This window comes from Euprymna scolopes, chromosome 8, assembly GCF_053919585.1.
Source record: "Euprymna scolopes isolate OS-2025 chromosome 8, ASM5391958v1, whole genome shotgun sequence".
In the NCBI taxonomy this organism is placed as follows: Eukaryota; Metazoa; Mollusca; class Cephalopoda; order Sepiida; family Sepiolidae; genus Euprymna; species Euprymna scolopes.
Genome location: NC_136489.1, coordinates 150819288 through 150891376, shown reverse-complemented (window position 1 = coordinate 150891376; position 72089 = coordinate 150819288). Strand labels below are relative to the sequence as shown.

Sequence of the window (72089 nt, the reverse complement as noted above, 5' to 3'; positions counted from 1 at the left end):
ATAGAACATAATCCTGAATTCATGTGTTAATGTACTCCTGCCTCAAACACCCAGTCTCAGTTAAGCCGCCATCTTGTCAAAGGAAGCTAAAACAACAACAATAACAATAGTCAAGAGGAGAATGCTCCAAGCAAACTTTCTTTTATCTATAGACAAGAGGAAATAACTCAACAGTCTTAACTCAGATTAACAATTATGGCTTAAAGGAAAGGTCTAAGTATCGTGATGAGCAACATGAGAGACTCCTGCCAATGGTGTCCAATTTTATGTCAGGTTACAGAATGAAACAGACAAAATACATGTAATTATATATGATCAGTACAAACTGAAGACCATGCATGAAATTAAACTAGCAATGGAGTTCCCCCCCCCCACACACACAAAACGGCTCCTTTAGATATCTATCTATCCATCTATCTAGCTAGCTATTTAGCTATCTATCAAAGTGAGAATGTGTCTGTGTGTGAGGACATTTCTCAACCTATATACTCAACGAATTTTTCATCTACAGACTTGAAATTGAAACCGTTCACATTATGTTAAGAATAGGAGTAGGTTTGAAAGCATTTTTTAAAGATCATGTTAAGCTGGCCTAATGGTTATCTTACTTGACTCACTGTCTTCAGGTTTTGGTTTCGATCTCAGCTTGAGTATTTTTTTTTTCTTACAAGAATTGAACTGTTTAGAAAGAGCATAAGTTTGGGAAAATGAGTTAAAAATAAAATATATACAAAATACTGTTAAAAACCCACTGAATATATGTCAGCCTATGTCATGGTAACATATATTGAACGATTTTCTAATAGTATTTTGTCTAGTTTTTTATCTTTAAATCATTTTCCTAAACTTACCGTGCAAAAGAGAGTGTCGGGTGCTATTTTTAATTTTCCAACACATCGGTAAACGCTGAATGTTTTTCGAGGTGAATAAACATGTTACATTAAATAAAAACACTAGAAAATTATCCAGTTAGGTAGAAAAGTAACTTATCTTTCCTTTGATAACATTTATTTGTTATATACTTGGGTTTTTTTTGACAACTTTTTTGAATCTATGTGTACAGTAATACAAACCCAAATTTTCAAATTACAGACTCATAATTGTTCTTATGAAAATACGGATTTATGAATTGCATTAAGTATTCTGTTTTATTATATGTTATTTTGTATTTTTATTAATTTTATCATTTCAGGTTATTATTATCATAGTTTATATGCATGCATATGAAACAAGAGAAAAAGTGAAAAACTGTTTTGACACATGTTATATTAATAAAACTAAGTTGGTTTTCCCCTCTGCAAAAAGACATTATAGAAATACAAACACAAGCACTATACAAATCTAAAATACCCGTACCTGACAGATATTTCCGAAAATTATCAAGCGGTTTCAAATCATAAATTCCTACACTATTTCTGAACAAAGTTACTCTCTTAAAGAAGTCATACTTACAGGAAGTAGGAGGATAACTTACTCAGTCATTATTATGTACTTCCACTCTCCCAACGTTCACTGGGGAAAATATTTCACATTATTAACTTCAGAAATGGCCATCAATATTTCATTTTGTCATTTCTTGTTCTATGTATAGAAAAATGATAAATTTTATCCATAAAGCAAATGCTATACAAATCAACTAGCTATATTTACCGAGCATTATCTAGGTTGAGTTCAAAATATAGTCATGTTTATATGTTTAAAAAAAAATTAATTAATTTTTAAAAATTCATTTTAGTTTTACTTTTTTAAAATTTTATCTTAATTCGATTAATAGTATATAAAAAATGATAGTTCAATGTTTATTTATCAAAATTACATATTAACAAGAAACATATCCAGACATCTAAAATTTTGTCTGATAGTTTTATTTATAAAGAGAACCGTTTCTTGCAAATCGCCTTTCTCGCCTTTCTCTTTTCTTCTATGTCTTATCTTACCTTCCTTTTCTCTCTTATGAAAAACTGAAGATTGTTAATGTTATGAGGATTAAAACTTAAAACTATTTATGACTGGAGTAGTTGGGTGACATTTTTTTATTTCATTAAAGAATGACTTCCTGTCTCCTTCCTCAAACATTGGCATTTGATGTTTTTTACTCAATTTTGATCTTCTTAGTTGAAGCTGATTGGAGTTGTTCAGAAAAAAAAAACAGTTGTTTTTCTTTTGTGTGTTTCCCTCTCTCCACACTCACGTACATACACACCTGGAGGCAGGGATAAGGGGAAAGGGAACATGTACCCAGCACCCGCAGGTTAGAAGAGTCATTTCAGATCCAACTTGTTTGTCATTGAATATTCACATTGCTGCAAATGTCTGCCTAGATAAGTTTTGCACTCATGCTGTTTAATTCATTTTCTTTTGAGTTGATTAATTGGTTTAAAGAAGAAAATAAAGACACCAAAAAACAGAACAAATGTAATTCATTTTCTTTTGAGTTGATTAATTGGTTTAAAGAAGAAAATAAAGACACCAAAAAACAGAACAAATGTAATACTGTCTAAGAAAAGAAAAGTGAGTAGTTTGGAGAATGGCCTTATGATGACAGCACAAAACAGGTACTACCCAATGTGGACAAACCTGGTCTATGCGATTTGTTGTAAGCATGTTACTATAGAACCATTTACACAAAAAATCGTCGTCATCATTATCATCATCTTCTTAAAGATTCTGTTGTTAGCATTGTTTTCCCCAATATTTTTTCTAGTCAGATTTCTTTCTAGAAAGACATCAGGTACTTTATTCAAAATGTAATAACAACGCACTATCATACACACTGTAGTTAGTTGTTTCAATCAAAACATCATATGAATGCGATGATTCTATTGTTGGCATTAGGTTCCCCAATATTTTTGTCGTCAGATTTCTTTCTAGAAAGACATCGGGTACTTACGAGAGGAACCATGAGAAGGTTGCTAACATCCTAAATAAAAGTAATTTTTGTGGAACGAACTTGAACATTCAGGTCGTTAATCACTAGAAATGATGCGCGATTACTTGTTTATTAAAACTACAAATCTGAGAGCTTTTTGAGAAATTGTTTTAATCAAATATTCTGTTCAATCTTCTCATTATGACTTATATATCTGTACGGTGGATACCTTTTTTTTTTTAATACGTTAATTCCGTACATTTGGAAAGTCTTATTAAAAATGCATTAATTTAATTACATTAATTTAATGCATTATAATTCAGTACATTTGGAAAGTCTTATTAAAAATGCATTAATTTAATTACATTAATTTAATGCATTATAATTCAGTACATTTGGTAAGTCTTATTAAAAATGCATTAATTTAATTACATTAATTTAATGCATTATAATTCAGTACATTTGGAAAGTCTTATTAAAAATGCATTAATTTAATTACATTAATTTAATGCATCATAATTCAGTACATTCGGTAAGTCTTATTAAAAAGTTTTTTATTTATATTTTTTTGGGTGCTTCTACACTATCACAACAAAATCTCGGAAATCGTAAAACTGAATTTCACATGAAACAATGGTATCTATGTATCCCTTGTATTTTTAAGATGATTTTATCCAAACATTACAAAAATCGATAAGGAAGAAAATTATTTATTAAAAGAAATAGAATTTGAAGAAAACGATTGGATTTGATTATGTAAGAAGCAGGAGAGTTAAAAAGGGAGGTAATTTCCTCCCAATAATTCTTGGAAAACTCAGGAAAATTTTTTGGAATTTTCCAAATGGACTTGATGAAATTGAATCAAATATTCTATTTATTATTTTTATTGAAATAAAATCCGTATTTTTGATTTCCTGCTTGTCCATGGACTTTTGGCAGATTTGCAAATGTGTTCCTGTCAGAGACAAACCCAATTTACAAAACGGATTTAAGTCAAGGTTAGAGTTACTTCCACTCCCTTGTTTATGTTTTCATTTCGCTTTATTTTATAAAAACAAGATGGCCGCAATTTTTCACCTGCTAACATGATTAGAATTGTTTGATTTTTTTTTTTAATAATTCAGTAATGTTCAGGTAATTTTGACTGCATAATTTGGAAGCTAACATTGTAATTTATTAGAATTGACAAAAAAAATCAGTACAAATTATTGTTTTTTATCTGAAAACTATTTATTGACTACAAAATTTCGTTCTGATAGTGTAGAAACGCTATTTTTTTTTTTTTTTGTGTACGGCCTAGCATCCACATGATTCGACCAACTGTCACCAAAATTGATCCAAATATCAACCATTACTTAATCAACGTACATACCCACTCCCCAACCCCCATCTTTTTCTTTTCTCCCACACAGATCTCACTCCCACTTAGAAGTTGACCTGCTTATTTTCAGCAAACTGAAAAACAGTGGGTAGTCTTAATATTTAGAAAAGATTGGGGGGGGGGTCTTAACCAACTTCTATTACTTCTTATTTATTCTCTATTTCATTCACCAATGAAATGTAATCACTAGGGCTGTGACAACAGCATATTCTTTTCATTGTTTTTACTCTTTGAGTATATATCCATTAATATCTTATATGTTTTTATATAGATTGATGTGATTCTCGGTTGATTGACTGTGTCTTACTGTGTCAGATATATACTTGAGAGTCAAAACAATGAAAAGAATATGCTGTTGTCGCAGCCCTAGTTATTGCTATAAATAATTCAATAAAACTTTTTCAAATTTGGGTTTATTTTAAGTAGGACAGCTCCTGGAGTGAATGTGGTATTGTGGTGACTGAAATATTTCTAGTTAAGAGTAGTTTTGACAATTTTAAGTATTTGAAACCAAGGATGACCAACGACAACTATTATCCCCACACTTTTGAATGGCTGTGTGCCTAATTTGTTCATTGTGTATTTTTATATTTTGTGCAAATAAATATTTTAAAGTTAAAGAAATGATGAAAGTCAAACTGTGGCGATAAATTTGCTTCTGTTTGATTGTAGACGATGCTTGACTATATTTTAGCTTACTAAGAGCTGTGTCTTATATGACCTTGATATGTGCAGAATATATGCGAATATGCAGATGTATATGTATGCAAAGTGGGAAGAAAAAAAGACTATAAAAAAGAGAGAGAGAGAACAATCATGTGAGAGACATGGAGAACGTTCAAGATTACGTGGGTGACGTCACGACTGAACCAATGAAAAAATAAATGTTGCTACAAAGAACAAGCAAGTTGGAGTCATTTCCTATTCTTTGTCTTGATCTCTTTTGCAACTGAAACTGCGCACAATGTGGGTTGGTTCATGGACAATGTTACACATATTGACCTTGAAAAGTTTGGTCATAATCGAGATTTTGATGGAAGTTTGATTTCTGAATTTTTCTAATTGCAATGTACCTTCAATAAATTTCTTGGCTTTTTTTTCGTATCGGCACTTTTATTGATAGTACACACATGAGACTAGTTCCCTTCAAAGTAATCTCCTCCGGCTGCAATGCACTTGTTGCACTATTCCAACAACTTCTGGAAAGCCCCATGGAAGTTCTCTTGTGTGAGCATGTCAATGACCTTCATCACAGCCGTTTTCATTTCCCCAATCGTCACATAATGACAGCCTCTAAGGGAATAACCAAAAGTCACAGGGATCAAGGTCAAGACTATAATGAGGGTGAGGAACTGTCTTGATGCCATGACAACGTCTTTCTTTCTCATCTTCTCTTAGCACCCTTGGTACAAACTTTGTGCAAATCTTCCGCATCTTCAGTTCCTTGCAAATAATTGTGTGTACCGTTCCCACACTGACATCAAACTCTACACTTATTGTCTCTATAGACACACGATCCTTATCCATGAAGTTCTTTATTTAACTCTGGTGTTCGGACTTCCTTACTCCTCCCACGCCTCTCATCATCCCTCACAGATTCCCTACCTCCCTTGAATCTCTTATGCCACTCAAAAATTGATGCTTGATTAATGCAAGATGGTTTTAAAGTAGTCCAAAGCATTCCATACATTTCTGTGGCATTTTTTCTAAGTTTAAAAGCAGTCTGAAGCATTCCATATGTTTATTTTCCAAGTTTAAAACAGAATATTATTGCATATCTTCTTCTAAATTGTCCTCATGTCCAGATTGCATCTGTGACAATCTCGCTTTAGTAGGGTGTATTTTAATTCCTGCTGTAGCTGTTCATTTGAACCTGGAATCATAAAAATTGGCCAGCCATCTCATAAGATGTATAGCAATAACATACTGAATTTTCAAGGGTCTACAAGAATTTTAAATGCCTGTACAAAAAATCTGGAAACTTATTGAAGGCACCTTGTATAGATCTGACACTCTTTTGTAACCACCATGCAACATTTCAATCTGATCAGTTTTTGAGTTATCAACGTTTCCATGACATAAATTTAGGAATACTTCATACACCATGGAGAAGTTAGGCCTAAATAAGACTTTGGCCCATCCTTATGTTGTCAGGTGAAAATATGTTTACTATCATATATTTTCAGAACTGTTCATTTTTTTTTACTCAACATGAAAAATTCGAAGATGATTTTTAAGTTTGTAAATTTGAAAGCCAACCCTGTCTGAAAGTAATATTTATTTCAAAGCTTAAAATATTGCACAATGGTTAATTTAAGCACTTCTACACAAACAAACAAAAAAAACAGAAACAAATGTTTCCATCTGTTAAAAATAATTAAACACATGCATGCATGTAGACACGCACACACACACACACACATGTACGAAAACAAGTACGCCAAGGCACATATGCATAAAAATATTTGTGCTCAAATTTTAAATTATTTTGAATTCTACAATATGTATGCATTTTTTCTCTCTTTAAGCAACCATCTCAAACAGATTACTGGAATTCTATTTATTACACTGGCGACAAAGATGAAGCTACAAGGTAAGTAATTATATCCCTTTTTTGAGTTGGTACAAGTTTATATATATATATATATATATATATATATATATATATATATATATATATATATATATATATATATAAAATAAAATAAAAATTACAATTAAGGGGATCTTTATAGAGATGATACCCTTTTTACTATAACAGCCAGGCCAAGACAGTACAACAAAACAATTAAAAAATTATATAACTTCTTTAATAACTTTGGCCTTTCTATAATTATCGAACCAAACAAAAAAAACTTCAAATTTTCTAGATGTTACACTTAATCTTAACACTGAAACTCATAGTCCGTATCATAAACCCAACCTTACGCTTTTATGCATCCATAAATCTTCTAACCACCCCAACTCAATTATAAAATCTATAGTACCATCCGTCTATAGAAGAATTTCTGCTCTTTCTGCTGATAAAAACTTTTAATCAAAGTGCTACTTTCTTCAATAATGCCTTAAAGAACTCAGGACACAATGAAAATATTAAATACAACCATTATGCTCCTCCTGCTGACCGCCTTATATCTGTAATCACACACAATATGACTCATGAGAAACCAGTTCAAATAACAAGATCTGCTGCTATCAATAACCATGAACCAGTCTACATATATAATCCAAACCAAAATACTAATCGTAATACCTCTAACCCACCCAGTCGCATCAGGAGAAAGAAAAATATTTGGTTTAATCCTCCATTTAGCGTAAATGTCAAAACTAATATACCTAAGGAATTCTTCAACATTGCACAAAACTCTTTCAAATACCCACACAGATATAGTTCTATTTTCAATAAAAACTCAATAAGGATTTCTTATTCAACAATGCCTAATTTAGCACAAAGAATCTTAACATCTAATAACAAAAAAACTAATCAGCCCAAAAAATCCCTTTCCCAATTAAACCTAAAACTAACTGTAATTGTAATAACAAATATTTTTGCCCGCTCAATAATGATTGCATCCATAAAGATGTTATATATTCATGCACAATTACTGAGCTCCCATGCAATCCTCCCATAACAGACACTAATATTTTGTCTTCAAGTTATCCTTCTTCCCATCCTCCATCTGATATAGTTACTAATCCAATAAACCACTCGAACGGCCCCTCCATCTACAATCATACAACTAGCAATAATAATGATGATAATAATATTAATGAGAATAATAATATTTCTCCTAACATCCATCCTAACACTAACAACACTCATTATCCCCTCCAAAAAAGTCCTCGTACAATCATTGTCCCACCCTTTGTTGAACACAATGAACAAAATTCAAACTAGTTTCTTATACAAATCAGCAAATTAATATTAATTTCAAACCTCGAGCTTTTAATAAAGTACATACATATATCGGCGCTACTTCAACATTAATTAAGAAAAGAATATCAAACCACATTTCTTCTTTTAACAACCATAATTCTAATAATAACCAAGGAACTTCTCTAACCACTTTAATTAAAAACTTAATTCTAATAATACCCCCCTTCTCAATCAAATAGATTATCCTAAAATAAGTTAAATCTTATACTCCAGGCTCTAAGTCATGTTGCCTCTGCACAACCGAAACTATAACTATAATTACTTCTCCTCAAAGTAACAATATAATAAATTCTAAAAACGAACTGATCTCTTTCTGTAAACATATGTCCACATTTAATTATGGTAATTTTGAAATTACATAGCTATTACTTTAACATTTCAGATATATATATATAATTTTTCTTTAACATTATCGTTTTTTTCTACATACTTTCTTAATACTTTATAACTTAATAATCCTTTATTTTAATTCTTTATTTTTTCTTTGTTTGGCCGTTTTTTTTATCTGCAATTTCTGTTTTAGTGTTTAAATATTCCTATCTGTCAAATATATCAATCTACCTACACATTCATATCCTGTGTATATTTACTTATATTTTACTATATGCATTTACTTACATATTACTTGCTTTATCGGTAATTTGCAGATACCGGCCTTCCTCTCCCCTTAATTTTTTTTTTTTAGTGTCTTTTAATAACTCCTGCTGATATTTTCTTAAGTAATAATCTGTACATTTCAGTTGACCTCTTTTTTTGCCCTATATTTTTGGCACCTTTTAACGTTATCTTGTCTGGGTCATTTTGACATTTGTTTTTCTATTTTATATTTTATTCAATCACCATTTATATATATATATATATATATATATATATATATATATTTCTCGCAAGCCTCTGGCCTTGATTGAGAGAAGAGTGAAACTTGCTGCTATGGTTTCAAGTGATTTGAAATAACAGCAAAGGAAGAATTGATTCCAAATATTTCTCCCCTGTTTAGTTTTCATACATGAAATGAATTTCACAGTGTATAAGGATTATTTGATACTAACGATATTTATAATCATACCATATTTCAAAAAAAGGGGAGATATAACATATGAGAAATATTTGGAATCAAGTCTCCAATTGTTTTATAGTCATTTATACAATTATAAAATTTTACATTTTTTTCTTTACAAACGACTCTTAACTCTTATCGTAATAGATTTTTTTTATACTCAATTTTAGAATAATCGAGGAGATTGCAAAGGATGGAGTATTTTTGGTTCGAGATAGTGACAGCTCTGAAATCACAAAAGTAAGTCATCTTTTCTGTTTTCTTATCCAGTTGTACAATCATCATCATCATCAGCAGCAGCAGCAACAATATCGGTTTAACATCTGTTTTAAATGCTTGCATGCATAGGATTGGCTTTTGGAAATCATCTTCCAGACTAACCTTTTGACAAGCCACCTGCATTTGACTGTGTTCAACTCACAACTCTCCTCGTCATCAATTGTTACAAACCAAAGACTGTCTGCAAACTGTTCGCGACTGCTGTAGACTGTCACAAAATCTATCACCACACCTAAACCCAACTCTAAAATATATTGACCAGTCTTTTTGGCCTAAATCAATACCACATTTTTTTTTTACAAAGGAGTCACCATTTATCAAGGCTAAAAGGCCATTCAAGGATAAGAGTTAATTAGCGTACAATAATCAAGAAAACAACCGCATCGTGATCGTTAGTGGTGGAAAATGGGTAGAATTTTACTCCTCTTTCTCTACAATCCCTCCTTATTAGTTTAATTTGGCCAACTTGAACTTAATTTTTATTTTATTGCGGACTATTATCCTCGTTTTTTCTTAGTTGTTTTATGACGTTTTAGCCGACTATTCCTCTGCCCTTCGTCAGGTGGTAACCATGACAGGATAGGAAATCCGAATCTCCTAACTGCATCCACTGCAATTACTGCCTTCCATAGTTGTTGTCTCACTACGTTTTGACCAAGTAATCCTCTGGCCGGCTTTGGGTAGGATTGAAACCGCTATCTTCAGACAATTCTCACCTGAAACCGTAGAGATTCAACATCTCTATCCACTGCGCCATGGGCCCCGGTGAGAATTGTCTGAAGATAGCGGTTTCAATCCTAGCCAAAGCCGGCCAGAGTCTTACTTGGTCAAAACGTAGTGAGATAACAACAACTATGGAAGGCAGTAATTGCAGTGGATGCAGTTAGGAGATTCGGAGTTTCTATCCTGTCATGGTTACCACCTGACGACGGGCAGAGGAATAGTTGGCTGAAACGTCGTGAAACAACTAAGAAAAGATGAGGATAATAATAGTCCACAATAAATAGAATTGATAAATAATACTCATCTCAATAATGAATTCCAGTTAAATAATTTATACAACTTGACCCTGTTCTAAGTTTACTGACCAAACAAGTCTCATCAATTCTTTCAATTCAATGTCTAGACCAATAAAGTCTCTTGTTTTGAACACATATTCCTACATGAAGATTAAATCTGGAAAATATATGAAGATATGTGCAAAACAGGAGGAGACTTTGATAGTATGGCCACGTTAAAAGGATGGATAAGAGTCCTTGAGTTGTTAGGTGTAGGACAGTCGAGGAAGCAGGTCTAGTTCAAAGGGGAAGGCCAAGAAAACAACGGGAGGAAGTGATGAAAATGTACTTGAGAGAAAGAGGGATAAATAAGTACATGGCCAGAAAGAGGTTAGTTTGGAAGTCAATTTTTTAAAGCAGTCCAATGCATTCCAGTATGTAAAAGAGATGTTAAACCATTGCTGTTGATGATTGTTGTTGTTGTTGTTGTTGTTGTTGTTGAGGAGGAGGGGGATCAACATTTTTGATGAAGATGATTTTGTTGGCATTCATTTCCCTGACATCTTTCTTTTAAGAATTCTTTTAAGAAGGATACCGTATACTTATGGAAGAGACCACATGAAGGTTGCCAACATTCCTAAGTGAAAGTATTTCATGATGATTTTGTTGTTTTATTTGTTTATTGGAATCCTTTGAGATGAGTAATTTGTATATTTATTTATTTGCTTGCGGACTGTTATCCTCATCTTCATAGCTGCAGCGGATAGAGGTGTTGAATCTCTACGGTTTCAGGTGAGCATTGTCTGAAGATAGTGGTTTCAATCCTACCCAAAGTCGGCCAGAGGATTAGTTGGCCAAAACGTGGTGAGACGACCACAGGTATGGAAGGCAGTAATTATTGAGGATACACTATTCTAAACATTCCTATCCTGTCGCGGTTGATCACCTGAAGAAGGCCAGAGGAATAATTGGCCAAAACGTCGTGAAACAACAACTATGAAGATGAGGATAACAGTCAACAAATAAATGAATAAATATGTTGTTGTTGTTGTTGTAGTAGTAATAGTAGGAGGAGGAGGAGCAGGTACATCATTCATGATGATTTTTTTTGGCATTCGTTTCCCTGACATCTTTCTATTAAGAATTCTTTTTAGAAGGATACCGGATACTTATGGAAGAGACCACATAAAGGTTGCCAACATTCCTAAGTGAAAGTATTTCTGTGGAAAAAACTGGGTTCGAACTTGGCACACCTAGGTTTTCAGCTTGTGTTGTTAACCACTAGACTACTGTCACTGCCGAGGCAATTCTCTACCTGTATAAGAGCCAAGTACATTCTGGGATGGAGTACTGTTGCCATATCTGGGCAGGAGTTGCTCAGACTACCCTATCCTGCCTTGATAGAGTTCAAAACCGACTTTGTAACCTAGTTGGTAATGTCCTTTTCTCTTCCCTGCAACCTTTTTCCCATAGAAGAAATGTTGCCAGCCTGTCTCTGTTCTCTCGTTATTTTCACGGTAAGTGCTTATCTGTGCTCCAATCTATGGTTCTCCTTTGCCAAACTTCCACAAAAAACACTCATCTAGTTAAAACCACGATCAATAATTGCCCCACTCTCTATCTGTGCTTAAACCTAAACATGGATTCCATGAACAATTTTTTTTTCCTAGAATTGCCAGTCCGTGGAACTCTGTTCTGCTGGCTTGCTTTACGCCTAACTACAATATGGCTGTTTTCAAGTCCAACATAAACACTACTAAAATTACTAAGGACTACCCCGCTTGACAACAATCACTGACCCCAACATTGTGTGCCACGGATTTCTTCTTTGTCTTTTCTTCTGGCCGTACCATCGTCTCCCATACATTAATGACTGCTGAACGGATACACTGGTTCACAAGTATAAAAATAAAATAAAACAAAAAACACAAACTCTGACATATTCTGAAAATATCAATCGCAATCTGGGTTTGTGTATGACACCATCGACCATTAGGTCCACCATTGATGCTAAGGTCCTGTGTGACACCATCAACGTTAAGGTCCACATCTACGTTCTGTCAAAACAGTGTTTGTCATTTGATGTCAGTTCATCTCGATACTCTAAAGATTTCCAAACCATCTGCATTTGACTGTGTTCAACTCACAACTCTCCTCAATCAACTCTCACTGTCATCAATTGTCACAAACCAAAGACTGTCTGCAAACTGTTCACAGCTGCTGTAATCTGTCACAAAATCCATCACCACACCTAAACCCAACTCTAAAATATAATGACCGGTCTTTTTGTCCTAAATCATTACCACATTTTTTTTTACAGAGGAGTCACCACTTATCAAGGCTAAAAGGTCATTCAAGGATAAGAGTATATGATAATCAAGAAAACAGCATAGTGATCGTTAGTGGTGGAAAATGGGCAGAATTTCATTATTCAAGGGGACGACTCAGTAAGAACTTGTTTACATTGGATTTGAAGAGAACCATGTTGTAGTCAGTTGGAAAGCAGGTCAGTAGCAGAGTTTCACAGGCAGGCACCGGGGGTGAGGGTGATAGGATCATATTTCTGTATTTTTCCCCACTTTTGAACAGTCCGATATGTGAAGTTAGAGTTATCGAACTTGGTGGCCGTCTTCTATATAGTTATCTCCCTTGTCTCTGGTTATTCAATATAGCATTCAGCTATCAGTAACACATGTTCATCCAATGTCGTGGGATGTACTAAGTGAACTAACATAATAGTCAACGTCTCAGCTGAATCAAAGAATTACTGCGCATGAAGTAAGTAGATTCCAGACTCAACCATTAATGTATATGTCTCTGCTAACTCAGCATGCTATGGTATTTTTTGCCATCTGAACTTGTTTTAAATTCATAAATAAAACTGTTTTAAAATTTAAAAAAAAGAGTTTGTTTTTGCATTCATGATTTTTTTCTTCTTATTAAACAAAGCCAACAAAATGGCAATTTTTTTTTTTCTTACAACAGCCTGCAATTTACTTTTTTCTACTGCTACTTTTGGTAAAGACTTTCTTTTCTACACTTTAATTCTTTTAGGTTTTGGTAGTCTATTCACAGAACCAAAAAAGAGCCAAAAAGTTTAAAATTTTCATGAAAAAAGAAAATTCGGTAAGTTTTTTTTTGTTTTTTTTTTTTTACTGATGTTTGATGAGATTGAAAAATGTTGTGAGAGAAATTTAAATAAGGATTAACCTTTCCATCCATCCTAGCCTTGAACCCCTGGCATAGGCCATCCACAACTTCGTAGATGCTTTTATAGCAAGGAGTTCCTTTTTTAGGGTGAGGGTGCTGGGCACACACCCAATCTTCCCAGAAGGTACATACAGCACCTCGCCTTCTTAAATGATCACCCATTTGGTACTGGCCAGACTCAACATTGCTTAACTTTGGTGATCTGGCAAGAACTAGTGTGTCAACATGATTGTGTCATGGATTAATCTTTAACATTATATAAAAGGAAGTCTTAGTTCATTCCCTATGAACTCGAAAACAGCTAGGCTGATTTTTATGAAATCTCACACAAAGGTACTGCATGTCAGCTTGAAAGTCAACACCAAAGGATGTGCTGAAGAGTGCGGTGATCGCCTGGTGTAATCAGCTGATCGGTGGCAGCACACAAGTCCATAGAGACTCAGGATTGGCTTCAGAAGGAGTGTTATGACTTTGTATCTTTCTCTCACTGGCTCTCCTCCTCCTTCCCCAACCTGAACTCACTGGACTACTTCGTTTGGTCATACGTTGAGAACATCACCAACATGACCTCCCACACCACCAAAGCCAGCCTGATCACCACCATCTGCTGAGTATTCGACAAGCTCCCACCGGCGCTTGTAGAAAAGTCTTGCTCCCAGTTCTGGACCTGTATCAAGGCAGTGATTGGAACTGTAGGTAGCTAGACTGAATAGATGTCAGCTCTACTACATAATCAAGTTACTTGAACTGATTTTTTTTCAATAAAAGTTTTAAAGATAGAAGTTGATGTGAACACGTGGCACAACAGTTAAAGTGCTAAATAATAATCTGTTTTAAATGACAGTCTTTTGAAAGTTGAAAAATCAAACCGTCTTAACTAGGGATTTTTAACAGAGATTAGACCATTCCTGTAATGATCTGGTATCTGTTGATTTTGCAGTGGGTGTTTAGTTCTGACCAGTTCTAGCAGAATGGATTAAGTAAAGAGTTCCATCCATAATTTCATTCAGATTGCCGAGTTTGACATAAAAATTACTGAGTTCAACAAGATGTATCTGAGAAAGGTCAAGAGTTACACTGGCCCAAAAATTGTTAGAATAACGTGTAAGATGAGAATAATAATCCCTATAATCTGAATTATCAATCCTCATCTCAAAAATTGTGAGAAATAATAATAATAATGATGATAATATTTCAACATTAAAAATATTTCGGTTAAATAGCTTCTGTTCCATTCTTAGTTACACTTTGAAAAAGCCAAATACAATTTTTGAAGGCAAAACTGCTTTAAAAAAAAAAAACCCAAATTCATGAAATTTAGCTTTAAAAAATCCAATCTGACAACCCTAGACAAAAAATATGAGTGACCTTCCTTTGATGTAGCCTCATTTCTAAATATCATTATAATAATATATGATCATTATTGTAATGGTGTGAGAAAAGAACCTGTAGTAATTTTGACATGCAGCGGTTCTTTGCTGAAGAAAGAAATCAATGCAACATTACATAAAAAATGGAACATTCCAAAGAAACAGGACAGAAAAAGAAAAACATTGTCTGCCAAGAGGTGCTGAACTGAAGGAGTAAATTAAACATCGCCTCTTACAATGTGATTTTATTATTTGTATTGAACTATGTAGCACAATATTACTTTCTGAGTATTAGTACTTCTCATTTAGGCCTGTTCTATATTTAAAATGCAATGGCTTTTTCAAAGTATGATGTGTAGACTAATTAAGGAAGGAACATGAGGAACATTATATAGTTTAATCAATTTTTTAAGATCTATAGAAAATAAAAAATTTTAATATTAAACAATAATTAATTTTTTATTTTTTTCAGAAAACCATGTATTATATGAAAACTGATTTTTTGTTTGAAACAGTCGAAGAACTAATATACCACTACTACCACAACAGTATATCCACAGATGAAGTTTTTAAACTGACAGAACCTTACCTTTTGGCTAAACATTGATTACTAATTCAACAATTCAAAAAAAAAAAAAGTCCTCACTCCAAAACCGGTTTTTACATATATATTACTTCTTTATTTATTTATTTGCGAACAGTTATCCTCATCGTCATAGTTGTTTCGGCCAACTATTCCTCTGGCCTTCTTCAGGTGGTTAACTGTGAAAGGATAGGAATGCTGAGTCTCTTTACTGTATTCCCAGCAATTACTGCCTTCCATAGTTGTTGTCATCTTACCACGTTTTGGCCAACTAATCCTCTGGCTGGCTCTGGGTAGGATTGAAACTGCTATCTTCAGACAATGTTCCCATGGAACTGTACAGATTCAACGTCTCTATCTACTGCGCTGGCCAGAGGATTAGTTGGCCAAAACATGGTGAGACGACAATAACTATGGAGGGATATAGTTAAGATGCTCAGCATTCGTGGTTAACCACCTGACAAAGACCAGAGGAATAGTTGGACGAAACATCATGAAACAACAACCATGAAGACGAGGATAACAGTCCGCAAATAAATAAATAAATATACAAATTACTCATCTCAAAAAAAGGTATTCTTGCATAATTTTACCCGTATTCTCATGAATTTCCGTCAAGCATGTATCGGGCGAGACCGGCAATCATCAGTGTCAGCCGAGCGTTGAAACGTTTGCTTGACTTTTTATTTATTCAATTTTTTTTTTGTTATGTTTTTAGTAATTTTTAAGGTGATATTAAGAGGGGGTGACTTTTTATTTTCTGATTAGTTATTTATTATTTATTTATTATTATTATTATTATTTTTTTTTTGTAATTCAATTTCTGAGAGTTTGATTAGTCAATGACAAAGTGCTATCTAAATGGAAGCAGACAACTTAGATGAATTAGAAAAAAGCAACTAAACCAAAGAAAAAAATAAGCTGACAAACAAATATATTTTCAGACTTGACAAACAGAAAAAATGACAGGCAAGGAAATAAATCTATGCGTTCAAAATGGCAACCCTAAAAAATATTTCCTCTACCCCATCTCCTCCCTCTTTGCCGTCGATGGCCGTTCAACAGTCGACCGAAGTACCTATTTACTATGCCTCCCCACGGGACAGAGTTAGAGACCAGGGTCGTTTTTTAACGTGGAGAAAAGGTACAAAAATAAAAATTGTCTCAGTCGTGAAGGATTTCTCCTCCACCGAAAGAGAACAAGAAATAGAAGTGCAGCATCTGAAGAACAGATACTACACTTTGATCTTGACCAGTCGACCGAAGTAAAAGATTCCTAAGGAAATATCCTCATCTTAAGAAAGTTCTTCCGCCGGCAATTAACAACTGAAAAAAAAAATTAAATAAATCTCAATTTTTTAAAAATTTCTGTGGTCCTCCTCCCCGACAAAAAAACTTGGCTGAACAAAAAGTCTTGCAAATAAAAAAAAACTAAAAAAATACAGTTAAAAAAACAAACAAACAAAAAACTTGTACTCACACCTAGCAATTATACGGTTAAAAAATCTTTTCTTGAAGAAAAAAAACAAACTTTCTGTTGATAAATATTTTGCAAAAATATATATATTACTAAAATAAAATAAACATATTTTCATTTTTCAAGGTAGTTTTCTTTTGTTATTTTTTATTATTTGCATTTGTTTTTTTTTTCTGGTTTGTTTTGTTTTTTTCATTAGCCTGCGTCTGTTACGACACTTGGCTGACACCGATGATTGCCAGTCTCGCCCGATCCATGCTTGACAGGAAATCACGAGAATTCGGGTCAAATTATTCAAGCGTACCGAAAAAAGTATTCCAATAATAAAATGATACATAATACCATTGGAAAATAATAAAATAATATATTACTTCTTGTCTCACTCTGTTTATCTCTTCTTATAAACAATCCTGTAATCGCATGATCATGGACCTACAACAATAAAATATAACACAATTATGCTTGTCTTTCGGGTTTAAAGACGACACTAATTTTAATATCGCATTCATTAACTCCCTCCCCATTGAGGAGATATATGTGTTATTACCTGCCTTTCTTGTGGATTAGAGATTGCAATATCCTCTTGATTCTTTTTTTTAGACCCACTTTGATGAATGAGTTGTTATTTACTATGTAGGGAGATGAGCAGCGAGATATCTGTTCTATAGATCAATACAGCCGGAGAAGCAGGGACAAATTCTCAGATTATTGAAATCTTTAAAATGAACGATTCATATTTTATAATGTAAAGAAAAATTTCAAGGAAAGATAAATATTTCTTTATTTTTAATGTATACAAATATTGTATTCATTAATCCCTCACTATTGAGGGGGTATATGTGTTATTAGTAGGGCTATAACAGCAGAATATTGTTATCATTGTTTTGACTCTCGAGTATATATCCGACACAGTTAGACAAAGTTAATCAACCGAGAACGACATCACTCCATATAACAGCATATAAGTTATCAACGAATACACACTCAAGAGTCAAAACAATGCAAAGAATATGCTGTTGTCATAACCCTAGTTATTACCTGCCTTTCTTGTGGACTAGGGATTACAATATCCTTTTGATTCTTTTTTTTAACCCCACTTTGATGAATGGGCTACTATTTACTATGTAGGGAGTTGAGCAGCAAGATATCTGTTCTGCAGGTCAGTGCAGTCACGGAAGCAGGGAGTCTGAAAGGGAATTAAAAAGTCTAGCAGTTCAAGGGAAGAAACTATTTAGTAGGTTTTCCGGCATCTAAGGATCTCTACAGTGTAGGGGTGAGATTTTGCTGCTTGTCGGCTTTGTCAGGAGTATTTACGTCATAGGAGTACGAGTGTTTGGAGTTTATCAGAGTACATTCCATTAAAATATTTGTAAAACAGGCAGAGATATGCAATATTTCGGTGATGGGACAGAGGTTGGAGTTTGGTTGATAATGCGGGATCTATTAGGTTAGTGACAGACTAATGGCAGATGCACCAGCCCAGATGTGGCAACAATACTCCATGCATGGGTGAATGGTGGCTTTGTAGAGGTACAGGATACTCTCAGGTGTGAGTGAACTGAGCGTATGGAAAGCAAGACAGTGACAAACGAAAAAGTTGTTAAACGTTTTATTTAAAGTTTAAATGATCGTGAAACAAACTGTTTGGTGTTTCAGGATAATTTGGCAGTGGTGGGGCGTCAGTAGGAGTGCTGGTCGAGTGTTGAGATAAACTCGGTGACAATCTAAGTTATTGTCAGGCTGAGGTGGGGAGGGGTGATCCTTAATAGCTGGTATCACTGGCGAGGGGTTGATGGCTGTTGGCTGGTAAGTTGTGGCGAGCTGGTGGCGGAAGAGAAGTAGTCTTCAAGGCTTGCTGTCCAGTATCATGAGTTAGGTGGCGGTGGCTGTAGCGCAGTAATTTCAGTAGCTGGTGTCACTGGCGAGGGGTTAACTGCTACTGACAGAGCTAGATTCACAGCTTGCCACGTAGGGGCCGATCTGTTTGCTTGTCGAAAAAGCTGACATTTTTATATTCGTGAGGCGGACGTAGTAGTAGGCAAAAGTGGCTTTTATCGCTGGTCATCATTTCGCTTTTTATTTGTGTTTGTTTTTGTGTTTTAATGTATTGTAGGGAGTCTTTAAAGCTAAGAAAGTTGTGAATGTATTCTAGTAAGTGTTGTACTGTTGCAGTGTTTCGTGAAATAATTATTCGTGTTTATATGGTGCCAGAGATGCGTCTGCTGTGATGTTTGTGTTTTGTATTTTGATTTTTCTTTTGATGTGTGGCTTCCTCTGGCGCTTTACTTTGTTGAAGTGAGGTGCGAGGTATTCTATTGCTGTGTGTACATAAAAAAAATGGGATTTGAAGTTGTCGTATGTGTTTAGTGTGTTCATTTGCGTTGTATCGACAAACAGGCTTTCTCTTAGCGTCGCCATTATTATCACTGTCGCTGCTCCTGCTGGTTTCTGGTTTATTCACGTAAATATGGAGGGATATGCGATATAACAGAACCTTCTTGCATGATAGAGAGAGCTCACCTTCTTCACAGCAGCCTTGGCAATGACTTCAATGTATTTGTTCCAGTTCATGTTGCATTTGAATGTTAAGCTGAGGAATTTGAATGAAGAACATTCAGGAAATGTATCATTAGTATCGTTACCCATGGCAATCAGTGGTGGAGAGTCTTTCTTGTAATTATTAAAGGAAAGAAGTTTTGGCAGCATAAAACGTTATCATCCATTCATAAGCTCCATTCCTCTACAGACTGAAGATCTTCCTCTAAGGTTTTAGCCATTTTCTTAGATATGTGTTCATTTGTTTTCCCCTCGAGTCTGTAATAGAGTGTGGTGTCGTCAGCAAATATACCCATCTCGGAAACAATTTTATCAGGGAGGCCATTTATGAATATGATGAATAATAAAGGTTCAGTGATCGACCCCTGTGGTACACTTGCATTTATATCATGTTGTTTAAATATACAATCATCAAGGATAACTTTTTTTCTCTTCTTTAAGAAGGATTTGATTCTGTTAAGTATTTGTCCAGTAATACTATATGATTTGATTTTCATGAGAAGACCATCGTGCTATACTCTGCCAAAGACTTTAGATATATCAAAGGCTACAGCCCTAGCCTCCAGTGCTTTATCCAGTGTGTAATATATATGTTCAGAGATTACAGTTAGGATATCTGCAGTAGAATGGATTTGCCTAAATCAATACTGTCGGTTAGAAAGAAGTTTATTTATGAGGTGGTGGAAAGATTTTGGCAAAGAGAGGGAGAAGACTTATGAGGTGATAATTGAGTGGGTCAGTTCTTTCACCAGAATTCTTGAGAATTGTTACAACAGTAGCAATTTTCCAACAATCAGGAAAGCAAGATTCAGTAAGGCATTTGTTGAGGAGTTTTGAGAGAACCGGGGCAACCTTACTGGAGCATTTTTTTAATAGTATGGCAGGGATGAAAATAGGCCCACATGCCTTCGAGGTGTCAAAGTTTTTTATGACACCATGAACATGGGAAGGTGTGATTTTCAGATCATCAAGTGTGTTTTCTGTTTGCAAAAAGAAATTTGCAAGGGAGTGTTTTTTTTTTAATCTAAGGTGGAGTTGGAAGCAAACCATCTGGCAAGCAGGTTTATCTTTTCAGTTGCCATGTAAACAACCTCAAGGTTCTTGGATAGTGGGGGTATTTTTGATTGCCCATTATTTAATTTTAATCATTCAATGTGATGGATGAAGCTGAACTGCTGTAGAAACTGAATAAAAATTTTTAAAGCAGAGGATGAGCTCAAGTTTATGAGAGTTGAAAACTCTCAGCCTTACTCGATTGTCACCCTTTAACTCAGAAGAGCGACCTAGCTACGTCACTTCCTGTTTCTCATATTTCACCCTCTTTTCCGCTGAATGCTCGACCAGTCAAGATGTGACAAACACCGCTCCGGTGGAGCCATGAGCCACCGCCGCGTCCTGACTAGCCAGTCAACCGCAAGTAACATTACTCATCTCTCAATGAACTCTTATTCTTCCTATCATTTCCTATCACTCTTTCCTGTATATTTATGCAAATAGATTGCATTTGTTTCGTTGATATATAGCGGTATATTTTCGTCTTCATTATGCGACGTTTTGTCTTTTCAATTCCTCTACCATTAAATACATCCACCATCACACACATGGGGACGGGGTCGTCTATCACACTGCAGACCGTCCTGTCTCCAACAAGTTCTTAAGAATAAATTATTGCAGAAGATCTGATTAGATTCAAACGTGGAATCACCAAATCCATCGGCTGCAATCGACAAATGTGATGAAGTTTATGATGAACCAATAAACACGCATATTAACCTACTCGAGCGGGACCTTTGTAAATAGGTGGACGTTCTACTAGAGTCACATAATCTGCGTATTGGAACTTCAATGTCAATCAGATTTTAATAGTGAAAATTGTAAGAGATGCCTCTCTTGGACTGTGTGAAGAGTTGCTTCCATTTGTCTGTGTATGGGTTTGTGATGCTGTGTATTTTTTAGATGATCTGTATATAAACAAGAGAGTTGGCCGGTTTTCTTCCTCTTCATCTCAGAATGTAAATAAAAGACAGACGTTCTCTCTTTAACGCTATGTGTTTATTTCATTTTTGTAAACATTCGTGACTTTCAGTGTGAATCGTACTTAAAACAAACAATTTGATTGTTTAATAATAACTAAAAAAAAAAACTGCCACTGCTGACATTGCAGAATAAAGTACAATGGCTATGGTTAGGCGATCGACGACTATTATGAGGATTATTTTAAAACGGGGGCATTTTAAAATTAATAATTAAATACAATTTTAAAAAACAAAAATTCTCTACAGTAAAAATATAAGCCCTTTTAATTGCACTCGTCCAAATGTAACATTCGTTATCAAAAAAAAGAAGTCATTTTTTGACCAGCTTTATAAATCATTCAGCAATTTCTTTGAGAATTAAAACAGAAAATGGCTCGTAATAGTTGGTTATCATTGTAACATTTGTGTATGAGCGCGTAGGAAAATAGCAGCAGCAGCGAAGGATAGCTGGCTTGCGAAGAGATTAGCAGCTAACCGGAAAAAGTACATATGCAAATTAGGAAGTGTGCACGAGGAGAAAAAGAAAAAAAATGAACCACTTGGTATAAGAAGCAAAGTGCAGGTCGGAGAAAATGGACGTGTAAAGTCAAGGACAGAAATGGGCCGGCATGCGGTTGGAGGAAGGAGGAAAAAGCCACGCTAGATGGACATGTGGCAGTAGGAAAATCTTTAAGTACTGTCAAGAAGGGAGAGTAATGGTAATAAATGCCTTTGTTAAAAAGGAAAAGATGCCGACCTGGATTTATTTATTTTTGTTCCTTTTCAATGGTACTGGATGATGTTGGGGTCCAAGAGAAGTTGGAACTGTAACGAACACTGTTCAAGCAACGTTATATCCTCTAACTGTGGCCATTGTACTTTATTCTGCAGCATCAGCAGGTTACAAGACTTTGGTGGAACGGCCTTCTATTTATGTAGGCCACACTCGAGCAGGTTAACATGCATGCTCATCTCTTTAGTTAATGGCATGTAAGCATTTTAACCATGGTTGCAGACTCAGAAGATATAAGGTCCGATTTTGACGATTCCAAAACATATTCAAGATTCCAATACAATTGCCGATTCCGACTCTGACCTCAATTCTTAAAATTTCAAAGTATACGACTCTGACTCCTTGTTTTAAAGTTTACCAATATTCGGACTCTGTTGATTCTTTGGAGATTAAAAAGCATGACTCCTGGTATTCTTACTAGACTCCGACTCATTCTGAAACCTGATTTTGCAATTAGAAACTTGTCTAGCTACAACCACAGCAATGTACTTATCCTTTCTCCTTCTCTGTGCCAAAAATCAAACAAAGCTTATTTCTTTGAAATCTGTAGAAAAAAAATACCATGAGACTGCTTCCCATCTGACTACAACATAGTTATCTTCACGTCTAATGTAAGCAAATACTCTTGGATAATCAACCTGTTACTTCTCTTCTGCCCATTCAACCAACCGATTCCAATCCTATCACAGTGACATTCATCATTCAACTGAAAATTTCTAATTCTTATTCTCCAATGACTGGAAAGTATTGATAAGTTGTGATTCATTAGTAAAAAAAAGATTAAAAACTGTACAGTATGGAATTTAGAAAAGACAACATGATTCCATTTCCGTTTGATGAAAAAAACGGTTTTTTTTTGTTGTTGCAGACCATCTACTAGTTGATCAGTTGTGTATAAATCCCAAGAGTGATAGGAACCTTCTATCATGACACAATGTTCAATAAGCGAGATTGCAGATGTGCTGCTGTACAACTTTCCATTGATCCAAGGTATGACAACAGGACCATTGCCAGCACCCTCAAAATGAATTGCCACGAATAACAGGGACATGCCAAGAGTGATGAAAACAAAGTTTCCAGCCACAGTTATGGTCTTTAGTGTGGTTTCAAATAAGGGCCACATCATTCCATCTCACATCTTCGAAGTCGGCTTGAAAGTCAACACCTAAGTGTGCCTGGATGTGCTGAAGAGTGTGGTAATCCCTTGGTGCAATCAGGTGGCCGTTGGCAGATACTGGGTGTGGCAGCAGGACTCTGCGCTGGCCCACAAGTCCAAAGAGACCCAGGCTTGGTTTCAGGAGTGCTACAACTTTGTACCCTTCTTTCACTGGCCCTCCTCCCCCGACCTGAATTACTTCAAGCCTTAGTAACCCCCCTCAATGTAAACCCTCTAACTAACCTGGCATGCAGCAAAACCCCAACCTTACACTGTAGAAATCCATAAGTGCTGGACAGCCTTCTATCCAAACAGTTTTTCCCCTTAAACTGCTGGACGTTGAAATTCCCTCCTGGGTCCCTGTGTTATGTTATGCTGGGGCAACATTGGCTGGCCCTGCTGATTCATCAACCAAGATCTGGATGAACAAAGATATGATTTCTTTATTTCATAACCACCCAAAACTGTTTCCCGTCCCCTTTGTGTTATCATATTGTCCTGTAACCTATGTCATACCCACATCCACAAGGATTTATGGACATTAGACAACACTAAGAAACTTACATATACCCTCCACCATCATATACCCCTCACAACGTAACACCTGTTTTCCCGACTATACTGGCATGCAGAAGCTCAACTGTAATGTGAACAGACATCTTGCTGCTCGATTCCCTGCAAATTTTCCCCAAAATAGTACCCCCCTACTATCCAAGTGGTATCGTGAGGAGGAAAAGCAATTATTTTCCTTTTTATTATTAATTTTAATATTTTACACTCGTTTTTGTAAAACTGGTTATTTATTTGTTTTTTTTTTATTTACTTTCTTTTTTCTTGACACTATGGACAATTATCTTGGTGTGCATCAGCAGAGGTTTGCAATGTCCAAATTACGCATGCGCTCATGAACATTACTTTTAATACCATCGGAAATTAATTTGCATCCTGGTGCATCATTCACACTGATCAAGTTGAGATGGCGTCATTCGAAAAGGAAGTTTTTAAGAAATTAAATTCAAAAGTGGTACTCAGTTACAGGAGATAATGTTAATTTTTGCAGAAAGGTGTCACCATCCAACTGCATATAATGTTTGGTATTTCAAATGGCCACCCATCTAGTACTGACCGAATCCAATATTGCTTAATTTCAACAATCTAACAAAGAACAATTATTATATTGTATGAATAATAATAATAAAAATTAAAAAAAAAAAAAAATGATTTATAGAAAGTATTACAACTGCTACATCAAGTTCACGTGTGACACAAACACACACGAACGTTCAACTAAAGATGACAATGATCCCAGGTTTATAGTTATAGACTTCAGCAATATGTATAGAGCTCAACTCATGACACTTTGTGATGGCACCATGACTAATGTTTGTGCAAATTTTTTAAAAAAAGTTCAAGTTGTGGTTATTAAGAAAAGTGAACAAATGAGCAGATGAACGATTTGAGGGCAAGATCCCCTTACCCAGAGTTATCCCAGAATATCCGATCTAGCAAAAATTTACTTTCACCATCACTAATGTTTGTGCAAATTTTTTTAAAAATTCAATTTGTGGTTATTAAGAAAAGTGTGAGCGAATGAACGATTTGAGGGCAAGATCCCCTTACCCAGAGTTATCCCAAAATATCCGATCTAGCAAAAATTTACTTTCACCATCACTAATGTTTGTGCAAAATTTTTTAAAAATTCAATTTGTGGTTATTAAGAAAAGTGTGAGCGAATGAACGATTTGAGGGCAATCCCAGAATATCCGATCTAGCAAAAATTTACTTTCACCATGACTAATGTTTGTGCAAAATTTTTTTAAAAATGAAGTTGTGGTTATTAAGAAAAGTGCAAACAAATAAACAGACAAACAGGAATGAATTACTAGATCCAATCCCTCCTTTGTCAGGGGACAAAAAAAAACTGACTCCCTAACAAACTGGTAGAAAATGTAGTGAAATTGTTCAAGAGTTTCTGTGTAAGTTATAATTGCATAGAAACTGTGTTGACATTTCTGTATATTTTTTTTTTTTTTTTTACATGGGGGTCACCACTTATCAAGGCCCGAAGGCCACTCAGGGATAAGGGTTATTGCGTGTACAGTAATCAGTGAGATAGTATTGTAGTAATCATTAGTATTGGGGGTTTTGATAGAGTGTCTTACTTAAGGGGGCGGTTTGTCAGGAGTTTGTTTATGTTGGACTTGAAGACGTCCAATTTGTAGTCAGGTGGGAAACAGGCAAGCGGCAGAGAGTTCCACTGGCGTGCAGTTCTAAGAAAGAAGCTTCGCTCATGGAATCTACGTTTGGATTTAGGCACAGATAAAGAATGGGCAAAATTATTGACAGTAGTTTCAGCCAGACGGGTGTTTCTCGTGAAAGATTGGCGAAGGGGGACGAGGGATTGGAGCTCAGACGAGCACCTGCCATGGAAATAACGATAAAACAAAGACAGGCTCGCAACGTCTCTTCTGTGGGAGAGAGGCTGCAGGGAAGAGAAAAGAGCATCCCCCACCAAACCACGAAGTCTATTTTGTACTCTGTCAAGGCAGGATAGGCTGTTTTTAGCAGCTCCTGCCCAGATGTGGCAGCAGTACTCCATCCTTGGACGTACTTGGCTTTTATACAGATAGAGAATTGCATCAGTAGTGAGATATCTTCTGGAACGGTAGAAGGATCCCACCATTTTCCCAGCGTCCTTGGCAACAGATTTGATGTACATGTTCCATTTCAGATCAGAAGTAAAGGTCAAACCCAGAAGCTTGTCAAAACATGGAGCCTCCCCAAGACGAGAGCCATCCATTTCAATTGATGCCAGATGGGGATCAGAGTATTGATGATGTAAAGATAGAAGCTTGGTTTTGGATGCATTAAAAGTGACCAGCCACCTCTTCCCCCATTGTACCAGAGGAGAGAGAATTAGAGAGAACTTTGTCATTTACGGTCTTTGATGTGTTGCCATAGATGGTCGTGTCATCAGCATAGATGTCAACGAATGATTTAAGTATGCGTTTTGGGATATCATTGATGTAGATCAGGAAGAGAGTTGGGCCCAGGATGGACCCTTGGGGGACTCCAGCATTAATACTGTGGGCCTCTGATTTCTGCCCATCAACCACTACTCTTTCATAAGAGTAGTGGTTGACCTATCAGAGAGAAATTTATGATTTAATAATTGAGAAAACATTTCCAGTAATACCGTAGCTGGAAATCTTGTGAAGTAGGCCCTTATGCCATACCTTGTCGAAGGCCTTCGATATGTCAAGAGCAATTGCCCTGGAAAGGAAACCTTTGTCAAGAGATTCACTAATCCTATGTGATATAACCGTTAGCACATCTGCTGTAGATCTTGTGGAGCGGAAACCATATTGCATGTCAGTAAGAAGGTTGTTTCTGTTGAGGTGGTTGACTACTTCTTTATTTAATATGGATTCCAACAACTTACTCATGACACACAGGAGACTTATTGGTCTGTACTGAGAGGGAGATGACTTTTCACCTGAATTCTTAAATACAGGGCATACTGATGAGGTTTTCTAGGGTGTTGGAAAGCACTTCTCCATTAGGCAATGCTTAAACAGTTTTGTAAGTATGGGGGCAAGTTCTGGTTGGAGCTTTTTCACCACTATAACTGGAATCAAGGTTCTTGATTAGCTTGGCAACCTCACGCACAGATATTTGTATGTTGCATAGCGTGTTGTCTGTTATAGGAGGAAATACAGGAAGTTGATGGTCATTGTCGCATAGGGTAGAATTAGCTGCAAAGTTCTTGGCAAATAGTCTGACCTTGTCTGATGCTGACGAGATGACCTCAGGTCCATTGATGATAGTTGGGATAGCTGTATATAAACGGATCAACTGCTATGTTTAAACATTGTTGACGCTTTTTCTTTCTGAAGCAATCATCATTCGGCAGAGTGCAGTCTTCTATGATCATGATGCAGAGGGATGCAAGTTATGTAAATTGACCAATCAGATTCTAAGATTCAACACAGGCGACAAACGACTTGTGGTGGCTCAAAAGACAACAAATTCATCGCTCATAAAATTAAAGAAAATTTTTTTAATATAAATTAACTGTTACAGACAAAATATAAATATATAAAAATATACACAACACATGATATTATAATACATTTAAACTTGCAAGTGGACCTCCGTAAATAAATTAAAAAACAACATCAGTAATAACAGACAACGTATTAAAGATAACAATGTAATTTATAGAATGTGAAATTTTTTTTTTTTTTTTAAGAATACATTTAACAATAAAATTCAAATTTAAATTTTTCCATTGATTAAATATTGTTTACCAAAGTCTAAAGAATTTATAAATCATTTTATGATAAACATTTGAACTGATTTAAATTATCAACACTTATCAAATTTTTTACTTATATTTTAATAAAATATCTCCGTTTTTTTTTTGTTTTTGTTTTTTTCATAGATATATTAAAGAAAAAACAAACAAGTCACTAAATTTGAGTTTGGTAGACTTATTAGGTGAATCAGAAAAACAGGTGACTCAAAGTCCGAAGTAAACTGACAGATAAAATTTTTTTCTATTTTTCTAAAAAAAAAATAAATAAATAAGAATAAAAAATAAAGGAATCAATAAATAGTTCATAATGTTCCTATATTTTTATAACGCTAAAAAACCAATTAAAAACAGTGAAACATTATACAAAAAAATAATTAAGTAGAATGCAAATTCTTTATCTGACTTTGAGTCGCCTGTTCTTCTCATTCATCGACTTTTACATTTCCAATAAAGTTGTGAGAAAAAATTTCATGAAAATAACAAAATAAATCACATATACGTATAGACATATCTATACAAAAAAAACATCTACATATATATTTCAATGACCACAATATACATCATATGGAAACGATGTGGTCTAGTGGTTACAGGTGTGGGCTGTGTATTTGTGTATGTCAGGTTCGTGTACTGTCGAGACTACTACAGTACTTTCGCTAATAACTGTTGCCAATGGCATTAACCCAGTCAGGTTGAACCAGTTTCCCCCAGAGGAGGAAGTTTCATGGGAACATCAAATTTATAAGCAGTCCCTAGTCGCATGCATATCCCAGTCAAGTGAAATGACGATTTTATGTTTTTGAAGTACTTGCAGAGAGGTGCCGACATCCTACTCCATACACCGCCTGGTATTCCCAAATGGTCACCCATCTGGTACTGACCAGGCTTAACGCTGCTTAGCTTCGTTGATCTAGCGAGAATTGGTGTGTCAGTGTGATTATTCTGTATTAATATAATAAACCTTGAGAAAACATAAATCTAGGAGGATAAACTGGACTCTCAAGCCGCAGTATCATCGCTCATAAAATTAAGGAAATTTTTTTTAATATAAATAAACTGTTAGAAGCATCTAGGAGAAGGAAATCTTCAACATAACACTACTCTTTCTCTGATTATCCCCACATTGTTTCCAGTTGTCTGCAAATTTTTGGCTCTAGATCTAGATTCAAGCAATGCTAGTTCAGAAAAGGTCAAAGATTGTGCAACCTTTGCTTTACTATGTAGGCACTTTAAAAGAGAGTATCCATTGTCTCTTGATACTGAAACAAGGCCTATATAAAGTACTCATATGACAGATGCATATATGTCATTGTTTTTAATGATTATTATGCAAAGTTGACGTATTGTTATTACAAAATGTTATTTATCAAGCTGGAGTGAAAGTGTAGTATCTGTTCTGATACTACACTTCATCTGTTTTGTTTCTTCTTAATCGAGATAATTTTTATTTTTGTGTCAGTCGAGTGTTCTTTTAGGGAGTTGGGTTTTCCATACATTAAAAACTGACCTTATGTATAACTACTTTAATGTAGAGACTCAATTAGAAATTTTTTTTTTTTTAAAGCTCATTAGAGCTTTAAAAAAATAAATAAATAAAACGGAACTATGTGGATTGATTTTTTTGCAAACTGTTTTCCTCATCTTGATAATAGTTGATGAATTGGCCGAAACATCGTGAAACAACAATTATAATAGTTGTTGTTTCACCACATTTTGGTCAACTTATCCTCTGGCCTTCTTCAGGTGGTAAACCATGACGGGATAGGAATACTGTGTCTTGTAACTGTATCCCCAATAATCATTGCCTTCCATAGTTATTGTTGTCTCACCACGTTTTGGCCAACTATAACCCTCTGGCCGGCTTTGGGTAGGATTGAAATCACTATCTTCAGACAATGCTCACCTTGAACTGTTGAGACTCAACACCTCTATCAACTGCATCATGGGCCCGCAGTTAACCACCTGAAGAAGGCCAGAGGAATAGTTGGCGGAAACATGATGAAACAATAACTATGGAGATGAGGAGAACAGTCTGGAAAAAAAAAAAAATCAATACACAAATTATGAAGCCTGATCTCAAACAATTCTAAAAAATAAAATCTGCCATATGTATATATAAAAGTGAGATTGTGTGTGTGTGTGGACACTTCTCAACCTATATACTTGACAATTTTTTTTATCTATAGACTTGAAATTTAGTACATAGAGTATTCAGACACATGGAAAACTTTTTAATCGGTTTACATCCAGAAAAAAAAAAGTAACGTTAAGAAAGAAATAGCGACAGCTAAGAGAGAATTTACTGAAACCACTAAAAAACGCATCGAAGCACAAAAATTAGGAACGCGTGACTTCTGGAAAATCTACAACAGTGTAGTAAATAATGGCCAATCAACAATTCCCTCACTAGCCAACAATCATGAGGTTGTTTGCTTAGCAAACAACAAGGCTAATATGCTTGCCAGTCGGTTTGCCTCAAACTCCACACTGGACCCTTCCAACCACCCCCTGCCTGACTTTCCTTTGCGGACAGACGCCACGCTAGACAATCTAAAAATCACCCCTGCTCAGATGCATGCTATCATAAAAAACCTTGACACTTCAAAAGCATGTGGACCTGATCTCATCCCAGCTGTGCTATTAAAAAAGTGCTCAGCTGAAGTAGCTCCAGTTCTCTCCAAACTCTACAACAAATGCCTTAATAAATCTTGCTTTCTGGGTTGTTGAAAAACTGCTTCTGTGGTACCAGTATTCAAGAATTCTGGCGAAAGAACTGACCCAGTAAATTATCGCCCCATTAGCCTCATCCCACTTTTCGCCAAAATATTTGAGACCATAATTAACCATGCTCTAGTCCATCACCTTACAGATGCTAAATTTCTGACTGACAAACAATATGGATTTAGGCAAGCCCGTTCCACAGCAGACATCCTCACTGTGATCTCTGAACGTATATAGCATTCACTGGACAAAGGAGGGGAGGGCAGAGCGGTAGCTCTAGATATATCTAAGGCTTTTGACAGGGTATAGCATGAGGGTCTTCTCAGAAAAATTAGATCATACAGTATCACTGGTAGAATACTTAGCATAATTAAATCCTTCTTAGATAAGAGTAAAATCCAGGTTGTCCTCGACCGTTGTACATCTAAACAATATGATATAAATGCGGGAGTGCCTCAAGGGTCTATCTTTGGACCTCTATTGTTCCTAATATTCATTAATGACCTCCCCGACAAAATTGCCTCTGAGATGAGTATATATACTGATGACATCACACTCTTTAACAGGCATGACAGGAAAACAAATCTAAAGAAATGGCAAAAAACACTAGAGGATGACTTCCAATCTGATATAATAAAGCCTGAGAATTATAGGCGTAAGTCTCTAAATTAATAGTATTGCCGCGCCATCCTAATTAAACATTCATCTAATATAGTTCTTCTAAGTAGAAGAAAACTGCATAAGATATTCAAACAAATTAACCTACATCTTTACATCGTATATTACATTGTGACGTTAAAGGCATTAGGTTCATTAAATGAAAGCGAGATGTTTAATATGACTACGATCTTGCTTTACATAGTCTCCCAAATATAACAAACATATTTGCAAAACTCGGTACAGTAGTAAGGCTGTTTTCTAGTTCACGTATAAAAAAAAACGATTTAATATTTCACAAAAATGGATGGTCACATTCAATGCTGCCAAACTGGTTTCCTTCAATAATTACAGAAACCTTTTCTGCCACCAATAGCAATGGCCAGTGACTCTTTATCTGAGAGTACATCTTTCAAACTGCTTGGCCTAACGTTCACAGGAAACACGAGTTGGAACAATTACATTGAAAGCATTGCCAGGGCCGCTGTGAGAAGAGCATCCCAGCTAAGAGCAAAAGTCTGAATAATCAAAATCATCAACCGACATCTCAAAGACTATGAAACAATTTCTTGGTTTTATTTGTATTTTATTGAGATTTGACCAATTTATGGCTAGATATCCCCTCCCACAAGAAAATCACGATGACGGTGGCAAGGTGGGGTGAAAAGAGACAGCAGATGTGGAAGAAACTTCAACCCAACCAGGTAACTTTCCGATACATGGTTTAAGATGGAGACAAAAGGAGCATTACCAAATTTCTGTCTCCCCATTAACTTGAAAAGATAACTGTCGAAAAGCATACTTATTGAGCCAATCTTACTCTATCTGAAACTTGAACTCTTTCAGCAAAACAACAGCATCGTTTGACTTGATGTCACATGTCTTTTGAGAAAAGTACTCAATCTCTCATGGCAAAACCACCCAACTCTAGAAAAGACTTACCGAGAGTATCAACAGTTTGTAAAAGACATGTTCAGTTTGCTGGGCATTGTGCACGTGCCAGAGATGGACTTGTCATGGAGACACCCATCATCTCACAATCGATCATGAAAGTTAACTTTTCCATATAGGATACAATGCGATACATTCATCTCCAAGATCTTTTGGGTGCTATGACAGATAGGGAATACTGGAAGGATGTAGTGAGTTCAATCTCGGCTGAGGCCGCAAGATGATGATGATTGAGAAGCTCCCGGCTGGTCCCATTGATCTTTTTACTAATATTTTCCCCAAAGATCGTCTGCTCCTTTGTCGTGCATTGATCGGCATCTTATGTCAGATTACAATCAAACCTGAATGCATGACGTCATGTTTTGAGCAAAGCTGAGCGGATGAGTAGTTACGTCTGGTTCAAATTCTACACAAGTACAAAAATCAGTTCTTAAAAATACATATTTTCACAGCACCTTTAATATGAGATATACTGGCTTCTCAATAAAGAAATAACATTTTTTTTTTGTACATGCGTTTCTGTAATTGAACATAAAAGTTTACAATCTAAAAACAACGGAATAGAATGATCGTGTCTGGTATGCATATTTCTCATACACCTGAAATTTCACAATTAACAATGCAGAAAAATTTAAGGTCAGGATTGTTATCATTAATTTGCCTTCATTGTTTATCTCCAAAGTTGTATTATCAAAGTTGATGATTAAATACCAAGTATGAAGAGTGTCACATTTAGTATGAGGAGGCCGTCTCACCGGAAATTACATTAAAAACAACAACAAAAAAAAAAAAATCAAAACATTCTTTTCTCTAGTACAAGCACATATTATATATGTACGCAAGATATACATGTCTGTATGCGTACACACACATACATATCAATACATACACGCACATACATATATAGTCACTTTCTTATACTAAACATAGTCATTACTTAATGATCTACCTTGCATAATTTATATATACAGGGTGAGTCACGGGAAACAGATGTTTTTAGGACGCTCCTTGATCTCCTTGAGTAAGGAATAGGGAGTGAGGAAGGTAATCTTTAAACCTGCTTAAGATTTTTGTTGAAATATAAGTCCCTATTTACAATGTCTCCCCATGGGACAGAGTTAGACACCAGTGTCGTTTTTTAATGTGGAGAAAAGGAACAAAAATAAAAATTGTCTCAGTCGTGAAGGATTTTTCCTCCACTGACAGAACAAGAAATTGAAGTGCAGCATTTGAAGAACAGATACTACACTTTGATCTTGACCCGAAGGCCAGGTATTTATTTGCTCCCCCACCGAGCAAATTAGGCACAAGGACAATTTTTAATGTGAGGAGTGAAGGGGAAATGGGGACCAACTCTCCAGGGAGTAGGGGAGCTGGATAGTGACAATTGGTATGAAGGGTTGCCCCTACATTGACCAAGGTCTTATCTGTGGGGTCACCCCCACATATCGTCTTTGCTTGCAGTATGTATTTATTTGCTTCCCCACTGAGCAAATTAGGCACAAGGCCGTTTTTTAATGTGGAGAGAGAGGGAGGGGGAGGGAAAAGGGGACCAGCTCCCGATGGGTAGGAAATGGGAGCTGGATAGGAACTGTTGGTATGAAGGGTTGCCCCTACATTGACCAAGGTCTGATATGTGGGGTTACCCGCCACATATGGCCTTTGCTTGCAGTATCTGCCGGAACAGATACTACACTTTGAGATATTAAATTTTTTATTCACAGGAAAAAAAAAATACAATTGGGAAAATGAACAAAAAACTTAGGCACAAAGCCAACTCAAAAAGAAGGGGGAGGTTGATCCATCTCGTCTCTGTTGTAAATTTTAAATGATTTTTCTCTCGGGCAGCCTCTTTTATCATGGTTACCCCTTTAAATTTGTATTTATGTGTGTGTGGTGGTAGGGGGGGGTGCCTAATAAAGCCCAATTTTAAAACATTTTTTTTTGCCCAAAGGCCTGTTAAGTCACGAAACACAAGATCCAAATATTAAGTCAGGATTCCAAGACTCATCTTGGCCTATAATATCTATAATATACAGGGTGAGTCACAGATGTTTTTAGGATGCTCCTTGCTCTCCTTGAGTAAGGGATAGGGGAGTGAGGAAGGTAGTCCTTAAACCTGCTTGAGATGCCGTTTATTTGTTATTTGTTTATCTTTTTACGTTAAATTTTGTTTTAGTTATTGATTTTGAATTGCTTTTCATTCCAGTTCATTGCCCTCATGCTACTGTGGAGTCGTTAGGGTTAGGGTTAGTTGCTTATGGCACGTGAAAAATGGTGAATTTAAAAAATCCGTTTCCCGTGACTTATATACATGTTTTATTCTTTAAGTAAATACAGTAATATTTTGCCACAATGTGCAGACCGTTTCAATCATACTTGATTTCATCAGGCAAGAAAAATTAAAATACAAAAATTAAAAAGGTCCCAGACCTTTTCAAATTTTGAGGGAGGAAGAATGCCATGACTGGCAATAAGCAAAAATTAAAGTTCTTATGGGTTTAAATTAATTACAAAAATCAAGTTTCTGTTAAAAGAAGGCTTTTAACCCTTCCCCCTTCTGTAGCAAGATATGACTGTATTTACATAAAGAATAAAAAAAATATAATTTGCTCTCTTTGATTGAGCACTATCAATGACCCTTGTTGAAATTCAGTTATTCTTAATTCTTGGATATATTTCTACCCGGAATATATATATATATATATATATATATATATATATATATATATATATATATTCAACATTTAAAATGGAAATATAAATATTAGTAGATTAAAAGAATATTCAATATTAAAGATAGAGCATCAATAGATGAGGAAAGTTAAAATCATGCAAATTAACATTTACAAAATTTATTGTTCAAAAACAAGGACTACAACATAGAATGAATTATTTCCTTGTTCCATGGAGTTTCCAAATTTAGGCTTTCTTCAGAAGAAAATAGTTAGCGATAACATTTTTTTTACAGAATTATTATAACGTTGCTGGTTAAGCGTAAAAACAATGTTATAGCAAGTGTATAAAACAAAATTTGCTAACAATTTTCCTTTATAGAAAAAAGTTCACTTTTTAAAACTCCATGGAATAAGGAAATAATTCATTCTATCTTGTATTCCTTGTTTTTGAAGAATAAATATTGTAAATGTTAATTTGCATAATTAATTTAAGTTTATATATATATATATATATATATATATATATATATATATATATATATATATGCTATCCAGATAAGGTTTTATCTTCAGGGAATTCCAGAGGAATCTTTACTGTGTTTATATAATAGTGTTCAATAATAAATAAATAAATTTATAATAACTTTTTTTCATTTATACAGACATATCATGGCTATGTGTAATTATATTGGTATAAATAAAACATTTTATTATAAATACACATGTACACAGATGTAGAGTGTACTCATAATTTTACACTTCATAAATGATCTTTTCATATTATTGTGATAATCCAATAGCCTGATGAACCAATCCACATGATGAAACGGTTTAGAATGCATATGAATAGATATAGTTATCCAGTTATTATAGAGAATTGGTTTAAGGAAAATGCAAAAATATGCATGCATGCACACACATATGCAAAATATATGCATGTGCGCACACATGATAGGAAAAAAAAGGAAATAAACAAAGAACAAATCTTATAGAACAAGAAATAATTTAATACAGAATCATCCTTCTTTAAATTTGACTAGCCTGGGTACCTGGCGTTGCCTGGGTGTTTCGAGGTGTGTTGAGCAAAAAAAAAAAAAAAAGTGGTAGTAGGCAGGCAGGCTTGAACCCATACCGCGAAGGAGGAAAAGAATGTGAAAAAAAAAACATAACGTTTTTGCTGTTGCATCCATCGCCAAACCAGAAGTGACAAAGGTTTAAATTAAGGCTAGTCAATCGAAAAGAGGAGATGACTTTCGAAAATATTGGTAGAAAAAGCAGCCTCCCCTTTTAAAAAAGTTCCCACTTGAGGGTGAAAAGGAATAAATGTTTTTAGCCAATTTTTCGATATTTGTCATCCAAAGGGTCAAGCTTCAACACGATATCAATTTCGTGAAAATTCGTCACCTCTGTCGAAAGTTTTAGGCAGACATGCATACATACATTTAAACATACAGGTGAGATTTATATTATAGATGTTTTGTTTTTCAGTTTAGAAACTGCCAAAATCTAAAAAAAAAAAAAAAAGAGCCATGATACTGTATTAAATTATTTCTTGTTCTTTTTCCTTTCTATACATATACATTGTCATATTGTGCCATGACAAACTCCTCCATCCATATCACAGGTATATGTCAGTGTACATATGCAATACATATATGCAATACACTGTATACAATCCAACGACTACAAAATCTTTTACATCAGCAGCAGAGTCGAACTGATCCACATCAACATTAAAGAACGCTTCAACATACAAACATTCTTTTTTAGAAAACAATTATTTAAATGCAACAATGCAAATAAAAAAATAACTATAAGTATCAAGGCTACTGAAAGAAATGTTGGTAACCTTAGTATTAAGGAGGCAATACTTACAGCCAGACTCAACCCACAAATTAATAACAGAGTAGAACTCAACACAGACTTGTGAATTGAACACACATTTTTAACTGAAACACATGCGCATACAACATTTATACTCAATTTCAAAAAGATTATTTTTATTGGCGCCATAACTAGATTATGACAATATCTGCAACTACCACTCGCATGCAGTGTCTCCATTTAGAAAACGTTGATTTGCAATGATGCATCCAATAACAGAAGATATGCTAACAAAACAAACTTTATTCATTTTATTGCAGATTATTATCCTGAGCCAACTAATCCATCTAGCCTTCGTCAGGTGGTAACCATGACAGGATAGGAACTCCGAATCTCCTAACTGCAATTGCGTAGTGGATGGAGATGCTGAATTTCTATGGTTCCAGGTGAGAATTGTCTGAAGATAGCGGTTTCAATCCTACCCAAAGCCAGCCAGAGGCTTGCTTGGCCAAAACAACTTGAGGCGACAACAACTATATGGATGGCAGTAATTGCTGAGAATGCAGTTAGGAGATTCGGAGCTCCTATCCCGTCGCAGTTACCACCTGACGAAAGCCAGAGCAATAGTTGGTCGAAACATTGTGAAACAACAACTAAGAAAGATGAGAATAATAGTCCGCAATAAATAAAATTAATAAATAATACTCATCTCAATAATGAATTCCAATTAAATCATATATAAAACAAACTTTGATCAGAATTTTTCTAAGATGAAATTTATCTTGGAATATTTGTCACTTAAAATAATGAAAGGAAAAAAAAAAACACAATTTATATCTATATCCAATGCCAAATTACCACATTGTGACTGCCTCTGACACAAACATATATATTGGATAGAATTTTGTGTTTTGGATAAAACAAAACCAAATATTTATTAATGTTTGTAAAGACCTAATATACTTGTTACATATAGTAATGCTTCTATTAGCCATCAATACCTGTGGCTTCAGGATGTGTGGGAAATCTCACTCAGTCGGCAAAATAACACATAGATCTTAACAATGAATCAAGTACATGTGGTATCTTTTAGCCTAACAGGAAAGATTTCCCTAATCTGAAACCACAGGGAACAACAGTTACTTGAAATATCACTGTATATAGTAGTATAAAAATATATTTATGGGAAGTAAGCTACACAGAAATTTTTGCATTTTCTTCCTAAATTCCATTTAGTTTGAGGATTTCCTTCAATATCCTGTAGTTTCTTTGTGTAAACATAGGATCACAATTTAGACAGGGTTTTAGCCGAGGATATGAAACCATCAGTAATAACCTCTGAAAAAACAATTTATTCAAATACTATAAAACTCTGTATGAGAAGGCATCGAGCACTGTATATAAGTGCAAATCCAAAACTGAGCTGGTTTTAAAAGCCAATGCTCACACACACACACACACACATTATATATATATATATATATATATATATATATATATTATATACACACACACAGTTTGATTTGCACTTATGACACAGTCAATAAAAAAAAAATGCTGAAAAACAGCACAAGCAACACATTACTGGGAGCTTAAAGAAAGCAGACGATCGCCAATAATCAAGTGGCCAATCATATGACATATTAGTATACGTAGAAATTTAGACAACCCATATAGAGGTCTGAATAAGAAATTTGAAATTATAAACTTTAAAAACTCCCAAAAGCTATTAAACTGTGCACGTGAAATAGCAAACAACTGTACACCCATGATAAACTTTACTTTTGAACAATACATAAGAAAAATAAAATAAAATAATTATATAATATAGCTAGCTAAACTAAACACCATCTGTTTATATAAAAACACCTAGTAACACGATTCCATACAAGGATGAGACGCAGAAGACTGTAGCTTAATTACCAGAAATATATTTTCATAACTTGCTATATATATAAGACATTTTGTGTTTAATCAGTCTATTAATTATTCTTTCCAAAATTCTAGCACATTTATATAAATTAGAAAGTAAATAAGAATTTTGCGAATGTCATGTCTTGAAATATGTTTTTTATTTCTTGATGCGGCAACAAACTTTAACCATTTTGTGGATTAATTTTGAATATATGTATATCATGTGATCAAATACAGATGGCATAAATGAAAGACCATTTTAACATTGAGTAAAAAAAACTAAACATTTGTTTGTTAGAATCTTGAAAAGGGTTATCAACAGCTCGAATATATCCAGAATGCCTATCATGGAATTTAATATGCTTGAATAAATGACTGCTACTAAGTTACATCAACACACATACATGCATATATATATATATATAAATATATGTGTGTGTCTGTGTGTGCGCGTGTATTATATATAGTAAAAATTTCATTATTTAGACAAACATTATTGGCTACATGTATGCATACATGTTTAACTGCAATCTCTTTCAAAATCCAACTTCCTTAGGCATCAGATATGACTAAAAAGTAAAGAAATTTATACTATAATTAAATAAATACTATAATACAGCTCTGCTTGTTATTGAGCACTTTTTTATAAACATAGGAATTTCATTAGATTAACATCTAAGAATCAACTACAATACAATCATTATATATCAGTTAATTATTCCAGTTACGTTTATAAAGTTTATGACCATATCGAACACTATCCAAAGATAATGATGTTCAATATGGGTTAGTATACTGTTCCAAAAGTAATTAGAATTAGTGGCAGAATTTGATAACCATTTATCATTATAAATATATGCATGTGTGGGTGTACATACGTAATAAAATATGCATGGAAAGTTGGTAATGGCATTCTTTGTGTCTTGGACTGTTTCATGGATATTTTGTTGGAAGAACATCTGTAAATATAATCAACTGTAAGTGTATAAAAATGCCAAGTTTTTGAAATGTGATACACTCTCTCTCTCTCTCTATATATATATATATATATATATATATATATATATATATATATATATATATATATATGATGAGAATAAAGGAAATTCTATTTCGACGTGATGGAGAGTAAAAAGGAACAAACCAAGTTATATGTTCATCAACGTTTCGTCTTTATTTCAAGATTTCCTCAGGATGATTAAATTGGAGAAAGTAAAACACCAATACAATATTTGAAAATATACTTGTTCAATATATTTTCAAATATTGTACTGATATTTAAAATATTGTATTGGTATTTTATTTTCGCCAATTTAATCAATTAAACGTTGATGAATATATAACTTGTTTGTTCCTTTTTCATCTCTCCATATATATATATATATATATACATATATATATATATATATATATATATATATATATATGGATAATATTTTCAGATATAGCTTGACATCATGTTTGGAATGGAGTTCTTTTACATTCGTCAAATCACGGCTACCAGGAATCCATTTTGGGAGGAGTACAAAGGTGCCGCATATTAAGTCCTTCAAAATTAAAATCTGGAGTTTCAAGCGGGGGCAGAGCTTCATCCACAAAACGTTCAAAATCATTTGGAGTCCGTTTTTCGCATTGCGTGCCGGAGAGTTCATTCTCCAATCGTTCAACCTTAAACCGCAATGCCTTGTTCTCCTCCTGGTAGCTTTCGACCTCTTTCAACAGATTATAAACATGCTTTCGCAAGTCTTCGTTATGCATTTGAAGCTCTTCAATCAACTGTTTATCATCCTTCGGCAGTTTGAACATGTTTGTGGCATTGGCTCCTTCTACAGGACCCACAGGGGAACACAGAGGCATTTTTACCGGGGACCGTTGGGAGCGATTCCGTTTCAGAAGGAACTGAATCAGAGTGTCCGTTTCCTCTATTGTACGATAGTAAGCGGCAGGGTCAATGTTTTCAGAATCAGAAGAATTAGCTGCTGCCCCTGCTGCCATCGGTGCTGTTGTCACAGGAGGAGGGGGGAGAGGCTCCGCCTTTTTTAACACCTCTCCTTTCACTTGTTTCATTTTTAATCGGATAATGTCTTGCTGTCGAAAATGATGTCTATGCTGCAGTTGTAAAGAATCCTTGGCTTGATCCGAAGTGGCGTTCACCATCACATTCAAAATATATTCTGAAAATAAAACAGAAGAAAAAAAAACTGAAGAAAACGTACGAGTGATTAAACATTGTGATAATGCGACAACACTTTAATGTTTTGGAACTTTTTTTAGATGATGATTTGATTTTGTTTTATTTTGTAGATATCATCATCATATTCAGTTTAATGTCTGTTCTACAAGTTGAGATTCAGCAGATTCTTTTTCGTTAAACCTGTCTCTTCCAGATCAATGGCGAGATGCACAGTTGCCATGGTGGTGCAAAGTAACTTTCTCTATGAAACTATCATTTATGCTGATTTCAATATACCGTTTGTTTAAGGCCATCTTTAACCGAGTAATTATGCTTTTGTATTTTGAAATATATTATGCCTTCATATTTTGAAATATATTATGCCTTCATATATTTAAATATATTATGCCTTCATATTTTGAAACATTATGCCTTCATATTTTGAAGTATATTATGCTTTTGTATTTTGAAATATATTATGCCTTCATATTTTGAAATATATTATGCCTTCATATTTTGAAATATATTATGCCTTCATATTTTGAAATATATTATGCCTTCATATTTTGAAATATATTATGCCTTCATATTCTGAAATATATTATGCCTTCATATTCTGAAATATATTATGCCTTCATATTTTGAAATATATTATGCCTTCATATTCTGAAATATATTATGCTTTCATATTTTGAAATATATTATGCCTTCATATTTTGAAATATATTATGCCTTCATATTTTGAAATATATTATGCCTTCATATTTTGAAATATATTCTGCCTTCATATTTTGAAATATATTCTGCCTTCATATTTTGAAATATATTATGCCTTCATATTTTGAAATATATTATGCCTTCATATTTTGAAATATATTATGCCTTCATATTTTGAAATATATTATGCCTTCATATTTTGAAATATATTATGCCTTCATATTTTGAAATATATTATGCTTTTGTATTTTGAAATATATTATGCCTTCATATTCTGAAATATATTATGCCTTCATATTTTGAAATATATTATGCTTTCATATTTTGAAATATATTATGCTTTTGTATTTTGAAATATATTCTGCCTTCATATTTTGAAATATATTATGCTTTTGTATTTTGAAATATATTATGCCTTCATATTCTGAAATATATTATGCCTTCATATTTTGAAATATATTATGCCTTCATATTTTGAAATATATTATGCCTTCATATTTTGAAATATATTATGCTTTTGTATTTTGAAATATATTATGCCTTCATATTTTGAAATATATTATGCTTTCATATTTTGAAATATATTATGCCTTCATATTTTGAAATATATTATGCCTTCATATTTTGAAATATATTATGCTTTTGTATTTTGAAATATATTCTGCCTTCATATTTTGAAATATATTATGCCTTCATATTCTGAAATATATTATGCCTTCATATTCTGAAATATATTATGCCTTCATATTCTGAAATATATTATGCTTTCATATTTTGAAATATATTATGCCTTCATATTTTGAAATATATTATGCCTTCATATTTTGAAATATATTATGCTTTCATATTTTGAAATATATTATGCCTTCATATTTTGAAATATATTATGCCTTCATATTTTGAAATATATTATGCCTTCATATTCTGAAATATATTATGCTTTCATATTTTGAAATATATTATGCCTTCATATTTTGAAATATATTATGCTTTCATATTTTGAAATATATTATGCCTTCATATTTTGAAATATATTATGCTTTCATATTTTGAAATATATTATGCCTTCATATTCTGAAATATATTATGCCTTCATATTTTGAAATATATTATGCCTTCATATTTTGAAGTATATTATGCCTTCATATTTGAAATATATTATGCCTTCATATTTGAAATATATTATGCCTTCATATTTGAAATATATTATGCCTTCATATTTGAAATATATTATGCCTTTGTATTTTGAAATATATTATGCTTTTGTATTCTGAAATTTGCTTTAAAAAAACAAATACGTGGTAAAGTAATGAAAGCTAAAAGTCAATCAGTTTCAAAGGCATGCAGAGCATGGGAGAGGGCATCCAAATTGGGGGAGAGTGCATCCAATCTTATTCAAACAATCTCCCTTTCCCATACTCAGTACTAGGATCTATATTTTAAATTTTGAGGCATCCAATCAAAGAGTTGGCCTCGCATGATCAGATCTTTGGACACGACTGATCAACCTTTAATTTAAATCAATGCTTCAAACATTGCTTATCGCAATGGAGAAAGTAGCATATTGTCTTTTGCTTAGCAGTTTTAAAAAATTGTTAAATGAAATGCTGAGCATGACGAATGATAAAAATTGAAAAATTTTTGTCAATTGATTAGTAAAATAGCGATTAAGAAATACAGGCCTTTATGTAGAATTAAACCTACTTTCTAAATTACAAAATAAACTACATATAGAATAAAATACAGAAAATACAAAATACAATATACATACAAAATAAAATAAAAAAAAAAACAAAATGCATACAAAATAAAATACAAAAAAATACAAAATATACATACAAAATAAAATACAGAAAAATCTTTAAAAAAGTACTTTATGGTGTACATATCCATAACAGAACAAAGATGTCATATTCCAAAAATCACATAAATTAATTAAGTTGTCTTTTTTGAACTAAGACAATCAAACTTTATAACCGAGTGAGGCACAGAGTCTTGATCTGCCATGTTTTATAAATAAGGGGGAAACAACTAAATTCGAATTATTGAGATCAAAACCAGCTTTGTAATGGATAATATCGCAATGCTTATTCATTATCAGAGTGAAATTCAAAATATTAAATCTAAAGTAAAACCAATTAATTATCATGTCACAGTATTGACTAAGAGCAAAGTGTAGTATCTGTTCTGATACCACACTTTAACTTTTCTGACTTTGATCAGTGGAGGAGAAATCCTTCGAGCTTGAGGTAATTTCTATTTTTGCTCCTATTCACAGCCCCCTTTTTAGGAAGCTGGATTTCCCCCCACATTAAAAATAGACCTTGTGTCTAACTCTTCCCTTGTGGGGAGGCAAATAAATAGGAACGATAGTGTAGAAACTTAATTATTAATGAAAATAATTTTGGAAGAAAGTTAGCAAAAATTGAGTTTTGCTAAAAAAAAGAATACACAGAAATGTTCGTATCATAACAAGGAAAGTAATTACTTTTTGAAAATTTTGAAAATCTTAGGCCCATTTAGTAAAACTCAATTTTCGCTAATTGTCTTCAAAAATTGTTTTAATTAATAATTAATTTTCGACCGTATTGTTTTTTTTTGTTGTAATTTTTGGATATTTTCATTACTGAGACATGACAATTAAGTAGATACTAGTGTTGGGATGATAATCGGAAAAAAAACAGAACTTTTGGGGGTATCGGAATCCGTATCGAAATCAAGAAATTTTGTGCATATTTTCTGATGCGAAAACCGATTCATTTAATTATTTTTTTATTTGATTTTGTTTAAAAAAATTTCAACTGCTGGTAGTAATAATAAAATAATCAATATTTATTGATTTAAACATTTAGTAAAACTAAAGTTTATAGATTTCCCCCCAACACACACCTGTTTTTACGTTTGAGAAAATATATGCATGTTGAAGATGTGCGTTTACGGTAATCAAAACAAAATAACTATTTTATAGTTCAATATTTAAAGATTTATAAAGAATCGGAATTGGTAATTGTATTGAAATCGAGAATTAAGTACAGAATTGGTAATCTATAAATATAAAAGCCAAAATGTATGTATGTATGTGTGTTCGCTTTTTCTGTGTGTCTACGAAAGGCTTCTTTCAGAGAAGCGGTCGGTCGGTTCACAACTTTTTAAAACTTTTTATATCACATACAAATCGTAATATCTCACAGTTAACAACGAAGCTCGCCTGTCTATTTAATTTGCTCGGTTTCGGGAAGATAAATATTCAATATTTGTCGCTCACCGCATGTGGGTTAGTCTTTTTCCTATAACATCTTGGGGGCGAGGAAAAAAAGCGTTCAGCAGTAAATGAAATCCCGCAGTCAAACTGACCTCATTAACTAATTAAAACGAGTTAATGCTAAATCCAACTAATTAAATAAATTCAAACGTGTTTCCATAAGCATGTCGCGGTGGGGCAATGATTAACGTCGCACGTTTTTTTTTCACAACTTTGCCTCAATGGTTCGGGTTCGATCCTCATACTTACTTTTTTTTTTTTTTTTTTAAATCCCCCCCCCCAAACACCCGGGCAACGCCAGGTACCCCTCGCTAGTTGGATCAGAATCGGAAAAAATATTGGAATCGTCCCATCGCCAGTAGATACCATTGGTTTTGCTCAAAAGTCAATATTTTGATTTTTTGATTTCACTCTTGATAAGGAAGAAGCACCAAAATCGCTAAAAATTGTATAATTTTCTATATAAAAAGAAACAACTTGATCAATTTATGTGATTTTTGGAATATTACATCTTTGTTCCATGACGGTAATGTACATCATAAAGATTTTTCTGCAATTAGTTCTTAATTAAAATAGGTTTAATTCTAACTTAACACAGAAATCTATTTCATAAAAATATAAAATAAAATAAATTGCTTTTTTATTTTTCTGATTTTTTCCTAACAATGTAGATGCTCTTTCGATTATGTTCGAGGATATGTGTTCACTTGTATGTAAAAAATAATTTCCCATTTTACAGAGATTAATTATTTGTTTAACAATTTTCTTTGATAATTGAATTTCACGTTTGCTTGTGCATCAATCCACTCAGTTTTTGTTTTTTTTACAATTATTTTCTCATCCGAAACACATTGCATGTAAGTGAATATATTTTGTCGGAATTTAAAAAAAATATTTAAAAAAAAAAGAAAAAGTGAAATTCAATTATCAAAGAAAATTGCTAAATAATTAATCTCTGTAAAATGGGAAATTATTTTTTTTTTTTTTTTTTACATTGTTTCTTTTTCATTAATTATTTTCTCATCTGAAACACATTGCATGTTAGTGAATATATTTTGTCAGAATTAAAAAAAATAATATTTAAAAAAAAAGAAAAAAAAGAAATGGAAATATCTTTCAAATATGATATACAAAATAATTCATATCTCACCTGCAGCTCGTTCATGACATGAAATAGCCTCTTCGTATCTGCCTGATTTCACATGAAGATCAGCTTGACGAGCCTGTTGGTGCGCCTACAATGAACAAGGAAGTCAATCAATATTATTAATTTATTAAAAAGAAACTATTTTGTTGAAAACTAGTAAGAATGTCCGGTGTTGCCCAAGTGTTTAGGTGGTGTAGTAAGGACCCCCGGACGTGGGAGTAGATAAAAACAGCAGTAGCGGGCGCGCCCGGGTGTGTATGTAGGTGGTGTAATAACGTGAAAGAGAGAGAGAGAAAAAAAAAAAAAAAGACCTGACCTCTTAGTTGATGTCTCCATCGCCTGACTGGAAGTTGAGAACGTTGAAATTAAGGCTAGAAAAGAGAGGATGACTTGTCAAAACTGGTGACACAAAAACCAACCCCTCCTTGTACAAAACGGCCGAGTTTAGGGTGAAGGAATAAATGTTTTTGGTTAATTTTTCTATATTTGTCATCCGAAGGATTGAGGTTTAAAACGATACCGGTTTCATCAGGTTCCTTCACCTCTGATTGAAAGTTTTTACAAGACATACAAATACACACACACATTTTGCCTTGTATATATTAGATTAGTGGGGGTACCCAGCGTTGCCCAGGTGTTTAGAGGTGTGAGTGTTGGGCGGGTGGGTGAATCAAAACATATATATAAAATAAAAACAAACAATGTTAAAACTTCTTTAAAAAAATCGTTGCCCGGGTGTTTGTGTTGGGGGGGGGGCTTAATAAAAAAAAAAAACAGTTTTGGTAAGTAGTTAGGATCGAACCCGAAGCCTTGAGGCGAAGGTGGAAAAGAAAGTGTACAAAAAACCTGACACGTTACCCACTCGGCCAACAAAGAGCAACTAAAACACGTTTGAATTTATTTATTTAAGTATTAAAAACAGAATTGACACGTGCCCACAATAAAAATTAACTCTGCTACTTCTATTTGACCTCACTAATGAGGTCAAATAGAAGTAGCGGAGTTAACTTTTACTGCGGGGCAGCTTTTGGGTTTGTTTACCCAACTTTGGCTGGTTGTTCCCCAAGATGTTGAGGGGGGGGGGGAACCAGCTCCCCATAAAAAGGGGATTATCCAGATTCAATAGCAATTGTCTGATATAAGGAGTTTGACCCCACATTGATCAAAGCTAATTGCTACTGGACGTTTCCCCGGTGCGATTGCCGGGAACAATTCTTAGCTTTGAATTAGTTTCGGTTTCATACAAAAAAGCTGAACGAACACAAGACAGGCTGAAATAGCAAGAATTTTGTAAAAATTGATGTAAATAAATCTAGACGCGATCCGCGTTCCCAAATCGTAGATATTATCTAGGGGCTATATAAACAGTTCTAAGCAATAGTAACCCTTCCGGGTCTGTCGGCGAAAAAAGCCTTTGAGATATACAAAAATGTGCGTGCCGCATTTGCCTTTTATATATATATATAGATAACCAATCTGTTTGTTATATGCACATTATTTTGTCCTTTAGTTCTCACATTTCAGGAGCAATGTTTCTGACAAAGAGGAAAGAATTGCTGTTTTCTAGGTAAGAATCTTTTCCATCTAACACATACTGGCAAGTTTTTTGACCATAAAATACTATTTTTTTTTTCATATCCTTACATCAAGTGGCTCCATGCCTTGTTTGGGGGCGATTTCCACAAAAAGAAAAAAAACTCCTATGTTATCATCTTTCTTTGTCATTGCCTTATTGGTTTTGTGCCTCTAACAAGCTGTAAGACAGATCAGCATCATCGGTTCCGGCAATATTTTTAACCCTGCGTTAATCACCTGGGTGTTCCAAACATGGTTAGTCCTATATATATTACAATATAAAAATGATTATAGTCTTATCATTTTGTAAAATATAGTTATCCTGCTGATTCAGGATATATCTACAATTCCCGTTGAACAATTTGAATCACTTGTAGATTGTTGACATTTATATAAAATAATACAATAAAAAAATTTATAAAACTAAGCAAAAATTAAAACATTAAGACTGAAAAAGTAATAAAATAATAATCCATCAAAACGTATGATAAAGAAAATACAAAAGCATATAAATTCCATATAAAATAATACAGAGTAGCCTAATGATACATAATATACGCTTATATCTACAAATTTTCATTCCCACTGGAAAAATACAAAAATATATAAATCATAAAATCTAAATACCTAAATTAGTCAGCTGGGGTGACTGGACACCCCAGAAGGACAAAGCAACGTCTATTTCTAAGGAAAATCAAGATAAAACTGGGCTATACCCTTACTGAGTCAGGAAAGTACTGGGAGGGAGGAAAAGAAATAAGTTGTCAACTAGGAATTATGAGCACTTAAATAAAATTGGGCTAACAAACACCCATGGAACTAACACAGGGCTAAACATTGGGTCATCGTTTCACGTCCATCTCTTTCTTTTGTTTATGTTATAATTATAAACACACTGTTCTTTAAATTTTCTCCAGTGTGACAAGTCAGATTTATTGACTGATTTAAAAAACCCAACCATTTTTCACTTTCATTTTCAATCCAGCAATTGTTTGAGAAATTAAAACAAAAAAAAAATTTCATCATTCTTGGTATTCTCACATTTCGACCGATGTAACCTCCGACCTTCTTCAGGTGTATTTTCACAATGGCTGTTATTAGTGAATGGTGAAAAAGAATGTTAAAAAATTCAAAAACATTGTATTAAATCAGTACTGACTCAAATTTGTACTAAAATTGAAACAACTTGACACTCTTTTCGTCTCATAAACGCATCACACATTTTGAATTCTAACAATTATGGTTCGTTGGAAAATAACAAAATTATTCTTTTTCAATATTCACCAATAACAACCATTGTGAAGATACACCTGAAGAAGGTCAGAGGTTACATTGGTCGAAACGTTGTGAAAACAATAACCAAGTCAGGAATAGTAGTCAGAATAATACAAATTATCAATCATCTAAAAAAATTCAGAAACATGAAAATTTTCATCCTTTTTGTTTCATACTAACAAGTCATCGCTTATAAAGGCCGAAAAGCCACTCAAGGATAAGGGGTTAATGAATTTGTCAATTTAATGGCGAGACAACATCGTGAGGATTGGAATTTGAGTTTTTTAAGTAGACAGCTCAACAAGAATTTGTTAATATTGGACTTGAAAACAACCATGTCTAAAATTAAACATTGCATGGTGAAATTATGGAAGAAATCTATATATAAAAGCGAAAATGTTTGTTTGTGTGTGTGTGTGTGTGTGTGCATTTTCGTGTATGTCCGAGAAAGGCTTTTTTCCGACGCCTTCTCGTGGGTGTCGCTTCTTCTTAAAACTTTTTATATCACATCTAAATCATAATATGTACGAGTTAACGGGGGTTGCCTGTTTAATTTTGCCGACTTTCAAAAGATCAATATTCCACATATTCGGATCACTGCATGTTGCTTTTACTTTTCAGTATAAAAACAGCAAAACTGGATTCGATTCTGTTTTTTATAGTTTTTTTTATATTTAAACAAGGTTAAGTTTCCTTTTTGTTCTTTACCCACCCTCTAAATGCACACACCTACAAGCACCCGGGCAACGCCGGGTACCCCCCCCCCCCCCGCTAGTCTTAAATATTTAAAAGTTATGGTTCTGCTGTGGTATCAGTTTATCATTCTGTTTGTTTATGTTAGAACATTAAATTCAAACAAACCTTTGTCCTAAAACATGTTGGCATTAAGCCACGTTCCTAAAAAACCTTGATCCTTAAACACATGCAGTTCAACCTTTCTCACATCTAGTCAAATAGCAGCATCTAAATGTTGACTAAAAACTATGTAAATATTATCAAGCAATATCCCAGATATTTTTTAGCACAACAAATTCATTAATAAATTATAATTAACTAATTGTGACCAGGCATGCAGCTGTACTAAGTTTCCTTCTCAATAAGGATCAACGAGAGGCAACTTAGCTGAGAGGTCAGAAGACCCTCACTTCCGAATGCATGGCCAGGAAGCAGAAGAAAGTAGCAAACCAAATTTCCCCTTTTTCAGGGCAGATCTAAAATGTGATTCAATTTTTTTACATCTTGCTGTCCGCTTCATCCACTTGACTTTAGTTCCTGCTCATTCCTGCAGTTCTAGCTCACTTCTACAGTCTGCAGCTCCAACTCATTTCTGCTCTATCTTCTTCCAATGGTTTCTGCATACAGCTTCCGGCTCTCTGTTCCAGTGTCCATTGACACCGACTATTTTAGTGCCCAGTAGTATTCGGCACTTTGTTCCAGTGCCTGTCAATGTCTGGCCCTCCGTTTTAGTGACCGTCAACGCCTAGTTCCAGAATCCAGCGTCTTCACTTCCATTCTTGCAACCACTGTTCCTGCTAATCCAGCATCATTTCATTGCGGACTGGACCTACTCGAGGCATCCCATCACACCTCAAGGACATCCATGTCAATTTTTTTGCAAAGTTATTCCATGCTGTCCTGGATCCAGTTTCCACATCTTCCTTTTCAGCTATTCAGTGTCCTGCATTCCTACCTATCCAGTCTCCGCTGCTGTCCAAGTACATTTCCTGTTTTCCAACCTTCCTGCTTCCAGAATCTTCGATTTTTTTTTCTTCTACTTTTTCATGTTTATGGCAAAATAAAAATGCTTCTTTTATAACTATTCATCTGTGTTTATTCTCTCTTCTTTGCTATTTGCTGTATTTTATTTGTGTCTACGTTGTAAGGTTGCTCGGCACTCAACTGATACGGCCGGCTGCAACAGTTGCCCATTAAATAATCTTTAAAAAAACAACATAAAACCATTTTTATCATATACACAGTTTTTTTTGTTTTTTTTTTTATCACATTCTATTTAGGTCATCAATCTTAATGTTTATCATATTTTTTTAAAATTGTTTATTATTTTTGTTCTAGTTATTGTTTTTTAGTATTATTTAAAACTCGCGGAGGTAACCGGCACCGGCATTGCCCGGATGTTTGAAAAAAAAAAAAAAAAAAGTGTTAGTAAGCAGGGAGGCTCAAACTTGAACACGCGACGTGAAGGTGGAAAGAAAGTGAAAAAAAAAGTAACATCTTACCGCTACACCAAGACGGGAGCGGAAGTGTAAAGCATTGAAATTTAATAATGTCAACCATACAGCAGAAAGCTGGAAGCTAAACTGGCTTACAGCCAGTTAACCTTTCAGCTTTCTACCATATTTGCTTTACCATGATGTTGGGGAAAACCAGCTCCCCTCTTGCTCTGGCAGTGTCCAAATGAATAGCAATTGTCCGATATGAAGGGTATTCCCCAGAGTGATCAAAGCTGATTGCCTTCAAGATGTGTCGGCCACGAAGGCCAGCAAATCGCTTTATTTATACGAGAAAGATAAACAAACACTGGAAACCAGATTTTTTTAAAAAAACTTGCTCAAAAGTAGAGACGACCTCCGTTTGCAAATCGTAGATATTATAATCTAGGGAGTATATAAAAAGTTGCTGAAAATAGTAACCCCCCTTGAGAACCTCCTCGAAAAAAGCCTTTGCTGAACATGCAAAAATGTGCGCGCCCGTTTTGCCTTTTATATAAATAGATGTCATTTGTTGCCCGTGCAAAGGTTTATTCAAAGTTTTGCTGCTGAACTTGTAGAATTCTTAGTTTTCCAATCCTGAAAAGCATTGAAATGGTTTGTAAGATTAATGGTTAGTGATGCAATTATTATGCAATAAAGACCAGAAATATTGTTTTGTCTTGCTCTTCTCAAAACCAAATTATTGTTTGAAACACTAAAATGATTAACTTCTATTCTTTAAAAATGTTCAGTTTTGAACACAAAATTTTGAGTAAAGACTTCCTAATTAAAAAAAAATCATTTTAATATAAAAACAACTGTAAAATAATAAAATCGATAGCAATTGAAAAATTTTTTATGATAAGAATATGTCATATGTCCCCTTGTCCACTCAGTTTTACTATATGCTTGTGAGACATGGACATTACAGCAGAATTAGAGAAGGAGAAGAGGATTCAGGCCTCAGAAATTAGATACTTCAGAAGACAGTTTGCCATCTCTTACAAAGACCACATAAACAATGAGCAAGTCAAAAAACAGAATATGACAAGCCATTGGTCCTTATGAAAATCTTACCACAATCAGGAGGCACAAACTAAAATGGTTTGGCCATGTAACAAGAGGAGAGAGCCTTGCTAAGACAGTACTTCAGGGAACAGTCAGAGCAGGAAGAAAGAGAAAGACAGAAGAAGAGATGGGAAGGCAGCATTACAAAATGGGTAGAATTGAAGCTGAGCGAGGCAGTCAAACGTGCAGAGAACAGGGAAGGATAGAAAGGACTGGTTGGTCATCGGTAGTACCCCAACAGCAACTGCCAAGGGGCAGATGAAGGTGAAGGATGTCTTATTTGTCACTAATGCTTATGTTTTTTAGCAGCATTTTACCCAAAAAGTATTGGAACTCATAACGTATGATTAGTAGTATGTTGGTTATTATTGTTAGTAGTATGTTAGCTATTATTAGTAGTATGTTAACAATTATTAGTAGTATGTTAGCAATTATTAGTAGTATGTTAGCAATTATTAGTAGTATGTTAGCAATTATTAGTAGTATGTTAGCAATTATTAGTAGTATGTTAGCAATTATTAGTAGTATGTTAGCTACCATTATTAGTATGTTAGCTACCATTATTAGTATGTTAGCTACCATTATTAGTATGTTAGCTACCATTATTAGTATGTTAGTTATCATTATTAGTATGTTAGTTATCATTATTAGTATGTTAGTTATTATTATTAGTATGTTAGCTATTATTATTAGTATGTTAACCGTTTGAATTCACATATTTATTGTATGCAAAATAAATTTGTATTTTTTAATAAATATAATATTTATGTAAATATCAAACTCTATCAAAACAAAATAACAGAAAAAATTCGCTACTTTCAATATTAATATTTACTGCTTTTGATCATCCATCAACATTGAATGTATGCACAAAATGATGATGCCACCGCAGGGCTCTATGGAAAAATTTATCTTCAGTTGACCTTTGACAACTAAATATTTTCGTTTACTAGCCAAATAGAGAAGTTACTAGCCAAACCCACATGATTTTTAGAATATGACATCTTAGTTCTGTGACGAGTATGTACATCATAAAGATTTTTCTGTATATTTTTAAATAAGTGTAATTCTAAATATACAACAAATTTTATGTTGATACTTTAAGGTATAAACATTCTGATTTCTTCAGATGTTTTTTTAAACAGTCTTCGTAAAAAAAAAAAGTATTGTTCTATTAAGCTTTTATTGTTTAAATAATTTTTCTTTGTTCGTTTTATTAAAAAAAGTTGAAAAGATATTTTTCATTCACTAGTGAACCTTGGAAGTTTGTCAGTGAAAGAAATGCAATTGCTAAAAGATAATCATTTCATTAGTTCTAGTCGCCACTTTGAAAAATCACTCGCGAATGTCACTGTTTCACTCGCAATGTAGAGCCCTGCACCCATTTTACAGTGAGAATTGGAGGTCCTTATCTATTGTACAAATTTAAAAATAATATCATTCAACATCTACAACAGAGTAAACAAAAAATTGCGTTAAAAATTATTAATACATCACATTTTCTAGTAAATTTTTACCATTTTTCTTCACACTTCCAATCTGTATAAATAAAACGGTAGATGTATGAGTATGCGTGTCTGTCTGTTTGTGTAAATATTTAACCAATAAACTCTTAAACTATTGATCACATAACACTGAAATTAACAGGAAATAGTAATCATACACCAAGGATGGTTTATAACAGGTAAAATCTTTGTTTGGATGGATGAATAAGGTGTACAAAAATATATCGTCAAGTCGAAATGCAAAATGTTCATTTCAACTTGCCAACATATTTGTATTAGTTTGCACATGCGTAAAACTAATCATAGTTAAAAGTGGTTTAATTTAAAAACTTTTTCATCTGTCTGTTGGGTTGGCTCAAATGGTAGGGAATATGGCTGGAGTGCTAAATGTTTTCGTTTCAATTCTAGCTGATGGCACTCAAGTCATTTCTTTTTTTTTTTTTTTAATCTTTTAAAATCATTACTATATACTAGGTACAATAAAATATTCAATAGAGAATTTGCTCTGTAATAATAAATACAAAGTTTACATGAATTAAAATATATTTAAGCGTATTTTAGGATCGGCGAGCACTCCCTGCCTCACTAATAGAAAATAAAAATTATATTCTGTGTGTGTGTGTGTGTGTGTGTGTGTGATCAGTCAACACACCAGGGTAAGGGAGCAATAAGTACTTGTCCATAAAAGTACGCAAGTGAAAATCGCAGTTCCAAATAAATTACCAGGAAAGCTTAAGTCAAAATAAGTATAAGTCAAAAATAGGTAACTACAATCAAATTTATAGGTAGAATATATAAATAGTTGTAATTAAAAATAAAAATCAATGTTATCAGATTTTCCTCATTTGCTATAAGGACGCAAATACATGCAAAACAGGGGAGATAAGTCAGTCTATCATTTCTCCAAGTCATAAATAATCAATCATGAATTGGCAAATGGATTTATATTTTTAATTAAAATATTTATATATGAATGTTTTTTAAATATTAAAAAATATTTGTACAAATGTAAAAAAACTAAAAGTTTATTTTATAGTTTCAGGATAAAACAAGTGTTTCCATATAGTTTTGTATTTCATTACATGCTTAGTGACTTTCAGTCCATATTTAGCTAAACCGAGTTTGTCTGGCATTGCTTCTCATACTGTTGACCCCCTGGTGGCCAACATGGAGTTGGTCGATGAGTTCGCAATGTAGGCTTTTTGGAATTAATATGCAGCCTTCCTTGAATACTAGAAACTGAACTGTGTAGATCGCTTCACATATTCCAGAATTCTTTAACATTTGGCTGTAGAAGATCCCTGTGTTCAGGGAATACCTTTCCTATTGTTTTCACAAGGTTCAGGTATTGGTGATCCATCGTGGCTTCTTGCTGTATGCGTGCCATCTTGATAGATGTTTCTTGGTTGTATCAGGATTCTATTCCAGCTTGCAACGCTTCTTCCATGCTGTCCGATTCAGCTGCTGCGACTTTGGTGGTAGGTGTAGAGATACGGGACATGGCATTTGCTCTACTATTGGCGTTGCCTGGTATTGATATGGCCCTGAACTGGTACATCAGGGTCTGCTCTCTGATATTTAAAATCCTGGGATTTTTTTTATTTCGTCCAAGCTACGATCATTGAATATCGGCACAAGGGGTTTGTGGTCAATAGCAAGTATCAGGTGGGGGTAGCCTAAAAAGAAACATTTTGCAGCTTTCCAATCCAAACTTTATAGCTAAAACTTCCCCTTCAATTGGTGCATACCGGTTTTCAGCAAGTCTAGTGAATCGGGAGCCAGCATATACAACTTTCTAATGTCCTGGCCCACAACGGTGGTCCATTGTGGACGGGCATGAACAATATTTTTAGAGTAGGGTAAATCCTATTCCTGCTCGACTCCAGTCTGTAGTCAGACATGTTGGGCGAGTTATTTCAAATGTTCGAACGCCATCTCGGATGCTTTCTAGGATTGTTTCCTTGGATTGCTGGAAGAGCTGTTCCAATGTATCGTCCCAGTAAAACCTGCTGTTATGTTTCAATAGTTCTCTGAAGGGCGACATGATGGGTGCTTGGGCAAACGCATATGAAACTTGGTTAATCAGACCAAAGAAAGATCTAACTCCTGTAATGTTTGTTGGTGATGGGAAATTTCTGATGCCCTCAAGTAATTTTTGAGATGGTTCATACCCTGTTAGGCTGATGTCGAACCCAGCAAACTCTACATTGTCTTTTGCAAATTGGAATTTTTCTGGGTTAAATACTATTCCATTTTCAGCACATAGTCTGATGTATCTAATGGTGTTCCAGAAGGACAGTGTCATATCATCCCACAAGATAGAGTCGTCCACACAGCAAGCCACACGAGGGAAACCTTCTGTAATGGTGTTGAATCTCTTTGTGTAACCATCATTGGATGCTTGGAAATCTGGGGGGGGGGGCTCGCAAATACCTGTATCTGCCCCATTCTGTTATGAAAGTGGTGGCATCCTGTGCTTTCACAGCCAGAGGAACACTGCAATATCCATTCCAGGCATCCAGAATAGTTTTCTTTTTTCCTGGGGGTATCATGTTGACTAGATTGAATGGAGAGGGTGTGTGGTGTGTTTCTTGTCTTGTCACTGCATTTAAATTTTGGAGGTCGACCGTTCTACGTGGGCTGTCGTCTTTTTTGGAAATTGCGATCATTCTCGAACACCATGTCGTTGGTGTCCCTGCTAGCACTGGTTCAATGATGTTCAGTGCTACATCTGCATAAAGCTGGGATTTGATAGCCTCTTTCCAGTGGTGGAAGACAGGGATTGGTTTGTGAACAGCCTTAGGTTGGTGGTTGTCGAGAAATGTGATAGTAAGCGATTCTCCGGTCATGGTCTGCAATTTCTGGTGCGTACATGTATCAAATGCACTGCTGACAAAGTGGCATTTGATCCAGCTTTCTATTTCTCCTCAATATTCAGGTGTGGCGGAAAATGGCAGCTTGTTAAATAGTGAAGATTTTTTACATATACAACTTGTGTTACGTTGTTTGATCTGCCTTAAACATCAAAACGATGCCTGCAGCGATTCCAGCCAGTGGAACTTCAACATGAAGACATCCTCAGAGAATGAAGAAACCAGCACAGAGAAAGCCACATCCAAATTTCAGGCATGCCTTCACTCTCTGATTTCCAGAACAATACTGTTTGTTAACACTGGCAGGGTCTAAAATCGTCAGCCAGGTAACTCTCTGCCAGCAAACGTAAATTGGTTGCCACTCACAAGACATTTATGTAACACATAGCCGGTCACACTAGTGACCAGCTGTCGTGTTATATCTATAGGAATATCCGCTTCTTCCTTCGCCTCCTTCTCACTTTCTTATGTTCTATATCTTTCTGACCCCCAAGCTCAGAAAGATATAGTTGAAAGGTAAGTCGTCATCCCTTGGTCGTTAGGAAGTCCTATTTTTGGGGATTCTTTTCATTTGTGATATGTCGTAAAATAAATTTGTTACCTCGCATCATATTTGCAGATTCCCCTCTGCATTCTTTTATTCTCCATGGTGTTGGGTGGTGAACTGACGTTAGTTTGTTGTGTTTACTTGGTTTAATTAGTATGACATTTATGGGTTTTATGTTATTGTTAGTTTGTTTAGCTTTATTTTTTTCTTTTATCGATTTTCCAATTTATCCTTTTCTTTTTTCTTTTTGCTGGTCTCTTCTTCAACCTTTGGTTTCAGGTCTCTTTTATAGGGATGTAACATTGCGGCGGTGGGACAAGGGTTCAAGCCTAGTTGACAAAGTGGGATCTATTAGATTGGAGACTCTTTTTTGGACCTTATCCAAGAAGGAGAGACTACTGGTAGATGCATCAGCCCAGATATGAAAACAATACTCCATGGTGTAGCAATACACATGGAGATAAAAGGTTTTGGATAATCAAATTCCAAGGGAGTCCTACTATAGTCATATTTTAAGAACCAGTGCACTTTAAGTCCTCAAAATACTACCGTTTTGTTTGGAAATGAATATACTTTCAAATGGATTAATAAATAATAATGTATATTTTATGCAAATAAAGTGATAACGATCTGAACATCATAAAACAACATTTTCTGTAAAATATTTTAATCTTTGAGACCTTAATTAATCAAGCATTAGTTTACCACCTGCTCTCTGACAAACAGTATGGATTCAGGAAATGTTCTATTGCAGATATTTTAACAGTCATCTCTGAATGTATTTACCATGTACTGGATAAGGTGGGAGAAGCCAGGGCTGTAGCTCTTGATATATCCAAAGCCTTTGGCAAAGTCTGGCACAAAGGGCTGCTAATGAAAATTAAATTGTACATTATAACTGGGTTTATACTAAATATAATTAGATCCTTCTTAGACAATAGAAGCATACAGGTTGTTATTGCGGGTGTACATCCAAGCAGCATAACATTAATGCAGGAGTGCCTCTGGGGTCAATCCTTGGACCATTATTATTCCTGATATTTATAAACGACCTCCCTGATAATATTGTGCCCATGATGGGTATATTTGCTGATGATACAATGCTCTATAATATGCATGAGGGAAGAACAGATGTACATAAATCTAAGACAATGGCAGAATCGTTAGAAAATAACCTCCAGACTATGGTGGAATGGGGACGCAAATGGATGGTAACATTTAATGCTAGTAAAACTAAACTGCTCTCCTAACAATTACAAGACGCCTCTCCAACCGACTATATCCGTGACAAATAGCACCCTACCTGAGAATTCTTCCTTCAAACTCCTCAGCCTAACATTTGCGGGCAATATGAACTGGAACAAATGCATAGAGGACATTGCAAAGGCTGCTGCAAAGAAGGTGGGCTCCCTCTATCGAGCTAGAAAACTACTCACCTGAGAGTATCCTGTACTTCTACAAGACCATCATTTGCCTATGCATGGAGTATTGTTGTCACATCTGGGCTGGTGCATCTACCACTAGTCTCTCTTAGATAGGACCCCAAAAAAGAGTTGTTAATCTAATCGGTCCCACTTTATCAACTAAGTTCCAGCCCCTGTCCAATCGCCGCAATGCTGCATCACTGTGCCTGTTTTACAAATATTCTGATATGTTCTGATGAACTTGCTTCACTTGTATCCCCTCGACATACATATCCCAGACAAACCCACTGAGCAATAACATCTCACCTCTTCACTGTTGATGTCCCTAAATGCCAGAAAGCTTTCTATTCTAATCGTTTTTTTCCCTCGAACAGCTAGACTTTAGAATTCCCTTCCTGCTTTCTGCTTCCCTGGTCATACTGATATGCAGAAGTTTAAATGTAACAAACAAATATCTTGTTAATTTTTCCTAGACATAACCCCAGATAATAGCCCCTTACGTCCAAGTGGCGATATGCTTTGTAAGTACATGAGTAAAAGAAAAAGAGAAAAAAAAGTGCCATCAGCTATAATCGAAACCGAAACCAAAACTTGTGAAGAATTCTTGGTAAAATTATTTTTGACAAGAAATGGAAGTACATAACAATTAAACGACCCGAATGTAAGTGTGACACAGAAAATAACACACACGCTATCGCATTAATATATAGATAATATATTTCAAGTGAAAACAATATAAAAATGATTACTCATAAAATAGAATTTATCAGACTATCAAATTTTTTTTTTTATTGTATGTTTTAATGTGGAAAAGTTGTGCAACCAATTCAGTATGACAAACTGACTTATCTATCTTGCTTTAAATTAAAATTCAATATTCAAGACGGTAGATAAAAACACATTACCTGTAGAATATTGCTGGGGTGAGCCAACTAACCCAATGAAGATGTTGTGCTGAATGGATGCGATAATTGACAGTGTAGTTCCTGGCAGAAGTCTAGAACAGTAAAACCCCTGAATGCCAGAGCAGCTGGAATTTGTAGAGTGGCACCTGCCCCTCCTGGCATGTTTAGTCAATCAGGCGCCTCAAAATAGAACAATCCACCATCCCTGACTAATTGTAGGCTGGTCCAATGGCAATTAGCATACCACTAATTGCTACTGAATAAATATGTTGAAATTAGTTAAATGGTCCATAATGGTGGAGAGGGAAGGTAAGCGCATTCTTAATTTTTTATTCTACATCTCCCCTCCCTCATCACGTGGGGGTAACGGCCTCCGAGGAGGAATGAGCTCCTCACGGCCAGGTTGATTATGTGGGAATAGCCTCGCAAGTGCCCGCGCCGACTTGGCTGGCATTGGTCTAGGAGGTTCAGGTACTTCTTCTGGAGTGACGTTCCCACCGGGTTGCTGTGTCCAAAGGTCAAATTGAGGGTCTTGTACGACAGGGCTGTTTGTCTCTGTCACTTGGGGTGTGTGAGGTGAGACCCCTGGTAGAGCGCTTGGGATTGGCTTTGGAGATGTGGGACTCTCAAGTTTTCTGAGGAACCGCCGATTCCGCAAGGTGATTCTACCAGAGCCATCAACTCTGATACGGTACTGCCGATTGGGGAGGGCTTCAATCACCCGACCAGTGATGTCCCAGAGACAGTTGTTTCTTTGTAGTACGACCAAGTCCCCACTTTGTAGTGGGCTGAGAGAATGGGCCGTACGGTTATACATCTCTATGAGCCGCGTGTTGCGCCGAGACAGGGTTATCTCGCGCTTTCGAGCCACGGCGATCCATTCCGAATGTGGCTTGTAAAGGGTCGGGTGAGAGGGGAGGTAGTCTCGAAGTCGCCTGTGGAGCAGAAGGTGTGCTGGGGATAGGCCGATACCCTGTATAGGGGTATTTCTGTATTGTAGGATGGCCCTGGCAGCCTTGTCGTTATCTAAGAACCCTTGTGGTCCTGTGTTGCCATCTACAACCCTCTTGGCTGTTTTGACAGCTAGCTCCGCTCGACCATTGGATTGTGGATAGGTCACAGATGATAACCTGTGCTTTACAGACCATTTCTCTAGAAACTGCTTGAATGGGAGGGATGTGAACGGCGGGCCACCATCACTACTGAGTTCTGGGGAACCATATGCTTGAAATATCTCCCGACAGATTGAGATGAGCCGAGAGGCGGTTGCCTGCCCTTGGCTTAGGTGGTACAAGATGAGCCAGCCAGTTAATCTGTCAGTGCAAGCAAGGTATCTGTGGTCACCAACGTGGAACAGATCCATGACAATCTGCTGGAACGGCCACTCTGGGGACTGTGTCAATGTAATTGGTTCCCGGGGCTGACTCTGTGCGATCCTTGTACAAGTCATGCAGTTCTCCCTGGTATTGCGGATGGAGGCATTCATTCCAGGCCAATATATGGATTCGTTTGCTCGGGCTTTCATTCCAGTTATGTCCTGATATGCTGAATGCAGGCAGCGCAGTATATTTCCTTGTTCACCTTTTGGAACGACTATTCTTCTGTCTAAGAGCACCAGGTCATCATGGGTGCTGAGGCAGTGCCGTACTTCCCAGTACTCACGGACTTCGGGTGAAGTGAGAGTTTGTGTTTCAGGAAAACCTTGCTGTACCATACTTATCAACTTTTGGTACTGTGGGTCATGACGTCCTGCTGCCTTGGTGGTGCCTGGTGATGTGATCGCTACGTTGTCATTGTACCCAAATGTTGATATGAGAGCAGTAGATTCAACTATGCTATTGAGGTTCTCGGATTCTGAAATGTCTGATTTGGAAGGCTGGAAGGGAAATACGTCAAGGAGGGCGTTCATCACTGCCGTTGAGTTACGGGAGAAAGCGTCAGGCCCCCTACATCATTTCCCAGGACAATGTTGTATGTTGAAGTGGTATCTCAGGGTTTTTTCCTTCAATCTAAACAGTCGGGGGTTCTGGATCTTGCTTAGATCTCTATCACCAAACAGGCCCTTCAGTGGCTCGTGATCCGTCACCACTATGAGATTAGGGCAACCCATAACAAACACACAACATTTTTCTAACGCCCATGTGATTGCTGCTGCTTTGCCTTCTATCGGCGCGTACCTGCGAATACCAGATGCCAACCTTCTGGGCAGCACACGGGGGCCTTTTCCAGGGTACACGAACAGTGTTTCTGAAGGAGCAGGAAGCCCATTCCTTCTTTGCTCCAATCAGGGGCTAGGTAAGTGGTTCGATTCTTGTCAAATGTTGCGACACCCTTACGAACAAGGTCAACAATGGCTTGTTTCGACTGCTTGAATGCATTCTCAAGGTCCTGGTTCCACGTGAAATGTGAGTCCTTTTTCACAAGATCGCGGAATGGTAGCATTACTGGTCCTAGCGAGTATGCCCAGGCTACCTGATTGACAAGCCCAAACCAGGATCTTGCGTCAGTGATGTTTTTTGGTACTGGAAAGTTGGATATTGCGTCTAATATTGGTTCCGAGGGGGTTATCCCGGAGGGTGTAATTTGGAGGCCGCCAAATTGCACAACGTCTTGGCAAAATTGAAACTTGTCTTTGTTCAAGACGATTCCATTCTTTGCACAATGCAGCAAGAAATCGAATTTATGTAGGAATGATTCCTTGATATCCGAGTCGTAAAGTAGAGTGTCGTCGACGATCTTTATTTTGCGGGAGATATCCTCAATTATTTCGTCAAATCTACGTGTGTAGGCATCTCCAGACGCTAGATACCCCTGGGGAGTTCGGAGATACATGAACCTCCCCCATTCCGTGATGAAAGTTGTCAGTGGCTGAGATTCTTTATCCAACAGGATTGAGTGATATCCATCAACGGCGTCCAATACCGTTTTTTTTTTTCTTGGACGGTACCTGCGATGCCAATCGAAAAGGTGATTCGGTATGATGTGTTTCCCGTTTGCACTGTGTGTTAAGGTACTGATAGTTGATGGTTCGTCTCGGTTTGCCATTCTTTTTCACAGTGATCACCATGGTACTGCACCAGTCAGTCGGTGTGCCGACAGGCACTGGAGCAATGATGTCCCTCCCCACGTCGTTCCAGAGGTCTTGCGAGGGATGTTGTTTCTCTTCCTTGGGTCTGGATTGGGTGAAAATGGGGTTACCGTTGCCTTTATTTCAGTAACTTGCTTTATTGGTGTGGACGACTACTTGTTTGTTGCCTGATCAAATGTAATGTGAGCGATCAGGCTGTCCATTGCTGCCTCGTCAAGTTCAGCGCTTTTGACAGCAGCTCTGCGGCGTTCCTTCTTGATCAACCGGCATACTCGGGCAAAGTGGTTTGATCTTCCACAATTGCTGCTTGTTTGGCCCCATGCTGGGCAAGATAGGTGGCGAGGTTTCATCCCCGGGGTGCCATGTTGACTGTTTCCACAACCGCTGCAATGGGGTGTTGACCCCATGTCGTTGTTGTAATTGCAATTTGAGGGGGGGCTAACGCGAGTCTGGGCTCCTTTTAGTGGGGACACGACGCTTCTGTTTTCGATATGCAGACATCCGGAAGGCAGATATGTCCAACGTGTTGCTCATTGTAGTCTGGTCCCATAGTGCGGACTCAAATGCCTCGGCATGGCAGATATTCTGCTCAAGTGATTTCTGTGAGCCGTCTGGAGTGCGTCATTTGCTATTCCCCTTATTAGCTGGTCTTTTATGTAAACGTCGGATAGGTCATAGCTGCAGCAGGGGCAAGAGAAGTCACAATCCAGTGCTATCGCTTTGAGACGAACCAAGTACTGCTGGATTGATTCACTCTCAGTCTGCGACATTGATGCAAATGTGATATGGTGTACCATTGGGTTCGCTTTTTGGGTTACCCGGGCCTCGATCGTGTTCAATAATCTGTCTGGATCAGTGGTAAAAAATTTCGGGTAAGTGTTTATGATTGCATTTTGGACCGATTCATCTGCACAATTGAATATTGGCCTGGTGTTTTGGCATGTCAGTAATTTTAGTAAATACCTCCCAATCGATTCGGAATTTCCTAAACTGTTGGAGTGTCATGTTGGAATGGAGCTGAGGGAGTTTGGCAGTTGGTGCCTTAGCATAGGCAGTCTGTGAGGGGGGGTCCTTGGCTCTTTCCAGGATTCGCATTGCTTCACCCATAGTAGTGATGCCTAATTCCTTTAACAGGGATCTGTCCATCATGTGTAGGTGATCTGTGGTGAGTCTTTCTCTGGCAAATGTGGCATAGATTTTGACAGACTCAGCTGTAATCCCAGCCTTGAGAAAGAAGTCTTCCCAATCCTCAGGTTCCATTGTTCGTAGCGCCATATTGCTGGGGTGAGCCAGCTAATCCAATGAAGATGTTGTGCTGAATGGATGCGATAATTGTAGTGTAGTTCCTGACAGAAGTCTAGAACAGTTTTTAAGAACCCCCCCCCCCATGAATGCCAGAGCAGCTGGCATTTGTAGAGTGGCACCTGCCCCTCCTGGCATGTTTAGCCAATCAGGCGCCTCAAAATAGAACAATCCACCATCCCTGACTAATTGTAGGCTGGTCCAATGGCAATTACCACTAATTGCTACTGAATAAATGTGTTGAAATTAGTTAAATGGTTCATAATGGTGAAGAGGGAAGGTAAGCGCATTATTAATTCTACATTACCTTTCAGGTTGAAAGATGACAAACGAAGATAAAGGTTTACAAAATACATGTTTATTCTCCCAGATTGATGAGCAGGAATTCAATTGCTTTGCTAATTTCTACATTGGCTTTCTTCCCTTTTTTTTTTTTTTTCTCCCGAAAGGAGCTTAGCTAACTCTCCTCCTTCACAACTCGACCCAGACTGATCTGTCTCTATTGTTCTCTCTGATCTCAAACCCTCTTAACTGTATATATTGAAATCTTTCTTTCTCCGTGATGTCAAAAACGTACTCAAGCATGTGCTCTCACTTGCATGATCTCCTCACGTGGATGTCCAACATGTTTTTGGCAAAACAAAGACATTCCTTAATTTAAATTGTCCAATATCTGACCTACTCGTTGCATCGTTATTTAGTTATTTCTAAACATAATGGTCAATTCACTAAATTCCTGAGATTGCATTATGTATTCACTTTTAACTTTTGAATACTGGGTTCGATTTTAGCCTTTTCCTTATAATAAATATTATTTTTAGTCCTATTTATGTCTTTCTTTAATTACTGGGGTCCGTCCCATTCCATATAACGATAGTAGTTTTATTTTTAACGAAGAAAATCAAATCATATGAGTAGGCAAAATAGGACTATCTTGGGTAGCCATTTTGAAAAAAAAAAAAAAAAAAAAAAATCAAGGGCAGATAATTCCACAATAATTCAAACTTGCAATACCAGCCTTGTAATGCTAACGATTTCACATCAATCGCTTAAAATCGTTTAAAAATGATTTGCTTTAATCATGAAATTGTTAGCATTACAAGACTGGTCTCACAAGTTTGAATTATTGTGGAATTATCTGCCCTTGTTTTGCTTACTCATATGATTTGATTTTCTTTGTTAAAAATAAAACTACTAGATCAATTTACGTGATCTTTTTTTTGTTTTTGTAAGTATGACATCTCCGTTCCGTGGCGGGTACGTACATCATAAAGATTTGTATGTATTTTAATTAGGTTGAATTCTGAATCCTAACTTAAATAAAAATAGCAAAGTCCGTATCCTGCATAAGTACTAATAAACCAATAGAAGTGCTAGATAGAGTTTTTACAGAAAACCTACACAATAACCGTCCAACATTTTTTATTTTGAAATGGCGGGTTTTTTGGGTTTTTTTTATACTATTGAAAGCAAGATAGATAAGTCAGTTTGTCATACTGAATTGGTTGCACAACTTTTCCACATTAAAACATACAATTAAAAAAACTCGATAGTCTGATAAATTCTATTTTTCCGAGTAATTATTTTTCTATTGTTTTTATCTGAAAAGCGTTTATTTCAGAAGCCACTATCGTGCACAAGTTGTCTCCCTTATGTTGCCATCCTAAAGTTAAAATTTACAAAAAAAAAAGGGGGGGGGGCTACATTTTTTTTTCTTTTTATCAAAAATATTAAAGATAAGAAATAAACGTTTTGAAAATAACGGTACTCTTGCAGTCTTGCACTTATTGATCCGTGCTGAAATAATAACGTTATTATTTAAAAAGCCATTCTTAACATGGGGAGAGGAGGGTGTTTTGTACCTATTTACCTTGGTGCCGGGAAAACTCGTCCCGGGAAAACTCGTCTCGGGAAAACTCGTCTCCAGAAAACTCGTCCCCTTTCGCTAGGTAGGAAAACTGGTCCCGTATTGAATAAATATCGATTGAAAACACATTTTATGATCGTTCTTGAAGGAGATATTGTTTTTTAAAATAAACTATACCCCCCCATAATATTTTTAAAAAAATATTTTTACTTGTTTAATGTTTTTTTTTGTGTTTTTAATAAAAGCGTTTATTATGTTCATAAACAAGACCGCATATTTTTTTATATTAATATAAAAAGAATTTACTTATATACTGTTGTTTATAAAAGGGTAAAATCGATTTTTCTACCTCGCCGACTATGTTGTTTATTTAATTTGTTTGGAATCGTTTATTTGGTAAAGAAAAAAAAAAACAGAAAACAAACAAAAAACATGTCGAGTGTTACGGGAGAACGAGAAATAATGCCCGGTATATCACATCTTAGGGGGTCTTGATAATCGCTAAAAAATAGAAAATTAAAGAAATTACTGAGGGAGATTTGGTTTTAAAAAGAAAATAATAAATTTTAATATTTTTTAAAATATAATTTAGAGAGAGAGGGGGGGGGATAAAACCTATATCTCCCTTCGAAAAGCAACCAACAAAAAATGAAATTAAAAAGATTCTTGATAAACGATAGCGGAGTTTTCAATAAAATTGATTAATAAATTTATTTAGTGATTACTTTCTCTCTTAATGATTGATTTTAGAATTTTGAAGTAAAAATTAAAAAAATTAAAAATGAGTTAACGAGAGATTGTTAGCACATGGCATCTCTCGCGCCAAAAAAATATTTCGCTTTTAATTTATTAGTTAATTTTTGCAAAATTTGACAGGACGACAATAAATGTTGATAATTGATAAAATCATAATTTTAAATAACGCATCATGAGTGCATTTGGTATGACAGAAAACAAAAACATAACAAAAAACTATCATAATTAAAAAACAAAACCAAAAGCGTAACGAAGAATCGAATCGCTCTTTTTAATTTTTGGGTTTTGTTTTTTATTATTGTTTTTATGACTCCAAAAAACATCGTTAAAATAAGAACAAAAAAAAAACTTGTAATAAACTTTGTATGAACATAATAAACGCTTTAAAATAAGTTAAACCACTAAGAACTTAGAAAACGGACACTTAGAAAATCGATTTTATATAAAAAAAAAACAAAAAAACATTAAACAAGTAAAAATATTTCTAAAAAAACATTGGGGGGGCTATAGTTTATTTTAAAAAACAATATCTCCTTCAAGAACGATCATAAAATGTGTTTTCAATCGATATTTATTCAATACGGGACCAGTTTTCCTACTTAGCGAAAGGGGATGAGTTTTCCCGAGACGAGTTTTCCGGAGACGAGTTTTCCTAAATTCATTTACCTTACAATTGAATAAAAACAACATATAATAAAACTTTAATTAAACTTGAAAATACGATTTAAAATATATCAGTAAGTGCATTAACACCAAAATAACAATTGTCCATCGATCTAGAAAATTGAATTTTATGATCAATTTTATTCAACAAGAATTTATAATTTTTTTTGTATTTTTTTACGATTTGCCCCCCTCCCCCTGCGTAGTATAAACATTCCCAACCACTTCACGTTAAGAACGGCTTTCGAAATAAACACCCTCCAATCTCCCCATGTTAGGAACGGCTTTCGTGGTTGGGGGGGGGGTATTCCGAAACCCGTTCTTAACATGGGGAGGTTGGGGTGTTTATAATACGCTGTGGCATGTTGTAAAAATTGACTTTTTTTTTTATAATTTCAATAAATTTTTAACTGAAAACAAATATACATTTAATTATTTATCTTGTATCATATAAATTCTTAGACATCTACATGAATAATTTGGCTAGCACCAAACAAGATTGACAAAACAAAACAAAAAAAAAGAACAAAAGAAAAACACAATGGAAAATAAAATCAACACTTTCTTTTGTAAAAAAAAAAAAAAAAAAAAACTGAACAAATTACTACTATTTCACTTATTACCATATGATAAAAACATTTTATCTTACCTGATTAAGGGGGGATTCTAATGGTGACCAAGGAGAATCTGCAGGTGACCACATATCCACAGCCAATTTGAAGTTTGGCTGTCGTCTGTTTTTTTTTGTTTTTTTTTTGATAATGTAAAAAAAAAAAAACAACGAAATTTTAAACAATCTTGTTTACATTTGTATTTTACCGGAAGTAATTAATTTGCAATCCCGCAGTAAATTCAATTATTTTTATTGTTTAGTTTAAATAATTTAATGAATTTGATTAAATCAATCAAAATATTTACATTAAGAAATAAAATGTATAATAGTAAAACGAACGAGAATTGCCATTTCCATCTAAAAAGTTGTTCAGCAGTCAACGGTGAAGTGTGAAAAATAGTACCTTCTATATTACGTTCTGTAACGTTCAGTACGTTCTATTCTATATGGTGATAAACAAAAATGGAGAAAAACTCTTATCGTGTAACTACTTATCATCACGGAAGGAAAATAGTATATTCCAAAAATTGATCAAGTAGTTTTTTAAAAAGTAAACAATTGCCGTTTTTTACCGATAAGTGAAGGCCGAGACCATTTTTCAAACTCTTTAAAGCTAATGTGCATTTCAGCGGCGTAAATTATTTGACAGACAAAAATTTATAAAAATTATTTAATTTTATATAAAACACATTATTAGACCCTAGAGCTCAAATAAAACCCGAAAAAATTTAATTTTTATTATTTTTTTTCAACAGTTTTAGACTAAAATGTACAATAACGGAGACCGCCATTTGAAATTTTGGCCTTAAGGATTGCCAGATTGACCTTTTTTTTTTAGGCCGAATTTGGCCTTTTTTTTTTAGACCAAATTCGGCCCTTTTTACGCTTTTGCGTGGAACCATGCTTCATGCAAGAGCGTAAAAATGTCAAATTTGGCCTAAAAAAGGCCAATCTGGCAATCCTTAAAAAGGCCAAAATTTCAAAACGGTCTCCGTTGTTGTACATTCAATCTAATAAAAAATGTTGAAAAATATAAAAATTAAATTTTTTCGGGTTTTTTTTTTTCAGCCTTAGGGTCTAATAATGTTTTATATAAAAATGAATAATTTTAAATTTTTGTCTGTGTAATAATTTACGCCGCTGAAATACATATTAGCCCTCTTTAAATTTTGTTTTTAAGTTATATAAAATAATGTTTATATTATTTGAAAATTGGCAAATGTGTAGTTTAGCGGCGTAAATTATTTAATATTTTTTTTTAGTTTACCAACCCCTTGGCATTCACCTTTAATTTGTTGACTCTCAAGTTTTCCGGTACGTTGAGAACGAATATCTCATTTATTTTTTGCGTAAACAAGTAGTTATCCATATTTGAAGACATTTAGTATCCAACGTAATCACTATTTGCTGGCGGCCATCTTTTTCCTCATTTAGGAAAAAACGCCCCAAAAGAGCCAAACGGAGCCAAAAGTGCCAACACATGGCCCAAAAAAAAATTTTCGGCTTCAAGGCCGAAATGACCCTCCCCCCCCCCCCTCACCCTTCGGGTATTTTTCCCCTTCCCGATATCGAAACGGAAAATCTTTTTTTAACTTTCTTACTAAACCGCGCGCACGTGCGTAGTCACTTGACGTTTCACAAGGTGCATGAATACATGGCGGGTATTTTAAATGACAAATATTTTTCATAAAATAAAAAGTTTTCCCTTCTTTTAATATTAAAAATATTGCTGTCAGTAAGTTTTCACGAGCTATGTTCTTTTGCGGGGGTATTCAATTATAGAACTTGTGTAGTTTAACAGGTGCTTCTGCAGTTTAATTAACCGTTTTTCCATAAGTAACGTGCCGACATTTACCTGTTTAACATTTCACAGAAATTCTGTGTTTACATTTGGGGGAGGCGGGTATTTACATTTGAGGGAGGATAGTGTGTTGTGGCGGCCGCCTCCCCCAAATGTAAACACAGAATTCCAAATCTCGGCGCGTTACTTATAGAAAAACGGTTAATTAAACTGCAGAAGCACCCGTTAAACTACACAAGTTCTATAATTGAATACCCCCCTCTCCCCCCCAAAAAAAACGAAAAACATAAAATATGCTGTCGTAAACCGCTGGTGGAAACTCAATTTTTTTTTTTTTTTTTTTTTTTAGATCAATTAAAAGGGGTTAACCATGCAAACAGTAAATTTGCGACAGATTTGACCATCAGATATGTGGCCAGCAACATCGAATCCCTAAAAAAAGCAAATTAGTGGTCGGTGTTCTGTTGTAGCGAAAGAATTTATTTAATTTTCTAAATATTGCTTTTAATTTCTGGTTTTGTCTTTCTTTACGTTCTTTCCTTTTGCTTAAGATTTCTTGGAATTTACCCCTTCCCTCCTTCAATAAAGCTTTTTTTTTTTTTTTTTTTTTTTCGCCAACGCCGGTGGTGGGGAAGAGGGGATTCCAGTTACATGTGACATATTTAGCCTTTTGGGGCGTTTTTTTGTTATTGGAAAACAAGATGGCCGCCATTAAAAATGATAGGGATTACGTTAGATACTGAATGTCTTCAAATACAGATAACTACGTGTTTGCGCAAAAAATAAATGCGATATTCGTCCTCAGCGTACCCGGAAAAGAAGTCGACAAATTAAAGGTGAATGCTGAGGAGGCGGTAAACTAAAAATTTACCAATTATTTGACAAAAAGTTATAAAAACTATTTATTTTTATATAAAACACATTAGACCAAAAAGCTGAAATAAAACCAGAAAAATATTCATTTATATTTTTTCATCATTTTTATTGGACTAAATGTACGACAATCGAGGCCGCCATATTGTTTTGAAAATTTAGCCTTTCTAACGCTTGACACATTGGCCTTTTTAAGGCCAAATTTGGCATCCCCCCCCTTCTTGGAACTGTTTTGGCCGCCATTTTTGTTATCAAAGAACGTAAAAAAAAGCCAAATTTGGCCTTTAAAATACCAATGTCAAACAGGAAGACTCAATAAAAACAATATGGCGACCTCGATTTTCGGAGATTTAACCTAAAGAAATGTTGAAAAAAATAAGAATGAAATTTTTTCGTTTTTTTTTAAATTTTTTTTTTAGCCTGAGGTCTGTGTTTTATATAAAAAATAGTTTTTATAATTTTTTGTCTGTCAAATAATTTACACCGCTAAAGTACACATTTGCCTGAAAATTTTATGTTCTGAAAAAAAAAATACACGTTATGTTAATAAATTGTTTTGTTTTAAATCGTACGTTTTGGTTGTCTTTGCGCAATTATCCAACAACAACAAAAAAATGAAATGAAAGTAGGTTGTCTGCCCTTTGATTCTTTCATGGACGCTGCTTTTTCCCTCGCATTGACACAGAATACAATTTGATTTTTTTTTAATAATAATTAAAAAAACAAAAAACAAAAAAAAAATACTTGATCAAATTATGTGATTTTTGGAATATTTCATCTTCGTTCCATGACTGATTTAGTAAGAAAGTGAAAATGAATATAATTAAGAAAGTGAAAAAATTAATGTAATGAGAAATTCCGCAGAAATAAGCAGGCTCATCATTGGTCTGTTTGACCGCCCACGATTTTGTTTGAACCTATCATATTGATTGTTGTTACTAACTTGGCGCTATTTTTATGCTTCAGGTTTTTCAGTTTTCAAAAGACAGCAAGTCAAATGGATGTGAAAACTCATCTCCTTATCCGAGGCATGAAGCCTCAAACCCTTTTGTCTCATCGAGACATATTAATGCCCTAAAGTGGGGCGAAATGTTATCATTTGCAAACACCAATGCAATATTATATTCTTCGCACATTGTTGTGCTCTACGAATTGATTGACTTTCATCATTACTGACTCTCAGAGACGAATTTAAGGTTTACATTTTGGCCTGTCCTTTGTCCACCATCAGGACGGTTATGCACAGTGAACTCCATGATGACTCGCAGCATTCATCCTTGGAAGTCATCACTTAACTCTTCGACTTGTTGCAACTATTCTTTAAACAGCATGGAGTCTTCTTTCCTGCAAATGCGAAGATAAACCATGAACTCTACCCTTACGGGTGTTACACGCTCTGTTATGGCAGACCTCAATACAGGTCTGGAACTGGGAGCATGCCTTTTCCACAAGTGCCAGCGGGAGCTTGGCGAATACTCTGCAATCAGACTAGCTTTTGTGTTGTGGGAGGTCATGTTGGTGATGTTCTTGAGGTATGACCAAACGAAGTAGTCCAGTAGGTTCAGGTCGAAGGAGGAGGGAGGAGGCCAGTTAGAGAAGGGTACAAAGTCGTAGCACTTCTTCTGAAACCAAGCCTGGGTCTCTTTGAACTTGTGAGTCAGCGCCAAGTCCTGCTGCCACACCTAGGGTCTGCCAGGGCCA

General features: G+C 35.1%; 2 protein-coding genes across 13 annotated transcripts in view; one reads left to right on the top strand and one right to left on the bottom strand.

The window, feature by feature from the left end:
- The window catches only part of LOC145283838 (uncharacterized), a 240039-nt gene extending 223783 nt beyond the window's left edge, over positions 1–16256 (top strand). For 10 of the 12 annotated variants that reach the window (XM_080132947.1, XM_080132941.1, XM_080132936.1 and 7 more), the window contains 4 exons: positions 6779–6843; positions 9415–9484; positions 13576–13647; positions 15574–15851. In XM_080132947.1, the coding sequence (XP_079989073.1) occupies positions 6779–6843; positions 9415–9484; positions 13576–13647; positions 15574–15708 (342 nt within the window). In that variant the 3' untranslated portion in view covers positions 15709–15851. Of the gene's footprint in view, positions 1–6778; positions 6844–9414; positions 9485–13575; positions 13648–15573 lie in introns of all 12 variants that reach the window. The other 2 variants (XM_080132940.1, XM_080132937.1) reach the window with 1 other exon arrangement.
- Positions 16257–40106: 23850 nt separating this feature from the next.
- LOC145283835 (nuclear receptor-binding factor 2-like) lies at positions 40107–67931 on the bottom strand. The gene is made up of 3 exons (XM_080132931.1): positions 67751–67931; positions 46047–46131; positions 40107–40918 (listed from the first exon to the last, which is right to left on the bottom strand). Exons 1-3 carry the CDS (start codon positions 67802–67804, stop codon positions 40242–40244), a joined length of 816 nt encoding a protein of 271 aa, XP_079989057.1. The 5' UTR covers positions 67805–67931; the 3' UTR covers positions 40107–40241.
- Between the last annotated feature and the right edge of the window lie 4158 nt (positions 67932–72089).

Bases quoted from the DNA above. Each gene is read 5' to 3' on its own strand.
- LOC145283835 (XM_080132931.1), bottom strand. From the start codon at position 67,804: ATGTGGTCACCTGCAGATTCTCCTTGGTCACCATTAGAATCCCCCCTT. The intron at 46,132-67,750 runs GTAAGATAAAAT...TGTTCATTGTAG, and splicing joins TAGAATCCCCCCTTAATCAG to GCGCACCAACAGGCTCGTCA. The intron at 40,919-46,046 runs GTGAGATATGAA...TTTTATTTTCAG, and splicing joins ATGTCATGAACGAGCTGCAG to AATATATTTTGAATGTGATG.